Raw genomic sequence first — 72,089 nt, 5'->3', positions numbered from 1 at the left:
AAAAAAAAACACTAAGAGTATTTATTAAAATTATTGTTACGATTGAAATAATTAAGAATTATTATTATCATTACTGTCTTTTCTGGTCATGTACTGTAACTACAAGCAAGCAACAGTCAAACCTCTGTTTACAGGTTATAATACAACATAGCATCCATAACAACGGTTTTATGAATGTTGGTGAAGTAGTCCACTGTTATCCACTGAGTCAGTACACACAACATGTCCAAAAGTATGTGGACTTTTGAAAATCATACCTATGACACATGAGCTTGTTAGACTTCCTATTCAAAAACCATAGGCATTAAAATGGAATTGCTCCCCCTTTTGTGGCTATAACAGCCCTGATTCTTCTAGGAAGATTTTGGAGTATCTGTGAAATCTTGTGCCCATTCAGTCATAGGAGCAATTGTAAGGTCAAGCACTGATGTTGGATGAGAAGGCCTGGCTCGCAGTCAACGTTCTGATTCATCCCAGTGGTATTCAGTGGGGTCGAAGTCAGAGCTCTGTGCAGGCCACTGAAGTTCCTCCACATAAAACTTGTCAGAGTATGTCTTTATGGAGCTCACTTTGTGCACAGGGGCACATTCATGCTGAAACAGGACAGGTCCTTCCCTTATCCCATTATCCCTCATCTACCAAACTTTCTGTTGGTACTATGCATTTTGCTCTGTTGGTATCTGCCAAACCCAGATTCATTGGGCAGACTGCAAGATTTATGATTCACCTCTCCAGAGAACATGTTCCCAATGCAGTCTAGTGGCAGCGTGCTTTACACCACTCCAGCTGACACTTCACATTGTGCGTAGTGATCTTTTGTGCAGCTGTTCAGCCATGGAACCCTATTTCATGAAGCTTGCAATGCACAGTTCTTGTGCTCATGTGGCTTCCAGAGGCAATTCGAAACTCTGTAGTGAGTGATGCAAGACAGCACAAGCAATTTTTCTCGGCAACTCCGTTCTGTGAATTTGTGTGGTCTACTGTTTTGTGGTTGAGCTGTTGTTTCTCCTAGATGCATCCATTTCACAGTAGTAGCACTTACAGTTGACCAGGGCAGATCTAGCAGGGCAGACATATCACCGACTGGCAAAGGTAGCGTCCCATGACAGTGCCACATTTAAAGTCACTGAGCTCTTCAGTACAACCTATTCTATTGCCAGTGTTTGTCTATGGAGAGAGTGCATGGCTGTGTGCTTCAATGTATACACCTGTTAGCAGTGGGTGTAGCTGAAACACCTGAATTTAGTAATAAGGAGGGGTATCTACATAATTTTGATCATATAATGTAGCTTCTAAAGTACAGAGGAGTACTCTCCAAGTCTCCAATTTTGAATGTGTTGCCTTGCGAGTGTCTAGTGGAGTCAACTGCTTTTGGCATGAACCTGACAAACATGGTCCCAGCTTCAGTTATGTTTTTAACATGCCCTTGTCAACTTACACCCACTGTTTCCTTCACTGTATTAGCTCAAGTTTGCTATGTGAGTTTGCTATATGAGTAAGGGATCAAGTTTTGGGTTGAGGTTAAGGTTAAATTTAATAGATAATCAATAGAATTTAAGATTCACTGTGTGCTATCCAAGTAGTGTCACCTCTTAGTCTGCTAATTAATTATTTTGCATGGGCTACATCGCTAACAATAGCAAAAAAAAAGAAGGGACATGCACCACAATCATCATTCTATACGTGAAATTGAAGCCGGATAAAGTGATTATTCAAAATATTTATGCACGGTTTGTGTGCACATGCTTGTAGACATATTCAATAGAGCTCCATCGCTCCAGAAAATCCAGTTGCACTGCTCCACAGCCCAAGGCAGGGGGGGCTTTATATGCCCCTAGCTGACACTTGTCTCAGGCTAATGTGCAGCTGCTCCAGAGTATTTCATTGTATCTGCAATGCTTTTCTATGGAGATTAAGCCATACATGCGCAGTTGAACACCTGTACCAGCAATGCGTGCACCTTAGTATAGCTAAATTCCCAGATTAGATGGGGTGTCTCGATACTTTAATCTATAGTGTATGTAATGCATGGACGACACTGCAAGTTTTCTTAGCTAGCTAATTGGCTCTCTGTGGCTAGCCTAGCCAAGGGCAAATGCGTTTCTTTTGAAAAATCTTGTCATTTCCCCTCCTCCCCTTGTCCTGCCAGGGCTCTGCATTTTGGAGCAGTGTGGGGAAGTCACTCCCACCACCAAGTCACTACACACCAGTGTAGACCTGCAAAGCTTGTCACCAGCAAACATGTCACTGCTGTCAGATCAAAACCTTGTATCTCCTAAATGGTAACTTTACATGGGAAGGAAAAAACATGCTAAACTTTTAATTTAAGTCAAAGGAACCAGACCTTTTCCCCGCATAATTTTGGGCTGTTTTGTTTGGTCCATTTACCATTAACTTTTAACAAAATGTAAAGGGCAACAGACATTTTCAAACTTTGCAAAATAAACAAAAAAAAAATGAAAATCGTGAATGCTGGTCAACCAACCTGACTATGCTGGGTGAGCAGCTAAAGCAGCTTCAAACTAGCACCAGTCCAGCATAAACCAGCTTAGACCAGCATGGAACTTATGCTAGTTTAAGCTGTTTTATTTTTTATTTATTTTTTACTTTTTTTTTATTTCTAGCAGGGATGTTGACTCAATCCTCCAACAAAATTCACTTGAGCTAATACTACAATTGACTTAACTCAGAAACGGGGCTTAAAATGGTCATTTTAGACAACTGTTTAAGCTAAAAAACACAGTGTCTCCATTACACTGTTGTTCTAACAACAAAATGTAGACTGATGTGAACGGTAGCAGCCAGATTTTATTGTGTTGGCTTGTGTTGGCTTCAGAAACCCTCAGTAGTCAAATACATTCCATAGGCAATCACATGGGGCAGATGTATTTTGTGGGTTGTGGTATATAAATGTCTGTTATATAAGCAACATCCATCCATCCATCCATCCATCCATCCATCCATCCATCCATCCATCCATCCATCATCTTCCGCTTCTCCGGGGTTCTGGTTGGCTGTCCTGCAACTGTGTCTGCTTCAAAAATAGTTCCTGTCTGAAACTGTCCTTATAACTTCATTGTGAGTGGGTGGGGCTAACTTGCTGTAGGTTGAATAGGTGGGCTGAATAGCTCGTTTCCGTGTATGAACTGTGTGGACTTTAGACTTCATGGTACATTTTGAAACTTCACATTTTTACACACCATACCGAACTTTTTTGTTATAAAAAAATGTGGAAAATTCACTTTTCCATAACATAGACCCTTTTAAAGATGCATTTGTGGATCTCGTCAAGGGGAAACGGTGAGGGCATGTCGATGAGGGCATTTTGAAAACAGTGTTGAAGAAGTGGGAAGGTTCAAAATTAAAAATGAACTTTTAACAATATCCACTAGATGTCCCCAAATTCATAGATGGCCTAAGCTCAAAATAGTATGACGCAATGGAGTTCAGTAATGGGCCAATTTTTTTTCATCCTCATGCAAACATATCTAGCAGACCAGTTTAGTAAGAATTAAAGGACATCATGAAAAAATTGTTGTTTTTTTGTTTCTTTTTTTATTCCAGACTGGCCTCAGGCCCATCCCATAACAGATACACAGCAATGTGTTTCAATCAGTCAAAGGAATACAATGTGTTGTTTTTCCCTGTTGGATAAGAGGGAGCTGAATGACACCAGAAGCCACAACATGGACATGAGACAGGAGGTTCAATCCTAAAGCCTTCTGGGTCAGCTTGGTTTGGAAATAGTGATCTCTGTACCCCACACACAGCTGACCAGAGGGATTCTCTTGCAAAAGGGAAAAATAAATAAAAAACCCACATCATTATGGCACATACCCGCACACATTCATGCATGCATAGCTTTGCTCGGCTCCACTGCTCAAGCCTGTGAAAGCAGCCGCCACTCAAACACTTTCAGACGCCAGCCAGTTACCTAGCAACTACACTCCACTTCCATGGCAATGCTATAAAAAGCAACAACAAAGGAAAGGAGGGAAGAAATGAAGGGAGGATGGTGGACATGGCAAAATTGGACGAAAGGGCTGTGTTTAAAGAATCAATCAGCCTCCCTCACTTTAAAAGAAGAAAGCACTGTTGCAGCCACAATCTGCTTCTATTCATGAGGCGGCATTTAAGCACTGGGTGGTTTGCATGGCTCTTTAATGGGGCCATGCACAGAAATACATTTTCATCATAAATGACTATGTAAAGGTTTCTATATTCTAACATGTGTCAATTTGTTATTCTCCTACGACCTCCTTCCGCACTGCCACCCCCTCTGTTCATCTTTCTGTCTGTCCCTTTCTACGAATCTTCGTCTTTCTGCATGCAGAGCACTGGGAGCCATTAAGAAGGGCAGTCAGTAGTGACAGACTCATAATTACCCTGAGGGAAAAGAGAAGAGAGCAAGAGAGAGATGAAACAGGAGTGTAAGAAGTAGACGAAGGAGGAGGAGGAGGAGGACAGTGCCACAGCTCTGTTAATGCTGTGAACTCTTTCAGCATTACAGATATCAGTGTGCTATATTATCTGAGAAATGGGTCGTTTGGTCAGGAGAACAAGGCAATAACAAAAAGCAACGACAAATCACGGACCAGACGCAAGGTCAGGACTTGTAACATGATCTAAAATGACCGAATTTTAGCTCTTGTGCAAGATCCGGATGTGTAATATGATCGAAATGGACCGACTGATGGCCTGTTTGGGCTTTCTGCTGTAAACCTCTTCTGTAAATATGGTTAATTATCAAGCTACTCCAATTAACTTGCCCTTATTCCTCTGGTACCAAGTAACTTCACCCCTTGGGCATTTCTCACCTCCATCAGGGAAGGATTCGCAAATATGAGTATGAAAACAAGAGCCGCAGATTAGCTGAGGTCATGGACATGAATATTTGTAATTGATGAGATAAGCAAGAAGTCCAGTGTTATTTTAAGGGCAATGTGCTCAACAGGCAAGCAACAGAGCACAAAACGCTACAGCAAACATGACAAATAAGCTATAAACAAAGCAAAACATGACAAATAAACAAAGTTATTCAGAGCAGTTTGGTGTGAAATGCTCTGTTCTAGAGAAACTTGGGCCCAATCCCGTTTCACCCCTCGCCCCTACCACTGAGCCCTTAGCCCTCCGTCTTGGGCATCACGTCTAGGGTTAGGGTGTTCCAGTTTTTCTTGAGATAGAGGTGTAGGGTGAAATGTTAGGGCTACATGACCTTCTATATTGAGGTTTTTCAGAGATTCACTCCAAACGGAGTGTTATGAGAAAACAAAGAAAAACCAGCAGGACGGCTGCGCAAGAGACCAAAGAAACCCACAAATGTATTTTCTTCGGTAAAAAATACAATAACCATTGTTTTACCTTAGTTTCATGTCATTTCAATGTATCATGGTCGATTCTTCATAACAAGCATTAAAAATCGCTAACAGCATGCTAATGTCTCGGAAGCTAGCTAGCTAACTCTGCCGTTCCACCTTAAATAGTCCAGCAGTTCTGATGCCTGAAGTGCCAGAATGTTACTGCTGCACCACTTAAGGTGGAACAGGAAAATTCGAAAGAGAAGCTGTCAAAAAGACATGACTTCAGCTTTATATCACCAAACAATTAGAGGTGGGTGATAATTAATCATTTTCACATCCCCACTCTTTGATTTACCTTAACACCAGTGGTCAAGTTGCTGGACTTTACACTCCCCTACTCTCACTGCAGACTGGCAGGGTCGCCTACAGAGCAGCGTTAGCAGCTGTTAATGAAGTGATGCTCTTTTTTAATGTAGGTCCCAATTTGTAGGGAAGAATTCAACCACTACCTGGTGTGACTCAGTTCCAAGGGGTGAGGGCAGCACTCGAAAAACAAGGGGTAGGGGTAAAAATAAGAAATGGGATTGGGCCTTAGAGTCAGAACTCTTCACAGTGGTGGAGATAGGAACCAAAATTTAAAGGGTTTAATGCCTATAAAAGTTTATATATATAACATCAGTGCGTCTTGATTAGTCTGCAGTCCATTACAGTCAGTAAGTATACTCACTTCCAACATCCCATACTAATTTCTGGTTTAAGCCACATCCTGCTTGAATCTTAATATTGGTAAATTTGTATCATTGTAGAAAAATTATTAATGATATTCCAGCCAAGGTGTCTGCTGTGTTTAAAGAAAACAACAGGGTTATTCTACAGAAATGTCCACTTTTCTATCTATCTATCCATGAGTCACTGGCGTTACTGATCCTCATTGGTGTTACACATAAGGAAGGTAACACCAGAGACATTTTTAATGAAAAATTGCTGCTACAGAGCACCAAACCACATGTTGTTAATCATGGAATATCCACTAAAATATGTAATTTAATCCAGTTTTATTTTTATTTTTTTAATTACCTCAGAATAAAGTGGGTCACACCAGTGACATCAGCTAAAAGCTTCATATGAAATCATGAGCTAAATGAGAAAATTTCTGAACACTGAAAAGACACTTAGTGGACTTACCATAAAGTTTTCTTCAGAGATCCTCAGAAAACAGATAGAAGGAAGTAAAGAGATTTTTTGTTACACAGTAACGCCATTGATACGACTCCTGGGGACCACAACTTTCATTATATATTTAATAATATTTATTTGTCATTTGTTTCCTTTGTGATATTAATCATATATTCCATACTCATGTGTAGATTACTGCAATTAAAATAGCAGAAAAACGTTTTTTGACTCAGGTTATGGCACTGACCCATTTTATATAACTGATTTAAAAACATACCTTGCTAAACCGATGACTTAAGAAGGTGTAACTGTTAAAACAACTTGTTTTATTTTAAAGTATAAATAGCCCTAACATGTTTTTCAAGTGTAATATATCTGTAAATGCTAGGGACACAAAAACGGGCATTTCCACAGAATGAGTCAACGACGAAAGTGGAATTAGACTCAAAAACAATCACGCAAAAAAAAAAAAAACAGCGTGTTGATTGAATAGACTGACTGTAGGTATTTGGTTTAACAAGAGCCACAAAACCCTTCCTCCTGAAGCTAAAAATGATCCCATCGCAAGGTGAATATCCTCTTCTGGCTCATGTTATTGATTTGGTGTGGGTGGGCAGGTTAGGGAGTGTAGGCGGGCTGCTGTACAGAACACTGAAGCTAAGGAACACACGCCTGCTTCGGCTGACTTTATGACTTTTATATCCAAACTAAGGTTTAGGACATCGACCTTTGAGGAAGAGGGTGGAGGAGGTTTATGTTTACTGTAGACACTCTATGACGTGTCGTCATGATTTTGGATCCAGCTGCTTAGTCTACGAAACACTGCCTTCATAAACAGTTTTGGTTAATAATAGTAAATAGTTTTGGTTAATAATAGGCATGCACATCTTTCCACAATGATTTCTTTCAATTCTGACTCTTATGAAATGATTCAGTGAATCATGAGATCTTGAATTGCACAGTGATTCCATTGACATTCAGTTCGATCATTCTGGTACAATTCAGAGATGTACACAAGGCTCAGATCTCTTTACAGTGGTATTGATAGGAACCAGGTGATGCAGTGTGTACAACAAATATAGCCATTTTATTTACTGTCTAAAACCAGCACTGAACCTACATGGCTGTTTTGAGTTTTTATATGCTATATTGTAAATTAGTGGTAAATTAGTGGAAAAAATACATTTTCTTTTCGGTTAATTACAACACCTTGCATGAACCCCTCTGCCATGAATGGGTTAAAAATATATATGTTTTATGTCAAAAGCCTCTCAAAATGACTGCAGAACAATGTCTTAGGCATCAGACTGCGTATTCATAACTATTCTGTGTAATAATATTCTTTGATGGAGCTTTTAGAAAAATTAAACTTGACGTCTGGTTCCCACCACCACCACTGGGAACATTTCCGATGTTTCTCTAAAACAGAACATTTCACACCAAACCACTCTGAAAGACTTTGTTTACATCTCAACCATTTAATTATGCAGAAATTTTGAAATATTAGTGGAATTCTCCTTCAGTGGTACAACAAAACAATAGAAGTCATATTGCCCCCTAAACGTCCTAAATGACTACAGGAAACATACACAGATCAGACATAACATTATGACCACCTCAGCTCCACTTACTATATAGCTGCACTTTGTAGTTCTACAGTTACAGACTGTAGTCCATCTGTTTCTCTGATACTTTGTTACCCCCTTTTACCCTGTTCTTCAGTGGTCAGGACCCCCATGGACCCTCACAGAGCAGGTACTATTTTGGTGATGGAGCATTCTCAGCACAGCAGTAACACTGACGTGGTGAAGGTGTGTTAGTGTGTGTTGTGCTGGTGCGAGTGGATCACTGTGTCCACTCACTGTCCACTCTATTAGACACTTCTACCTTGTCAGTCCACCTTGTAGATGTAAAGTCAGAGACGATAGCTCATCTGCTGCTGCACAGTTTGTGTTGGTCATCCTCTAATCCTTCATCAGTGGTCACAGGACGCTGCCCACAGGACGCTGTTGGTGCGTGGTTTTTGGTTGGTGGATTCACAGTCCAGCAAAGACAACTCCAGCGGTACTGCTGTGTCTGATCCACTCAGACCAGCGCCACACAGAGAAACAGATGGACTACAATCTGTAACTGTAGAACTATAAAGTGCCCCTATACAGTGAGTGGAGCTGATAAAACGGACAATAGGCATAGAAACAAGGAGGTGGTCATGATGTTATGCCTGATCGATGTGTGAACATTATAGAGCATTATAGCACTTACATTTTTAACCCTTCAGTTCCTCACAATATTAATTTCATGGTAGATAGTGACCAAATAAGGGTTTGGTCACTATCTTCCAAAAACTAATCAGCTTTGATAATTGTAACAAGCTTACGTTTCTTTAGAACGGAGCATCGTAACCATTTAATTATGCAGAAATTTTGAAAAATACTATCTTTAACCTCTTATTCTCCAGGGTTTATTTTGGTTTGTCGATCTGTATCTACTTGACCAAATCTTATGGCCAATTTTTCAGTAACTGCTTGAAATAAATGCAAATTTTTATTTTATTTTATTTATTTTTTGTAAACATTCCCCTCAAATTAAGAGAACATGTGTTTTATGAGCGATACATATCGCTATATGCTCACAGTTTAGTGCTGAAAGCCACAAATCTCAGACGCTCTTTGCATTATTTTATAATAATAATTTTTACAGAGCAGATCACTGAAGAGACGCCATCTGTTTATAGTTTATAGCCCAGATTTGAGGAAAAACGGCTCGACTTTCAGTAGAAAAACAAACTTCAGCTTCAGAGCTCAGCTTCTTTTATTATAAGGGTTTAAAATGACATCATCTATTTGACTGGAAAGAAAACAGTTACAGCCTCATACGACGCCCAGCTTCTGAATGTAGCTTATGGAATATGAAAGTTATGAAGAACATGAAGTGCATTTTGGAACCACCTGTGGTCCCACGGAGTTTAAGAGGCTACTGTCTCTAATAGTATTAGAACTAATCATAATTTATAAATCAAGCACTTAAAGTGACACATTTTTCACCCTTAATGTCTGATAATGTAAAAACCACCCATCACACATTTACTGTTTTTCTTTTTTTAGTTTATTCGTACTCTTCAGATACCAATCAGTAGTGCATTCCTGGGCTTGCAGGTAAATGTAACCAGTTCTCAGGTCTTCCGATGTTTGGTTCAGAAAAAACGATGAGACACACACCCCCCTCCCCGAGGAGGGTGGGGCATGAACCAGCGAGATGGTGGGACAAGAACCAGAACAACCAGAAGGTCCGAGTCTCTCTCTCTCTCCAGAGCAGGCAAAGGAAAGGAAAAAGAAACCAGTGACGTTCTCTCTCTCTTGTTTATGCGGGCAGGGTACCCTCACCCCTCAGGCATCCTCCCTCTCTCTCACCCTCGGGATGTTCACCCCGCTTTAGATGAACGTCCACTCGGGAGGTCAATGGGCAAACCCCAAACCCTTTGGACTGCAATCTGGACAAGAACGAAGCTATGACACCACAAAAAAGGCCAATTAACAGAAGATCTTTAACATATACACAGGTACCAAGTTGCTCCCTTTGATCTTAAATATATATATATATAAATTTTTTTTCAATAATCTCTTTTATTTCATTTTATTTTATTGTATTGTACTTTATTTTATTCCTCAGGAACTTTCTCATATATCTGATAAAAGTAAAGCTTTCCACAACCATTTGTTTTTTTTTTTATACAGCTGTTTCAAAACCACACATCTACTTGGACATTCGACGAACACCTACCTCGACTGACATCAAAGAAAACAAGCACGAATCGTTTCGGTCCATTCAGCTTCTCTGTTTGTGCTTTTGTTGTTGTCACGTGACAACAATTACACGTACGCCTGTGTTGTGTAACTTTAGTGTAGCCTCAGCTGAGGAGAGCCGGCACACAGGGACAGAAGAGACGCGGTTAACAGAGCTAATGACCATCAAGAGTCCATCAAAACATCAGTGGCATCTTTGCGGAGTGGCTTAAAAACGTAAAGACAAAAAGCTTAAAGAACCTGAAAGACGGTCAGGGTGATGTACGGTGCCAGTCGAAAGTTTGGGGACACTTAACTCTTTGAGATGTTTTTCACACAAATGAACTTGTTTTTGCAGAAGTCTGGAGAGGCTATGAGCTGTTGCTATAAGTTTCTGGATGGTTATCTTGAGATAAAGAGTTATTAATTAACTCATCATCTCTAAACAACAGCTTTATTATCTCAAGATAGCAACATAACTCATTTCAAGAGAATAACTTTGTTATTTCAAGATAACAAGACTCATTATTATTTCAAGATGACAACTTTTGTTATCCCGAGACAAAAAGACAATTAACTTGTTATCGCAAGATGATAACTTTGTTATCTTGAGATCACAAGGTAATTAACCCATTATCTCAAAAAAACTATTTTGTTATCGGGATAACAACATAACTCATTATTTGAAGAAAACTTTTTCATCTCAAGATACCAAGATAACTCATTATTTCAAGATAACACCTTTGTCATCTCAAGATCACAAGACAATTAATTCCTTATCTCAAGACAACTTTATTATCCTGAGGTAACAAGACAATTAACTCCTTATCTCAAGATGACAACTTTTGTTATCTCAAGATAACAAGATAATTAACTCATTACCTCAAGAAAATCTAGAATATTATAAATACCTCATCGCCCCTCCAGACTTCTGTACATTTTCCCTATTAAATATTAAAGATATAACTTAGTTAATATAAATATTAACCCCTTAAATGCTCAGGGACCACCAGCAGGCCCAAAGTTTCATTACACACTTCTATAACCTAAGAATAGCTCAGTTTGCATTGAAATCCCTGAAGTTACTGAATAATAAGCCTTAGTATGTAATAAGCCGGAGATTTTAATGGTTTAAAGACAAACACAAGGACGGAGAGAGACAAAAAAGGGAGACAAAATGAAGGAATGATAGGGTCATTTGGCTGCCCCTGGTCCAATGACATGTTTTGTTGAGCTTCTAAATGAAAATAACACTATTTGGTGCAGTTTATTTGCTGAATTTAACACATTGGGAGAAAATGCAGAAATGTGTAAATGCTAAATGGTGTTTTTTTATTTCAACTTGCAGCAAAAGTGCCAGCTCTGTTAACCCTTTGAAATCTCAGGGTTATTACATGCTAAGGCTTATTGTTCAGTAACTACAGGGACTTCAGTGCAAACTGGTTGAGCTATTCTTCGGTTATAGAAGTGAGAAATAAAACTTTGGGCCTGCCAGTGGCTCTGGCCATGTACGGGGTTTAAGACTAATACGGGGTTTACAAAGTACGGGGTTTAAAACTAGGTTTACTCTGACCAAAAGAATCTCCTAAATATTTAAGACTAAAGAAAAATATATCTTGCTAGCTAGCTAGACTAGCAGTCTAGGATTAGCAAGCATGAAACAGAAGGTCTAGCCTGACCAGTACCACCTTTGAAACCAACCCAACCAGGCCCAATTCTGCCAAATTCGAAACCTGAGCTCATTTGCATGTTCTAACAAATATGGATTGCTTGTTGTTTTGGTCAGGGTGAACAATTAGCCAGACCGTTAGCTAGGCTGGACTTTACCATGGACTATTCTACACTCTTTAAAATGATAGTGCCACTAATAGTCCTTTGAGCCTCGCCTTAGAAGAACCACTTTTGGTTCCCGAAAGAACTGTGTTTGAAAAGCAGTTCACGAGTGTGAAGCTTCACATAACGAAAAGCTTCTATACCAATTTATGGGTTCTTCCTCTGACCGTGACATGATGTGGAGGTTCTTAAAACTTTTAAAAGGTTCTTCACATTCACTCATCTCTTTCACAAAAATCTTTCTAAGGGAACCAATAGTGGTTATTCTATGGCTTTGTGCATCAGAACCCTTTTTGGCAGAGCATAAAGAGAGAGTGCATAGGACTGCACCGATAAACTACACAGACATATTCCTTATATTTCCATATTCCAAGATTTTGAGTTCACTGAACTTAATATAATAAACGAACAGAATGTAAAACACGGGTTATTGCTCTGTTAACTTACTATCAGAAGTTCAGTGACCGTAAGGCAACTAGGTTAGTGACTTTTCGAAGTTAAAGTCCTGTTGGAAGTAGAGCACAGTGTCCCCAAACTTTTGACAGGAAGTGTACATGGTACAGAAAGTTCTAGAAAGGCGCTGCCGGACTGGTTTCTAAGGTCACTCTGTACCTCACTAATTTACCAGCAGTCGCTCTGATCACATCACACCCACATCTCACCAGTAACAGGAAGACAGAGCTGGACACATCTCGGGTCAGAGCCTCCCTCTCTCTGCTCTGCTCTACATCTCATGTCTCTCTCTCTCTCTCTCCCCTCATCTAAATCCATGCTCTGGCGTCCCCCTGAGCCCCACTGACACAATTATCTCTCCGGCTCATATTAGGTCAGACAGAAAATTTCATCTGTCGTATCTGCAGCTGCTCGCAGCCATTAATGCAGAGCTGGAAACGAAGAGCGATGTGTCCTGTCAAAAGTGTCTGCGTTCTCAAAAGGCAAGTCCCCATTTAGACATTAGAATTCAATATGCAGGACATCGAGACTCAATGGCAGAACAGGTGCTTTCGCCATGCGACGAGACAGGCTGCGTTTCTCAGAGGTTAAACTCCCAGTACAAGACATGCAGTAAAGCTGGGACTGGTCATTTCAGTGATGACCATTCCAAAAATCAATAATGAACAAAGTTGCCATCGAGAAAAATGATATGAGCTAAATGAATGTCCTGCAAAGCCTTCGTTCTCTTGTTTTGTCCATTTGTTTTGGTGCAACACTATCAGCAACACTGCAACATGGATGTTGGTTTGGATAGACGCGTCATTCAGAATAGTTGATATGTACAAGCTGGTTAATGTTTGGAAAAAAGGGGGATTTGTTTACATGTAAGCTACAGTATTATTATTCCGTCATATAGGCCATATTTTCTAGGGACACATTTCAACAGGGGAGAAGGGGCTGGTTGGCACAGTTTTCACTCTCTAAATCCTGGGCATACTATAGAGTAAGATAAGCCCACTAACAGCAACTAAAAGCTGAACATCATACCTAATAATGGACCTAAAAATATTTCCTGAAATTAGTGCACAAAAACTCCTTTGCCAAACAGCCTCAACATGGGGTTGGTTGGCACACACTATAGGGATGTTGGCACAAAGCTCTAATTTCAAAGATCGAAGCAACAAATCGTTGTTGTTGGAAGAAAACCTCGTATCTCTAAAATGTCAACTTTACAGGAGAAGGAAAAAACCTACCTCATTTTTAATGTAAGTCAAAGGAACCAAACATATTCCCAAGTAATTTTAGGCTGTTTGTCATCCATTCTTCATAAAATTTACACACAATGTAAAGACAAACAGGGATTTTCGAACAATGTCAAAAACTGAAAAACACCAAAAATGGACGTATAAGGTTTTGTTCCGGCAGCAGTGAAATAGAAATGATTAAAGCTGTTAATTTAAACCAAAGCATAAAAATTAAGTGGTAAGAAAATAACATTTTTGATCCAATTAAACATTAACAATTATTTATCAATGGCTTGTGCTAAATGCTGGTAGACAAAGTATGCAATTCCTGCACTTAGAGGTGCCCTGTGGGAAAAATTACTGTCCACTATTCATATGTCATATTTAAAATTTCATATTTAATGTCTAATTTTTATTTCAAAGTTTTCTAATTGTGTTATTTACTATGCTATTTAGTTTGGGTTACTTTGTAATATAAGATATTAGTAACTCTTTATAATAACAGGCCCTTATAAGCAGCAACATGATCATTACGTAGTAGTTTGTTAATGATAATTAATAATTATATAATTGTTAATTGCACTATAATAAGTACTAGCATTTGAATTGTTAGCCATTTACTTAGCGACACAAATGATGAAAACGCCTTTCATGAACGCATTATAATTAATTATAACATATTATGATATATCTTTATAAATATGTTGTAACTTTATAATGGGGTCCAATTCATGGTTACTGCTGCTTAGAAATATATATTAACATCTTAATAAGGAAAGGTTTAAGCATCTTCATCAGCAGCAAGATTAAAAAATAATAATTAAAACGATGTAGATAATTCATTCATAATTATTAAGGGCTGTTATTATGTATCTAAATAAATGTTTCATATTCGATTTATATAATCTCTGAGTTATGATGATCAAATAGCTAAATCTTTATTAACAAACTATAATTATTGACTAGCTTTCTATAATAATTCATAGGCCACTAATTAAATGGTTAATGTTCAAATGGTACAATTTATACATTTATTTGGAACTCTTCTATAATTAGTAATAGTAATTAGCAAAGTATTAGATGATGATTAAGTTGATGTTTATTAGCGCCTGTTCTTAAAAAGTTTTACCAAAATAATATATGTTTGTGATAATGGCCCTACACTTAGGCAGGCCAAGCCCAAAATCAATGTGCCAACCAACCTTGCCCACATCAGGATGCAACTCTGTATTTACTTGATGTACGGCAGCAACAATTGCATATTTTTGATTTTCTAATCATATATGAAAATACAGCTGATTTTCATCTCTACTAACTGTTGATATACTTTTAATATTTTTCTTTTAAACATTTCTGAAATGTATTTACTTTGTGTTTTAATACAGAAAAATCCAAAACATATGTCACCCTAACAGATCATAACCAGAGCAAGTTTAAGGTGAGCTTAGCCACTTCTTATTTCCCCCGTTATATCAAAAACATGACTGTAAAACACCAGAGGGCGCCCACGAGCGTGTCCTCAATGAATGGAGGTAAATGGAGCTAAATGGTTACAAATGAAAAGTTGAAATAGTTTGTAATGACTTGCGGATGACTTTCCTTTATTTTAAGAAGGTAGAAGGATGTATTTCATTAAAAAAGCAATTAAACTTACCTGTTCTCTTCTTGCTACAGCAAACCACTTTTGTGCAGCAGGTCACTAGTATTACTGCTACTGAGTGCTGATTGGTTGGGAAGTGGAGCTGCTCATTGGCTATTCATGTTCACTGACATCATAAAAAACATGAAGCAGAGTTTTAAACTCCTAAAACCCGAGATCAAAAGCTCTTAAAAATATAACAGCAGTGTTAAAATATTTTATGCTGTTCTGTGTTCAGGAAATGATTGTATTCTTTCACATTAAAAATATTTAAGCATTTATAAACTATTTATAGTATAAACTATAAACAATTTTGCTCAATTGCTCCATATTACCCCATTCATTTTGGGATTCACTCAGGAGCGCCCTCTAGTGTTTGATAAACCCAGAAGACTTTACAGAGTGGTAATTCTCCTCTCTACAATTTCTTATAACACTCAGAGTTCTTGACAAAATGGATGAATGTTTGTCCTTTTCATGTTACATTTTTGTGAGATCTCCCCCTACTGGCCCAGAAGTAATGCTGTGCTAACCAACCCCTGCCCTCTCTACATTGCAGACAGAGTTAAAGATTGTAGAGTTGATGTGATTAAGTATTACACAGTGCCTTCTCTAGCTCAATCTGAAAGGTGTGCAATGCAAAATCCGGCAGAATTTGCCCCATTCTGATTGGTCGATCTCTTTGAGGGGTGGGCAGGGGGTGACTGGAGCACCATTCCAGAACCAACATTCTGCAATTGTACTATATGCCAAAGGAAATAAACAACAAATTCAAGACAGCGGTTCACGAAAAACACCAGTTAACATCGGGACGGCAAAATTCGCTTTTTTTTTTTTTTTTTTTTGCTTTTTTTGTTCCTTGGAGAAAGACAAACATCACGAACTTGCCTCAACCACTGAATGTACTGTACAATGACCAGCAAACAGCGAAACAGAAGGAGAAAGCAGAGGACGAATTACAAACACTTGAATTAGCCCTTGAATTGAAACAGTTCAGAACCTCAGTTGAATATGCCCAAATTTAAGAGAGAGAGAGAAATAATAATAAAAAAAAAAAACACAAACAAACAGAAAACAGAAAAGCAGGCAGATGTGGATAGAGCTCAGCAGTATCCAGTTGCATTCTGGAACAGCAACCTTTCACTTGAGTCCTTCGGCAAGGAAGTGCGAGGTGTGGGACGAAAAAGGCTCAGCACGAGGCCAAGGGTCAATTGCTTCATCGTAGGCCTGCACTGTGGCTTTGATATGTGTGCTCTTCTCGTTTAAAGATAAAGATTGTAACCACACAGTAACACCTCCACCTCTCTACAGCTACTCTTCACTGCTCATTCATGATAGAACAGTAGGTCCTGTAAGGTCCATGTGAAACTGTCATCTTTCTTTTGACCTTTACTGCTTTTATCGTTATAATACAGCACTTCTCTTTGTGTTTTGTAGTTGTTTTTCCTCATCGTCATGGGTTGGTCAGTCAGTACCTGGGACACAGAAAGCACCGGGGCAGTCGGTTGGTTGGTTTTAAAGGGACAGAGAAGATTCGGTAGAAGAGCGATAGGAAGAGTCAAAGGGGGTTTCTTCTGTTCAGTATCTGTGCCAAAAGGAGTCCATCTTCAGAGAAGGGCACAGTACATGGGTCCTTGTTGTCCATTGGACGAAGGGTGCAGGAGAAAAGGGGGAGAGATTTGTGAAGAGAAGTTTGGCGGAGGCGGACGACAAGCCCTTAACCCAAAGCCTCTTTGCCACTCTCTCGCACCTGCTGACCACTCTTACTCATCTTCATCTCCGTCAGCTGGATGTACCGCAACACGTTTGTGTCTACGAAAGGTGGTCAGAGAGGATGGGGGGAAGGGGCAGACAAAGAAAAGACAAATATACAACGTTATTAGGATCAGTGGCTTCAACATCCAGTCTAAGGTTTGGACACATTTACTTATAGAAGGTTTCTCATGTTTTAGAATTATAGTGAAAGCTATGAAACAACACATATGGCTGTGGTCAATAGCCTCCTTCTGGAGATTTGGTTTCTTGGGGCCATACTCTCAAAGCACTTAGGACAGTCACAACTCCCTAGAATCACCATGTGGTCTCCAGCCCTGATCCTGGGCCCAATCCCATTTATTATTTTTACCCCTACCCCTTGTTGTGAGAGTCACCTTGCCTCTTGGAGCTTAATTACAAAGGGTAGTGGTTGAGGTCATCCCTGTGAAATGGGACCCTCAAATAAAGAAGGACATTACTTCATTAACAGCTGCTAGCGCTGCTCTGTAGGCGACCCTGCCAATCTGCAATGAGAGCAGAGGAGGGAAAAGTTCAGCTCCTCATTGCTAGACTTTAGTTACATTTAGGGGATCATATGAATTCAAAAGGGGGGGATTATTATACCGCTGATTCTTCAGTGAAATTAAGTTGATGTCAGCTATTCACCAGCTTCTTGTTTGAAGTTTTCTGTTCCACCTTAAATGCCTTAAATGGCAACAAACATCAGGACACTAGGCATGAGTGGTACCCCCTATATAGGGGTAAGGTTGAGTGGTATTGGTTAGTGGTGAAATGGGTTTGGTTCCTGGAGAGCTACCTTCCTGCAGGATTTAGGTCCAACTTATACCCAATAAGCTTACTTGCCCCTTACTTGACTCTAATAAGGCATGGGGAAGGTCATTAGCTGGTCACAGAGCAGCCCTCGGTTAAGACGAGTCATGACGCTGTGATTAGAAACTTCCATAAAGCTTTGAGAATTCAACCCTGAAGTTAAGTTCCACTTTGCATCTAACATGCTTCCCCCATACCCCTTACCTAAGACTAATTCATCTCATCCAGCCAATCAAGGACTTGTGAAGACATTAATTATCTAGAACAGGTGTGAAAGACTGTGAATGGAACTGGAATCTGCAAGAAAGTAGATCTCCAGGACCACCAGAACACAAGTCAGAGACCACCCTTCATAATGTCATTAAGTGCAAATTACTAAATATTCATGTCACAAAAAAGCAGAAAGCATATATTTAACACAGAATGACACAATAGCCTCGACAACTAAGTATAATGCCATATTTTTCAGCATTTACTGTGTCCACTCTTTACCTTTACCACAGTGTGCACTCTTTTCAGGAGACTCACTTTGTTTTTTCAAAGAAATCTGCAGGGATGTTTTTCCTCATCTCCAAAGTTCAGTCTTAGAAGTTGGTTGCATTTTCTAGTTCTCACGACCCCTAGTAATCCCAAACACATTCATCTGGATCTTTTTGTCTGTTCTCTTTTAATAATGAGATAATCTGTTCAACACAACATGTACACATAGAGCCTGTTTCACTCATTTCTCTCACTTTTTTGTGTTTAGTTCTGCTTAGCAGGACGAGAGTCTTGGACTAAGGGGTGTGAATCTTGGGTGCCCTTTACACTCTCAGAAATAAAAGTCACCGAAACTGTCCCTGAGGCAGTGCCCCTCTTGTCACTGGAGTGGTACCTCAAGGGTACATCTCAGTACCTTTACTCAGGGAACATAATTGTACTATAATCCATTGAAATTATATGTTCTAAGTTGTACTGACTCCACACGCCCTGCCTCGTCTCCAGGCTTTTAAATTTATTGTTCCGTTTTAAAACTTTAGGTTATGAAAAGGTACAAATCTGTACATTTCACCTGGAAAAACTTAAGGTACGGAATTGGACCTTAAAACCACCGCTGTATCTTCGAGGGAACATTTACATTGATTGTACCTTGATGAATGAAAAATGTACCTCCATAGAATTGTTATTTCTTACAGTGTAGACTTAGGAACACGTACAGACAGTTCTCAGATAAGCTGATAAGGGATTTTTAAGCTGTGTAGAAAGCTTGTTTTTTCATTCAAACTAAAATTAATCCAAGTATTCAAATATTCAATTAAGGGTCTCCATTCCTGATTAAGGCAGGCCTACCTGTCGGCTCGCGGCTCTTGGCGTCACGGAGGTAGCGCAGGGCACACTCGTAATCTCCCAGGTGGTAGAAAGCGATTCCAGCGCGGTACATGGCTTTAAAATGGTCCTGCTGATGACCAAGCACCTTCAAACAATACTCCTTCACTCGCTCATAATTCACCAGCTCCGACTGCAGCAAACACGCTGGAGAGAGAGAGAGAGAGAGAGAGAGAGAGATGCAATAAACTACATCTTTTAAAAAAACAGATTCAAGAATTTAAGAGGCTTAGGTAGGGAATCTGCCGACAGCACAGATATGAGATAGTGAAAAAAGAGAGAGAGGGGAAAGAATGGACAGCGATAATTAGACTAGAGGCAACGTGAAGGAGAGTGAACTGGTGCATGGAAAAGGACAGAGCAAATCTATAAACAAAAGACCAAATGGATGAATCAAAGTGCAGCTAAAATGAGAGGAAGAATAAAGAGGGGAGTAAAAATAGCCAGGATGAAAAATGGCAGGGCAGCAGCTAAACCACAGCGGCCAGGGGGCTGAGCGAGCTCAGCAGTGTGAGGCCTGCGGAAGCAGTGTGCTTTATTTCCAGTCATCAGCTACACTGAAGCTGCAGTTTGAATGCTCTTTGCCTCAATCAGACTGCAGATAAATTCATTAAGCACAATGTGGAGATCTAATTGCACCTTTTAGCTTTGGTAAGCTAAGCGACAGAGAGGGGTAATTGTTTTATCTGCAAGCACAGAGAAAAAGGCACTCAGAGCAAATGCTGGCAGTGCTGCTGTAGCAGACATCACAGCAGATAAAACAATATCAATATAAAAAACATTGTATCTCCAGAATGGTGGCTTTAACATTTCTTGAAACTTTACCACTACTTGTAAAAATGTTCTTTTCTTGCTGTAAATGAATGTGATAAGATTTTATTCAGATTTACTTTTGGAGCATTTCTTGCTACTCGATTTATAATCCAATGCTCACACACTTTAACGGGTAGCTAGTGGTGTGTTTTGTGTGTTTTAAAGACCATTGGTCAAATGATGTTAAAATAAATAAGAACTTAAAAGAATAGTTCTACGTAATATGAGACGACACTGACAATATACGTGTCATTTGAGAAACACAAGCAGGGCACATTTTATCCTTTTCTTAAAAAAGGAAAAATAGCACCAAGTATCTAAAATCCATCCATCCATCCATTTTCTAAGCCACTTCTCCCTCAGGGTCGCAGGGGGGGTGCTGGAGCCTATCCCAACGGTCATCGGGCGGAAGGCAGGATACACCCTGGACAGGTTGCCAGTCCATCACAGGGCAGACAGACAGAAACATTCACTCACACCCAGGGGCAATTTAGCATTGCATGTCTTTGGACTGTGGGAGGAAACCCACGCAGACATGCAAACTCCACAAAGAGAGGACCCTGGTCACCCAGCCGTGGAATCGAATCCAGGCTCTCATTGGAAATAGTTGGTATAGTGTAGTGGTTAACACCTCTGCCTTCTACACTGTAGACTGGGGTTCAATCCCCCACCAGGGTAAGCACCCTACACTATACCAATAAGAGTCCTTGGGCAAGACTCCTAACACCACTTTGGCCTACCTGTGTAAAATGATCAAATTGTAAGTCACTCTGGATAAGAGTGAATGCCATAAATGTGAAATCCCTGTGTTTTCAAACAATCCTTACTGCTAGGCTATTCACTGTAGGGTTGCCACTTCAGCACTGTAAAATTCCAGGCAAGTTGCTAACGTTGCTGCAAGATTTTCTGTTGTGTTTGTGTTCAAGGCTGATCTTGTGTTCTGTGTGTGTGTGTGTGTGTGTGTGTGTGTGTGTGTGTGTGAGTGTGATAATGCTGCCAAGCTTCTGTCATAAGATATATGGTGTGGCAGTGCTGTCAAGTGCCTAAATGCCACCAGCAGTGCACCTTTCTGAAACAAGTGTCCCAGAACCAAACAAACTCATTCTTTGTATACAAACAGTTTTACTGGATAAAAAGAAGCAGTTTAAACTTTTTAAGAAATGCTAACATATGAAAGTGCTTGACATTTTGAGTTCAGGAATGGAATGAATTTTGTCCTGGATAGATGACCAAAAACCTGGAGAATCCATGGTAATCCTGGATGAGTGGCAACCCTAAGCCTCTGATCTACAGGCAAAAACCAAGCTAGTGTTAGAGTTACTGTAACCTTTGTTGTTGATCCAAATTGTAAAGACAACAGTGATTCTGCATATATTCCACAAAACAGACTCCAAAGATGAGATTTTTCTTTCAGCCAAAAATAAAGAAGCTGGGGTAAGATATGAAAATGGCTAATTTCAGCTTTTAGCTTGTTATCTTTCTCATCTGGTGACTCATTTCTGTTGTCATACCAATGCATTCCACCACTGTAATGATTTGAAGACAACTGCAATAAGATATTTGACTTCCTAGCAATGACAGCTCTCTGACTTCTTTCTGCATTCACTAGGAAACATTTCAAAACAGCCTTCAAAGATCCACCCCAGAGCAGTTGCAGTTATTCAACTCCTCCCACATTCAAGATATGTCATCAGAAGAAGGAAAACCTCAATGTCTGCAATACACAAAATAACATCTAGATAAGCTAGAGGCATTTTGACCTCAAGTGCTGTGGTCTGATGAAACAAAAACTGAACTATTTGGCAGCAATGACCAAAGGCTTGCTTGTAGAATAAAAGGATTGCAAGCATTTCAAGAAAATGCCACCTTGCTATGAAACCACTACCATGTTTTTCCCCAACAGTTGGAATGAGGCAAAGTCAATATCCAGAATAGAGAAAAATCAGAATTCAAATAATGACAGCAGGTTAAATCTTCCTAAGCCATTTTTAAATAATATACGACAGCTGAAATCCCATTTCCTCCCTAATTTCCAAGTTTAATGAATAAAACATTAGAGCTCCTCTGCAGTAAAAAATGCTACAGCTAATTAATAGCTCTGTGGAATAGTAAAATTAGATGCATTGGCCCTGAAAGAACATCTGCACTGCAAATGAATTAGAGCAGTGGCTTCCAGGCATCTGGCCACATGCTGTCAGCCCTTCGTCCAATCACGCACATTTATTTAAACAGCAGGAGGACCGTGGCTGGACCATGATGACAGGGGTTGAGGAACTTAATTTTATATTTCCATTTGAGCTCACTGGATGTGTTGTTTAATCTGTGTGTGTGTTTTTAATCCTGATTTAGCTTTAACGGCCCTGGACCTCACCCCATGGGAGGTTCACTACATCAGCTGTGGCTGAGGCTCAAGCTATTGTTATCATCACTGTCCAGTCTTGTCATTCATCCTCACATACACACTATGTGGATCCCTCCGTGCTGGATTAGCTGTTCTCCAATGAGAGCTAATTTCCTCCATGGCCCTTAAGACCACATTCATGTGCTCCTGTGCACATTGCAAAAATACACTGGCAAGTGAAATTATCTTAAACATAGACAAAATATCTAATATTTCTCATTATGGGCAGTAGATAGTAAGAAAGTAAATGTAATTGGTTTCTGTATTAAGTAGTTTTTTCCTGTATCTGTACTGAAGTTTTTCCATTTTTGGTGACTTTACTTTCACTCCCCTACATTTAAAAAAAAAGTCTAATATCTGACTTTTTCCTCCTACGTTTTGAGAAATCTGTCGTTCCTTTTGGTTTCTGTGTGTATAAAAACATAACATGTCAAAATGAAAGAAGTGCAAAGCAAGAGCACCAATCAGGGCACAGCGGTCACTTTGTTTGGAGCTTGTTTTGACCTGTTGGTCATACCGACCCAGTGCAGCACACGGTTCATCGTCAACACAGCAGTGTAAAATGTTGGGAGAATCTGTTCAACATAAATGATGAACTAACCTAACTTTGTGCAAATAGAGCACAATATAGAAATATGTCCACATATGCAGTCGTGACTGACGCGGCTTTTTTCTGAATTTATACAAACACCATTTCATTTTATAGTAAATTAGTTTAGACTGGTTTATGTTTATGAACAGAGGCCTACAGATCAATATAGTAAAGGAGCTCATTTGTGATCCTGAGTTTAAAGTTTTTTATTCAACTTAAACTTGGAACTAAGTTGTAAATAAATCTTAAACTGAAACTTTGCTTGTTTGTAAAAGTGATTTCAGAGCCACTCGGTTCTCCCTGATGGAAACTGTTTACCTTCAGTGTTTTGTGCTTATGATCATTTTAATAGACGTCAGCGTCACTAATTAATGACGTTCTATTAAAAGACTGGTTTACCAAGAGAGACGCTGGAGGATTTTCACCTGAAGTGAGTTCATGAAGCGAGTCTTGTTATAAAAATGATAACAGGACATCAGAGTCATAATTAATCTTTTAGTACTTTTACTTTTGATACTTAAGTACATTTGAAGGCAAATACTTTAGTACTTTTACTCAAGTGGAGGTCTAAAGGGAGGATCTTCTACTTTTACTGGAGTAATATTTTACCTTGGGTATCTCTACTTTAACTCAAGTACATGATTTGTGTACTTTGTCCACCACTGATTATGAGATGGTTCTAAACACATTATAATCTAGAAACAGACTGAATTTTATTTTATCTTAATCTTCTGTCAAAAGAGCCATCAAATACCAGAAAAAACATTTACACAGAAGTCTCAACAATTAAATATCACATTTTGCAGGATTTAGTGTGGCTTCCTTTGCTTTTATTATAACTTCCATTCTTTTCAGGAGTCATCAGTTTTTCATTGATATTTTCACACCTCCACAGTTCAGTCTTAGAAGTCGGTTGCATTTTCTGATTCTCACAATCCAATTAATCCCAAACACATTCAGTGATGTTGAGGTCTGGACTCTGGGGTGGTAGGTCTATTGTTCATCTTTGTTTGATGTGTCCGTCTCCTTTTCTCAGTGAGGTTCTTCTTGAACAGCTACACATCCTTTCAGACCCACAGCGCTGAGTCATCTTCTCACAGTGGGAGGATGGACAGAAACACCTGTGGGTGTTTTCAGATCTGAAGCAGCTTGATTTTCTCCTCTCTCTCAGAGATGAAAGCTTTAAGTGCTGTTTATCTGATGGGGGCCAGTTTTGGGGTCTACCAGCTCTTGCACATTTGTTAGGAGTCTAATTTACTCTGTATTTTGAATCATTTACTCCAGGTTTGGAAACTCCAGGACTGTTTTGCACCAGGTTTGCACAAGTTTATACTTAAATTTCGACATGGTCTTTACTTAAGTCCTTAGTTACACTAGTTAGTTTCAAACTATCCTTTTACTAAATTTGGTTGCACCGCAAATCCGTTAGTCATGTCTTAACTAGTATATGTCACTTTAACATGATGACAGTAACATGTTCAGAACCAATCAGTACATCTGCTGCCATGGAAACGCAGCTGCAGCTGCTCTGACTTTTGCAATGGAAAAATATCCAGCTTAGAAAGGAGCGATGTGCACAGGTTAAGCTGAATAAAGCTAATTATCTACAGTCACTGTCTGTCTATTCTTTAATTTTTCCCTGAGAAAACCAAATATGGAGCTTTTTAAATGACGGTTTGTGGATAACCTGAAACAACAGCAGCCTCAGTTTAGCCGTTTCTGCAGCTGCTGATTCTCACTGAGCTGGAGCTGTGAGAGTTTAAACCAGGCCGATGATTAGAGCTGTCAGTGAAATCAAGGTGTACTTAGTTAACCAAAAAAGTTGTATTGTTGGTCTTTTTGTGCTTTCTACATGGTTGTTGATGGTTCCCCAACACTTATACCTGCTGAGTGTGAATGTATAGTAACTACTAAGGTCAGTGTTAAAGCTAGTTTGTGGTGCAACTCGTTCTGATTTGGAATGATAAACCTGAAGTTAGTAAATGCTTACATTACAACTAGCCTACGTTTGGACTTACGCACAGCTGGTGTAACTGGCCACTGTTCTCTTGTTCACCTAGTTTGCTTAGACATTCTTCTTCCTTATGGAAGTGGTTTACCTTTCACTATCTAATCTCCTCAGAAATATAATAAATGGGGGTTCATGCCCCTCCAGGACATTACATTCCAGTGGCAGTGACTGTATCAACAACCAGCAATGGGTGCACCTTGAAGTAGCTAAAACTGCTGTCTAAATACTTTTGGACATTGAATTTAAGGTCACTTTTTTTGCAATATGAGCTTGAAAACACAGTGTAAGTGGTGATAAATGCATGTATGGATTATAAGCACTTCGTTCACTGGTGTGTCAATAAAGAGCCTTACTCGCTTTAGTGAATCACTCAGTGGTGCCAACTCAGTGTTCAGCAGGCTGGCACAGGCTGACCCTGGCCAAGGTTAATGTGCATATACGCAGTGCGCAGAGGAGAGCGAAGCCACCCCTCCATCTCTCTCTCTCTCTCTCTCTCTCTCTCTCTCTCTCTCGCTCTCTCGCTCTCTCACTCTCTCACTCTCTCACTCTCACTCGCTCTCTCTCTCTCTCTCACTCGCTCTCTCACTCGCTCTCTCACTCTATCTCTCTATCTCTCCCACCTATCTCTCCATCTGCTGCTGACACTCAGACACTTCTATATAACCATGAGTCAGGAGCTGAGAGAGAGATCGAAAAGAAGAGAACGAGGGAGAGAGGGAGGCAAAGAATGAAATGGCAAAAAAGCAAGAGGAAGAGAGAGAGACAAGAAAAGGAGATGGAGAGAGAGAAATAGTGAAGGGACAAAGTGAAAGAGGGAGATGGAAGCAAGAAAGGTGAGAACGAGGGAGAGAGAAAGCGAAAGAGCAAAAGCACAAGTGGGAGAGTGAAAGAGAAGAAAAACAATGGAGAATGAAAAATCTGGGGAGAGGTTAAGAGAGAGAGTGCAAAAGAAGAAGATGGATGTGAAAAAGAGGGAGAGAGAATGAGAGAGGGTGAAAAATAGAAAGCAAGGTGAAAAGTGGGGGAGAGAAAAAGAAGGAAAGAGAGAGAAAGTCATGAGAAAGAAAAAGGGAGATAGTGAAAGGAGAGAGAGAGAGAGAAAGAAAGAGAGGGAAAGAATGAAAGCAAGAAAGCAAGGTGAACAGAGAGAGATGAGAAATGGAGATGGAGACAGTAATAATGGAGGGAGAAAGAGTGAAAGAGGGAGATGGAAGTGCGAAAGGTGGGAAAGAGAGAGAGAGAAAGGGAAAGAGCACAACAGCAAGCATGAGAGCGAAAGAGAAGAAAAACAATGGAGATAGAGAAACTGGGAAAGAGTAAGAGAGAGAGGGAAAGAAAAGAGCGAGGTAGGGAGAGAGTAAAGAAGGAAAGAGTGAAAGAGTGCAAAGTAAGAAGATGGAAGTGAGAAAGGTCAGAAAGAGAGGGAGAGAGAAAGAGAGGGTGAGAGAGCAAGGCAGTGAGGGAGAAAGAGTAAGAAGAAAAGAGAGTAAAGGAGGAAGACTGAAAGTGAGTGAGTGAGTGAGTGAGTGAGTGAGTGAGTGAGAGAGAGAGAGAGAGAGAGAGAGAGAGAGAGAGAGCGAAGATCCTGTGTTCAGGCTCTAGATCACTGCTATCTGATCATGCAACAGTTGTGAGCTGTAATTTAAAACTACTTCAAACTTTAACATCTGGCGTCTTTGCTGGAGCAGCTGTTGAACCAGTTAAATTAGGTCTAAGTTTATTGTATCAATGCTGAAAAGCATTACACGTCATTAGCACCGAAACAGCTTTTACAAAAACACCAAACAAACCAGCATCATAAATAATCCCGGATGGAATCTTCAGTGGAGGGAAAACACCAGTGAGAGGGAGTGAGAGGAAGTACAGCTGCAGACTACAATTACCATCCGCACTTACGGCGGCATAAACATGAGGAGCTTGTCAGAAGGGAAATTTACATCTTCTGCTTGTACAGAGGTGCTCATGTTTGCTCTGATACTGCAGAACACAATCACAATACATCCCAACACATCTCATGATTTAATGTATATATATATATATATATATATATATATATATATTGATGCCCACTGCAACTTGATCATACAACGGCATTTTAGGGCCACTGTTAAAAAAATTAAATATAGACTTTTAGAATAAAGTTGTAATATTTCGAGATAAAAAGTCATGTGGTATGACATGTTGAGAATAAAGTCATAAAAATTTTTAATATTTTGAGAATAAAAAGGTTATAATATTTTGAGAATAAAAAGGTTATAATATTTTGAGAATAAAAAGGTTATAATATTTTTAGAATAAAAAGGTTATAATATTTTGAGAATAAAAAGGTTATAATATTTTGAGAATAAAAAGGTTATAATATTTTTAGAATAAAAAGGTTATAATATTTTGAGAATAAAGTTGTAGTATTTTTAGAATAAATATGTAATATTTTGAGAATAAAGTCATAATATTTCTAGCATGAATTTGCAATATTTTGAGAACAAAAGTCATAATATTTTGAGAATAAAATCAGAATATTTTGAAAATAAAGTCATATTTTAAGAATAAAGTCATAGTACTTCTAAAATAAATTTGTAATATTTTGAGAATAAAAAGTTATATGATTTTGAGAATAAAGTTGTAGTATTTCTAGAATAAATATGTAATATTTTGAGAATAAAGTCAAAATATTTCTAGCATGAATTTTAATATTTCAAGAACAAAGTCATAATATTTCAAGAACAAAATCTTAATATTTTGAGAATAAAACCATAATATTTAGAGAGTAAAGTCAAAATATTTTGAGGATAAAGTGGGATATTAGCAGGAAAAGCCATAATATTGTGGCCAAAGGGTTTGTAAAAGGAAGGCAGCACCTCCTTGTATTAAAACGAGTTGGTACAGTTATACTCTCGTATCTATTTCTTCAAAAAATTTTTACTCCAGGCACATCAGCATCAGACTGACGTGCATAAGAAACAGCTGTGCAAGAAAGAGTGTTTATTCAGAATAAAGAACCAGACGAACCCGGAGGAAACTGTCTGTTTTGTTGAAGGAGATCTCGCAGACAGTGGCTACAAGGCTATTGGTGGTTACATCTCTGTGCCATTCAGAGATGGCATGTAGTTTCACAGGAGGCAATGAGAATGATAATCAAAACGATTGACCCCAAAGGAGGGAGTGGAACTCCAGTGCATTTGGTGTCTTTGTCCTCACCAGTACAGCAAATGAGACCCCAAAAAGTAGCTTACTTTATTATCAAAATATCACAAATTTATTCTTTATCACGTAACTATCGAAATATTACACATTTATTCTCCAAATTTAATGATTTTATTTTTTTTAAATATGGCTTCATTCTTGAAATAGTACAAATTTATAATTTATAATCTATACATTTGTAAATATCATTTATAATCTATAATTTTATTTATTTTTTTTTAACAGTGGCCTTTTTTTTAACAACGCCATCGCATGATTATAATGGTTAACACTAAAAACAAATCATCTGTCTCTAGTATGTCTCCAGTGACATTTTGCTGTGCTGGCCTTCTCTGTACTAGTGGTGGACAAATCAGTATACAAGTATACAAATCATGTACTTGAGTTAAAGTAAAGACACCCAAGGTAAAAGTATTACTCCAGTAAAAGTAGAAGATCCTCCCTTTAGACCTCCACTTGAGTAAAAGTACTAAAGTATTTGCCTTCAAATGTACTTAAGTATCGACAGTAAAAGTACTAAAAGATTAATTATGGCTCTGATGTCCTGTTATCATTTTTATAACACGACTCACTTCATGAACTCATTTCAGGTGAAAATCCTCCAGCGTCTCTCTTGGTAAACCAGTCTTTTAATAGAACGTCATTAATTAGTGACGCTGACGTCTATTAAAATGATCATAAGCACAAAACACTGAAGGTAAACAGTTTCCATCAGGGAGAACAGAGTGGCTCTGAAATCACTTTTCCACACAAGCAAAGTTTCAGTTTCAGATTTATTTACAACTTAGTTCCAAGTTTAAGTTGAATAAAAAACTTTAAACTCAGGATCACAAATGAGCTCCTTTACTATATTGATCTGTAGGTCTCTGTTCATAAACATAAACCAGTCTAAACTAATTTACTATAAAATGAAATGGTGTTTGTATAAATTCAGAAAAAAGCCGCGTCAGTCACGACTGCATATGTGGACATATTTCTATATTGTGCTCTATTTACACAAAGTTAGGTTAGTTCATCATTTATGTTGAACAGACTGTCCCAAAATTTTACACTGCTGCACTGACGTTGAACTGTGTACTGCACTGGGTCGGTATGACCAACAGGTCAAAACAAGCTTAAAAAGTAAGGTATTTGACTTCGAAATGCAGTGGAGTGAAAGTAAAAAGTGCCCAAAATGGAAAAACTTCAGTACAGATACACGAAAAAACTATTTAAGTACAGTAACGAATTACATTTACTTTGTTACTGTCCACCACTGCTCTGCACTCATTCAAAGATCTGGGTTGTCATGATGTAATTATGGGCAAGTTAATATGTGAGATTAAACATGCAAACACACACAGGCACTTTAAATAAAATCATGGGAATTTTTAATTTCTGGAACTTCCCACTTCTGCTATGTTCTCGGTGTAGGCAAGCTAGCTAATGCTACCAAATAAAAATATGTTATTGGTTTTAAACAAATGTTCATAGTTTATGACATCACAGCATGTCATATAGCCACTTTCTGCAGGCCCCCTGGTGGTCATTATGCCAGCAGAATGGAAATCGTTTCATTAATATATAAAAAAAAAAACTCTGCTAACAAATTGGACATTATTGGTTCACTGTGCATGAAAGGAGACTGTTGAGCTGCTAGTGAGCAATGGGGTGAAAAAGAGTGGGTGGGTGCATGCTGTGAAAATGATTCTGGCTGGAAATTGCACTTTATGGCTGCTGTGAAAAAAGGTCAAATCTAACACTAACACTCTAAAGAACTCATCAGGTATCAGTCTGTGTCTTTGTTATAATTCTCTATCATTGCCTTGGTGTTTCTCTTTTAGCTCTGCATTCTAAATAATTCCAAATTATGCCCACACATCAAAACTGCACGCTGGATATAGAAGCTATAGAAGTCTTGTGAGATTTACTGGCCTTTCACAGCTACTGACATCTGTGGGGGTCAAACAGGTGCCTCATCTACACTTACTGATCTTTAGCCATAAGTATGAATATATGGATAAATAAATGAGTGTAGATTGATCAATGCAAGGGTTCAGGGTAATGATGCACATACCCAACACACCCAGCTCTCAGTCCAGCTTTTTGATGCTGATTGGACCAATCTCACCCTTCACTGAAGTTTTCTTCTAGAACTCTACCCCCACAACATGATCACCGCTCTCTCTGTTTCTCCTTTTCATGTCCTCTTTCTTTGTTCTCTCCCTAATTCCATCCCTCTCCTGCCCAACGACCCCAAAACAGCCTCAAGAAAAAAACTGTCTAAGTTTCGTGACACAGGACCTTCAGAAGAGGGAGAGCAAGACACACTCCAAGCCAAATGTTATTCAAGTTAATACAAATGTACTTCTTAGTGGTTCAATGTTATAGACCCCTGAAGCTGTGTTGTCATTCATTCAGAATCATGCTCACATGAGGAACTCCTGGTCTAAGTCATTCTTTCTATATTTCCAAAAATGTCTGCCGCTGTTTGGTGCTATCGCACTCTGCAGTGCGTTCTGAACTAAGCATGCTTTGCTGTACATACATTTTCCCCTTAAATGTCACTGGATTCTTTAAATTATGAGGTCTTTAAATAGGTGATATGTTGCTTATTTCTTGTTTTTTGCTATCAATCATAGGAGCTAATGCCCATTCCTTATAGTTTACTGTATAATTTACAGTAAGTTTCTGTAAAAAGTAACCATCCCAGAACCTCTACAATGGTAAAACGGGAAATCTAATACAGTGTTACAAATTCCACATAGATATTGTGTTTGCAGTAGTTACTGTGATTTATTGCTATTGAATGTAGATTTACAGGAGTTACTGCTATAGGGTTACTAGAAAATGTCTTACAGCATTATACTGTAAATTTACAGCTCTTTACAACTAGTCAGCTGACAATAACTGAAAACTTTCCAGTTTTTTATGGTGCAAAGGATGCAGCAACATGGGAAGAGGGGTGTACAAAGGACAAAACATATCAACTCTGGATATTTTTGTATCTCACAGGGCATGACACTGACCACCATGTATTTTTCCCATACAGAAAAATCCCTCAGTGTGGGCAGGGGCCTGTGCTGACCAGGCCCTTTAACTTCTCTGTACAAAATCTTCTGCTTCTGCAGTTTTACACCCATGACTCCTGGGCAGCTGAGTAACTCAATAAAATCCACTTTTGGAAATAAATGTGCCAAAATAGGTTCTTTGGAGCGATACCACAGAAGAACCACCCTTGTTTTCCTGAAGAAGCTTGTCACATGATGGGGTTCTAAGCCAAATAAAAGAACCATACAGTGCTGTGCAAAAGGCAGGGACCACCTTTCACTTATTTCATTTTCAGTTAAATCAGTCATTAAGAACAAGTTAGGGTGTTTTCTCATCTAAAAGTCCAGACCGAGGTCTGAACCAAGGATCATCTTTTTGTTACATAGTACATTTGATCTGGTTAGTTTTGGTTTTGCAATTTAATGAGCGCACTAAAGAACTTTTCATGACAGACCTGCGTTCTGTCATCATCACCTACATGGGCTGCATCTCCCTGTACTTAATATTGATTGGGTGTTAGAGGAGCGTGCGTCTAATGTTGGCGTCTAACGTTGGTGTGTTTTCAATTTAACAGGCAGCCTTCTCCCTTTCAATGGAAGAAAATTCTCTCTCATTCTCTCAGAAAATATAAGTTTCTGTATTTTTACATATTTTGCAGCCTATTCTTATTTCTCTCCTGGTTTTAAGGGGTGATGATAGGGTTTCTCACATTCCTCTAAATGGCCAGAAAGTCTGAACCATCCAAAAAAGTGTTTTTACACTGCAAAGAACTGGATCATGATTCAGTTTGATTCTGACTGAGACCACCTCTTTAGGTCGGCCTAAATTTTGGTTCTTTGGTCTGGATCGTGGTCCAAGGCACCTTACACACCTGCTATTTTATTTCAGACCAAACAAAGAAGGTGTGAAGGCACCCTTAGCCATTGTTCAGTGTCAGGAAAAAAGAAAACATACAACAGAAAATGACACAGGAGCCTCAACAGCCACACAGCATTTTTTTTCAGTATTTTCTGTGTCAGTTTTTTGCCTGCATTTTTTCTTTTTTCAGTAATGGCTTCTTAACAGCTACACACCCTTTCAGACTCATCTTTCAGATTTTCTCAACGCTTTGGGTGCTGTTTATCTGTTGGGAACAGTTTTGGTGGTCTACCAGGTCTTGCAGCTGGTTGTTTTCTCTGTATCTTTTAATCAATTTTTGAACTGCAGTTTTAGAAACTCCTGTTTTTTTCACTTATTTTCTTTTGATGGTCTCTTTTCTTCTACAAGTTGATTATCTCATGTCTATTCTCTCAGAAAGACCTCCTTTAGTTTAAAGGCACCTAGGGTGACTTTGGGTAGCTGCTTGTATGAATGTTAGCATCTCTTTAAAAGAGAACATAATGTCAGTGAGATTTTTGGGAACAGCTTTTGCTGAGGGGATTCAGCTGGAACTGGTTGGTTTTAAGATGGGAAGGATTGAAGAGTTAAACTGGCACCAATAGTAAAGGGTGGACAAAAATAAAGAGTGGACATAATAAAAAGTGGCTTTGGTGCAATTTTCTTTTAAATTTATGTTGTTTGCTTTTTTTCCAGATGCTGAAAAATATAACAGCTGCTTTGACTGGAAGTCAAACAAATGAAAAGGACTGTGGGTCCAAGCAAAGAACCATTTAGGAACCTATTTTTTTAGTGCACTTCAATCATTAGCCTTCATCAGTGCACCAACTGGGGAGTAAACAAGTAAACTATATCATGATATTTTATCCATTTTTCTATTTTACACTGCGGCTTGTAAGATCCTAATTACGGCACTGATTATATGATTTGTAATGTTAATAACATGTTAGGCCAGGTCAGGTTTGTATCAGCTGCAGTCGTCCTGTGCAGACTCATCCTTTGTATCGTTTTCTCAGTTGTCCATGTCCTGTTATGACCCCCAGTGGGGTCCGCAGTGTACTGAGTGAGACAGTAAACGCCTGTCAGCTCCAATCTCTCTCGCTCATCATTCTTTCCCTCTCTCTCTCCTGCATGTCAGTTTAGCCACCCACTATGCTCTTGTATAAGCCCCCACTGTATAAAGTTACACACCATAAGGGCCTAATGGATCCTAACTATTTTGTAACGCTCTGATTTTCCTTGTTCTCTCTGGTGCTTGCTCTCTCCACCCCAACCCCGACACACACTCACACACACACATAAACACACTACAGCAGACTAATTTATCACACAAATGGATGGGGCGTCACAGTGCGGCTACAGAGAATTGCACTTAAGCGTGTGCTGAGTGGCCGTGCTAGTGTAATAATGATGGCGTCAGGGACTGCACATTAATGGACCAACTGCCAAGACTGCAACACAACAAGACTAGGAGTGGTCATCCTACTGAAGCAAAAAGTAGTCCGTCCAAATGCCGAGCCCTTAAGTGCTCCAACTTTATGAGGAAGACGGATCGATATTTTTGTTATCTAAGGAAGGAAAAGTTAGCAGCACTGCCTTTCTCCATATCCTGCCCTCTACATCTGTGTCTGGATGGGATGTTCTACAGTTCCTGAGTTCTAAAGAGCTGTAGAGTCCATAGATGCTTACAAGTCGAGTCTGAGTGGAATCTCAAGTCTTTTGGAGAGAATTTAATATGGTGTTGTTGTTAGCTGCCGGCGTCAAATAACAATTTTGTCACAGAACTTCAGTCTGGGGCACAGAATTGAAGCACTACAGGTAGTAAATGCAGGGTTTAAAGAAAGGAAACCAAAACAACTTAAAACGGTTGGTTAGTCTGTAGTTTGCATAGCCCATAGCACAATGACTAATGCAGCAAAGCTTTAGCAATTTTTAAAGGAATGTGATCTGTAACTCAGTGCAACCCCTGCTAGATTAGCTGACAACTTTAGCTAAATTAGCTAATGTGCTAGCTAGCATACTAGCTATCCAAACTACAAGCTACCCAGCTGCTTTGTCTCTTTCCTTTAAACACTGCATTTGCTGAACATAGAGCTTCATCCAGTCTATCACACTGAAGGCTTTTCTGTGATGATTGGCTTGTTATTTGACAATATGGAACCAGAGGCTGCTATGAGAACAGCACAGCAGCAGGACCATATGATTCCAGACAATTGACATTTTGAAGTCAGCTCTGATTTTGATTCCAAGTGATGGGAATTGATGGAGTTGATTCCAGGAGTCGAGTAAAAACCAAGAAGACATAGAGAAGGATGATGTAACGGGGAGCAAGGAGGATGCATGTGCTGAGATAAGCGAGATTTATTAAGGGCAAATCCAGGGTCATAGTCCAAACGGTCCAGGTTCAAATAGCCAATACGGAGAGCAGGAGAGACAGACATGACAAAATGAACACAGGCATAAACATCCAAACACAGAGATTCAAACAAAGCAAACAAAGACCAGCCCAGACAAGGGGCAAACACAGGGCTTATAAAACAGGGATAACGAGGGACAGGTGAAAACAATCAGGGGAGGAGTCAACAAACAAAGGGGCAGGACTACAGATACCAAAACAAAGAAGCATGTGGACTATACCAAAACACAAACATGTACAGGACTGGGAGGGGCCAATCATGACAGATGATGTACAATATTAATTATATTTGATGTTAGCAAGGAAATATAGAGAGATGACATTAGCAAAAATAACTGGCAAACAGGTAAGAGAAAATATTCCCAACAGAAGTTATTTTCCTGTCTTGTTGTCTTCGTGTTTATTGTAGAGTTTTAGCAAATGGCCTTTTGTTGTGAAGTCAAGATCGTCACCCGCTCTTTGCAGAGTGGTGATAACTGTCACACTCTCACCTTGCCCACTCATTCTTCGTCTGTATTTAAATGACCCTTCGGCTCACAACCTTAAGGCGATAGCAATCTCCCGCCTTATCTCTAGCCCCTGCTTCTCCTTTCATATCCTCCTTACTTCTCCTCAAACTCCTCTACTTCCTCCTTCCTTCCTGAAATATTTCCTCTGAGACTGGTGACAGACTGGTGATAGACTGCTGATCGACCACACTGTACCCATACCTGATTCTCTGTATGTGCAAATAAACTCCAGTCAACGCTGAAGCTCCAGTCTCCTGCCTCTTCCTGCTGAATTTCTGACCCGGGGTACCTGATTATCCTCTGTCAGCTCCTTCAGGTGTGGTGTAGGTTTCAGCACTAGCAAGGCTGATTGAGTATAAGCCAATTTGCCATTACAAATGTAACATTTTACTTTGTTTTCTATATTTTCTAAGGTAATACACATAAAATCAATATGTGAATTATTGAAGGACGTATTTTCAGACAGGATGTCTAGACAGTGACAAGCAGCATATCTTGCTGCATTTTGTGTGTGCAAATGCAGGCAAACTGGAACATCACTCTATGGAACCGAGTCCAAAGCTGTGGAGTCGACATTCCCAAATGCCTGGAATCGAGGAATCATTGTTGGGACTACCACTTATACACAGCAACGACACAGCAAGCAAACTGGACACTCATTATGGGACATCCAAACCAGCTAATGTGGGCATTTGTTAGCTGATGTACTTGAATGGGCACTTAGCATTCTCCTCAATGCATACTGAACTGTCCAATTACACTGCATTTGTGGTAGTTTGACAAGATATGGTGGCAATTTGCATGTCTCTGATGAAGCACATGTTAGCCTTCACCCTTCTAGCTCGGTACCTTTGTGTGACAGGAGGAGATCTAGAGATGGGAATTTGCTGCGACTAAATTGGAGGAAAAAACTGGGTTAAAATCCAAAACAAAATTAATTAGCCTATTTGCAGGATTTCCTTTTGCTCATTTGGGAAGAATATATTTGCATGTACAAGCTGAAACTGTAAAAAGGTCCCCCATTACCTAATTTCACATATCTGAGCCCACCACAGATGCACTCTCAGGAAAAAAAAAAGTCACTGGGGCAGTACCCCTCTTGTTGCTTGGGCAGTACCCTACATCTCAGTACCTTTAGTCAGAGAACATAACTGTATCACAGAAATTATATTTTCTAAGTTGTGTTGACTCTACATTCCCCCTCTCGTCTCCAGGGTTTTATTTTATTGTTCTGTTTTAAAACATTCGGTTATGAAAAGGTACAAATACATATTTTCATAATTTTTTATTTTTTACCCGATTTTCTCCCCAATTTAGTCATCTCCAATTCCACCCGCTAGTTAGGACTCCCCCAATCACATGATGCCACCAACGCTTGGAGGATGAAGGCAACACAGGCTTCCTCCGAGACCTGTGAAACCACCCATCACTTCTTTTCAAACTGCCGCTCATGCAACATCACTAGACAGCCAAACGCGTGAGGAAAGCGCCAACCGCCAGATCTGTTACGCCACCCAGACAGAGCAAGGCCAGTTGTGCTCTCTTGGACTCCCAGCTACGGACGGCTGTAGCATCATCAGGGATCGAACTTGTGATCTGTTGATGATACGGCCAACGCTTAGACGGTTACGCCACTCAGGAGTCCCACAAATACCCCACTTACTTAAGGTGCACAATCGGACCTTACAACCACTGTTGTACCTTTGAGGGAACATTTACTTTGTTTGTATCTTGATGAATTAATAATGAAACTGCACAGTGACTTTATTTCTAACAGTGTAACTAGTTAGCTATCTGGACAGACTAACAGACAGACAGACAGACATAAAAATGTTATTAATCCCAAAGGAGGTTGCTTTAAGAATTTTATAAGGTTACAGCAGCAACAAAAAGTACTCTGTGCGACACAGATGTACAGCAAAAGCTAAAAAAAATTAGTATTGTACTGCACTTATGTATTGTAGTATAGTGTAGTGTATTGTATTGTAGTGTGGTGTAGTGTAGTGTAGTGTAGTGTATGGTAGTGTAGTGTATTGTACTGTTGTGTAGTGTATTGTATTGTATGGTAGTGTAGTGCATTGTACTGTAGTGTAGTGTATTGTATTGTATGGTAGTGTAGTGTATTGTACTGTAGTGTAGTGTATTGTATTGTATTGTATGGTAGTGTAGTGTATTGTACTGTAGTGTAGTGTATTGTATTGTATTGTATGGTAGTGTAGTGTATTGTACTGTAGTGTAGTGTAGTGTATTGTATTGTATGGTAGTGTAGTGCAGTGTATTGTATTGTATTGCATTGTAGTGTAGTGTAGTGTAGTGTATTGCACTGTTCTGTGTTCACCTCTGTTCCTTTTTCTCTGGATATCAACAGTGACTTTTTGTTTCTAGTAGTATCTGAGCTCAGGACTGTCTTTCTCTCTAACCTATTGGTAGCTAGCAAAGATACTTTCTCTAGATAGACAAAGCACTTCTTGTAAGTCGCTCTGGATAAGAGCGTCTGCTAAATGCTGTAAATGTAAATGTAATTGTAAAAATTTACAAAATTTACAAAAGGCTTAACTAACACTTTGGGTTTACAATTAGAGGCAAGTTGAGGCTGGAGATTTCCTCTAAACAGGTGCAGCGACAGCTGAGGGTGTTGGCAGCGTTAGTGTTTGCAAATGCTCAGGATTCCCCATCCTCCTTTTCTTTGAGCCCTTCAGAAGGGAAATTATGTAAACAACCATTTATCTAAGGGTCAGTGTAGGCAGGTAAACAGAAAGATCAGAGTGAATGAGAGATAAATGGGGGACGGCGGTGGTCAGTGCAAGTGAAAAGAATAGCAGAAAAAAAGGTGAGGCAGTTTAGCAGTAGCGAGGAGTCCAGGGCAAATGATTGTAAATGACCTCCTCCTGCAACATCCATCTCCACCGGACTAGATGAGTCTGTCCCTGTCGCTCTGCTGCTCGTCCTCCTCTCATCTCCCTCATTTTCTCTCCTCCTCTCTGTCCTTCTCTCTGGAGGGCCTTTTACCTCTGACAGGTCCAGTGCTCACAGCAGCAGGAGCGCTAGTGGAGCTAATTTAAAGCCAGCCTTAGCGGCCGCTGATCACCCTACTGTCAGTCAGGCAGTAATTAGTTCTCTGTGAGCTTAATGGCCGATGCAGGGACCCATCACTCCGGCTGACATTTCCCCACCCACTGCGTCCTTCGTTCACCCTCCCGAAAGTACCTCTGGCCTGCGTTTTCAACTGACCTCATCTGCTCCACCTTTACCTCAATCTACACTCTCCTCCACTAACTACATTATCACCTTACTAATGCTAAGTATGGGTGTAGTGTTTAGTCAACAAACCTGATTAGTCACTGAAGACATTGCTTATGGAAAAAAGTTCAAGAAACCCCAGACTAATTATTTAGTAACAATCATTAAATTAATCTAAAAATTACGTAGTTGTGAAGCATGAAAAACAAAAATGCTCTGTTATATTGATGTAGGATTTCTGAAGGCCCAATCCCATTTCATCCCTTACCCCTACCACTTAGCCCTACCCCTCAGTTTTGTGTATTCACCTCTAGGGGTAGGGTGTCCTGATTTTTGTTGAGACAGAGGGGTAGGGTGAAGTGTCAGGGCTACATGGCTTCCAAACGGAGGTTTTTAAGAAAGAAACTCACAAATGTGAATATTTTCTCAGTTAAAAACTGCAATAACCACTGTATTATCTTTAATATTAGTTTAATGTTGTTTCAATGTATTATGGTCCTATTTTTTCATAACATAAAAAATCACAAGTAATATGCCGCTGTCTCAGAAGCTACCTAGCTAAATTTCCTATTCTACCTTAAATGGTGTAACAGTTACATTCTGGCTCCTCAGATCTCAGAACTGCTGCACCATTTAAGGTGGAACAGGAAAATTCAAACAAGAAGCTGGTGAATAGCTGACTTCAGCTTCATAACACCAAAAACATAGGGGTGGGTGATAATAAATAATCATGTCACAAGCCCTCTTTGAATTCATATGATTGCCTCTTCTTCTTCTTTCGGCTGCTCCCTTTAGGGGTCGCCACAGCGGATCATCTGCCTCCATCTTGCCCTATCCACTGCCTCCTCTACTTTTACACCAACCATCTCCATGTCCACCTTCACTACATAATTCATATGATTGCCTAAATTATAAAAAAGCCCAGCACTGAGGAGCTGAATTTGACCCTCGTCTGCTGTCACTGCAGACTTGCAGGGTCGCCTACAGAGCAGCGCTAGTAGCTGTTAATGAAGTAATGTTCTTTTTATTTGAGGGTCCCAATTTGTAGGGGAAGATTTCAACCACTACCCTTTGTATCTCTGTTTTAAGGGGCAAGATGACACTCGAAAGCAAGGGGTAGGGGTAAAAATAAGAAGTGGGATTGGGCCTTTAGGAAGTTTAGGTGGCGATTTGGGCCTTTTTTTGGTTGCACCATTACAGGAAAATTCCACCAACTTTTCAAATGTTGTGCACAATTAAATTGTTAAGATGTAAGGAAAGTCATTCGGAGTGGTTTGGTGTGAAATGTTCTACCATTCTAGAGAAACCTACTAAGACTTTCTGATAGTGCTGGTTCAGTTCAATGCCTCTAAAAGTGCCTTCCCTACAGAAAGTTACAACATATAATTGCTTACGGGTACACTGCCTGACCCTCACCTATTGTTTTATGATAGTTTTAAAGGTGTTGTAAGATAAGAAAGAAACCTTTTTTTTAGATCAATCACTATTTTTACTATCATCAAATATATATATATATATATATATATATATATATATATATATATATATAATATTTCAGAAGATGTGTGTAGATTCACTAGGTGGTTTGGATAGTAAATAAAATGGCTATATTTGCATCGTAGACATTGTGGTTCCTATCACCACCAGTGCTGAGAAATCAGAGTTGTCAGGTTTCTCTACAATGCAAATACAATGCAAATGAATGATTCCAAAAATAAACATAAGTCCAAATTCTAAATACAGTCATTTGTTCCTCAGCCCAGTGCCAGCTGAACCCTCTCGACAACCCCACCCAGTCCCCAAGGATCTATGACACAAGCTTACATAACACCAGAGTCTCCTGTCTTGTTTTCTATTCGGAGCTGTCATGAAAACTCAGCACTGGCTCCGCCCCGACACCGTCCCATTCATCATTACTGTCATGTGTTTAATTTGTAACCTCCTCACGGCTGTTTCACACAAAGTACAGAAAGAAAGGAAGAAATAAAAAGAAAAATAAATGGTCGCTAAAATCAACAATCACTCTAAAAAATCAGGAACACTGTATAGAACAGAAAGTGATTTGAGTTAATGATTTTGTACACTAAAGCCAAGTGCACTGTCAATGTCAAATTCCTGTCCAGGTCAGTTTTTTGGAATCTGTGACAAAATCCCCCACTTGGTGATAAATCTCTGTGTGCTTTCCTGCCAATTAATCGCATGGTTCGAAAAACTCTAAAAAACAACAAGGACTAAGTACAGTGATGCACTATGCACTATGCACTATATATGCACTATATAGTGAACAAGGTCATAGTTCCAGATGAAATAATGTACTATTTAGTGAATAGGGCATAAGTTCAGACACAGTTGTGCACTATATAGTGAACAGGGCTTAAGTTCAGACACAGTAGTGTACTATAAAGTGAATAGGGCTTAAGTTCAGACACAGTAGTGTACTATAAAGTGAATAGGGCTTAAGTTCAGACACAGTAGTGTACTATAAAAAGTGAATAGGGCTTAAGTTCAGACACAGTAGTGTACTATAAAGTGAATAGGGCTTAAGTTCAGACACAGTAGTATACTATAAAAGTGAATAGGGCTTAAGTTCAGACACAGTAGTGCAGTACACAGTGAATAGGGCTTAAGTTCAGACACCGTAGTGCACTATATAGCAAATAGGACATGTGTTCAGACCCAATAGTGCACTATGTAGCAAAAAGGGGCCTAACTTGATATTTCAGAGAAAACAGTGTACTGTACAGTGAACAGATTAAGTGATACTTTTTTTTTGATCCCACAACCGGGGAAATTCCACCTCCTCATTTAACCCATCCGTGAAGTGAAACACCACATACACACTAGTGAACACACACACTAGGGGGCAGTGAGCACACTTGCCCGGAGCGGTGGGCAGCCCCATCCACTGTGCCCGGGGAGCAGTTGTGGATTAGGTGTCTTGCTCAAGGACACCTCAGTCATGGACTGTCGGCCCTGGGGATCGAACCGGCAACCTTTCGGTCACAGGGCCAGATCTCTAACCTCCAGCCCACGACTGCCCCGACAATAGATAATAGAATAGGCTTTGGTTTCGGACATATCATTCAGGCTGTAGTCAGAAACGCTATGCTCATGTCTATAATTTAAACATTAGTTACCTCAGTGCTGAGTGGCAGTTTCTACGTTGGGTTCGGCAGCCTGTTGCTAATGCGCTGTCACTCAGTGCACTGTGGCTTGAAGGACACTGCGAGGAAGAGGAAGGCCATCCCTAAATCACCAGGCACTGCCTGCAGCTGCCTCTCTTTCTCTCTCTCCATCCTCCTCTCCTCCCCATTGCCTCTCTCTCCACCCATCCATCTCTCCCTCCTCTTTGATCAGCCTCTCCGTCAATCATGCGCCTTTACAAGTGATAAACTTCCCTCTGTCTCTCGCCCCTTTTTGGTTTCTAGTCTTATCAACACCACACTTTCTTCATCTCCATCTTTGCTTATTATAAGACTGTTTGAACGTCTCTCTGTCTCATTCTCTCTGTCTCTCTCGCTCTCTCTATCTTGTTACAGTGTATATAATAAGGCTCTCCAGTGTGTTAATAATAGCCTGAGCTGACAGCCATGGCTGAACTGCTGGAGTGAGCAGAGGCTAAGGTTGCAGTCATGTGCTGCTGAAGAGCACCAGTGCTGAGGCTCTGGCTGTGAAAAGACCCTCCTCAGACTTGTTCTCTTCCAGGGAGACCAATAATGGTATATGATGCTGTCTATGACATATGACCATACTGGGAATACTGTAATGCCATGGCACTGTGTTCTAAAGCTAACATGAGAATCCTTCATGTGTGAATATGAGGAAGCAACCAGAGTGCACTAGCACAATAGAGAGAAGAAAACTTTTCAGTATTGAGAGTTTAGACTGAGGGTTAGGAAAGGAACTTCAGAATAGAATAGAATAGAATCTTTATTTTCATTATGTTTATGTACAATGAATTTTTTGTTTGGCATCTCTCCTACAGGAGGTCACGAGAGCAGAAATAAAATAAAAATAATAACTTATTCACTTTAAATGGTTTAAAATGTATTATTAAATAATAATAATAATAATAATATTAGTAATAGCCAATTCTAGAAACTAATAAATAGTAATAAAACATAGTAACTGAAAATAAATTCAAAATAATAGTAACTAGTTAATTTGTTAATAATGAGTTAATAATATAGAATAATATAGAAATAAATAAAGAAATAACACACACACACACACACACACAAACACAACACAATTTTCTAAGCCGCTTCTCCCTCAGGGTCATGGGATAAATAATACAAATAGATAAAAATAAAAAATAAATAACAACAAACAAACTAAATATTTTACATATAAGTATTATATAATAAAAATAATAATAATCTTGTATATCATCATGTTTTTTTTTCAGATAGTGGACATTTAATTTATTATTAATTATTTCACAATAACAAAGTAATATAATATAATATAATATAATATAATATAATATAATATAATATAATATAATATAATATAATATAATCAACAAATAAATAAAAAAATCAATCAATAATAGTAGTCACAATTCAAATAAATTAAGTTAATATCATTATTGTTACTGTTTTTGTATCTCATAATGTCATCGTTTTTTCCAATTTACAGTGAAAACTCTCATGATCTAAATTTCAGTTTATGTCATCCATATCTATACCTGCTCTCGCTCTGGCCTCAACTCTGTCCTGCATCTCCACCCTGACTATCTGGAATTGCAGAACCTCAGCCTTGATCAGTTAATCATGCTGGTGTTCATGTGGATGTTTGGCGGGAACCATGACTCAGCTTTCCCCCAAATGACGGAGGACAGACCCAGTACAGCTCACCAGTCACCTCTTCATCACCTTTCCATCACAGCTCCATCTCCACCACACCAGTACATATGGAAAAGGTGTTACTGGTCTCTGAGAATAGGTCTATTAAATGTATTACATTTAGAGATTTCTTCCATTCAGACCCTGCAGGAGCATGTACTGTTATGAGGACCACTGAGGAGGGGTTGTCAGAAAACAATATGCAGGTTTCGCACAGCTAAACAAGCTGGTTCAGTTAGACAGGCTAAAGTTAGGGTTGGGTTTAAGTACAGGAATCCTTGGCTCTTCATCACATGGCCCCCCTTCCCCCAACCCCAGCCCTTGTTATTGTTGTATACACGTTTGTCTCGTTTGTACCCTTGCCTCCACCCTAACTTCTAAATGGCATCACTGATGTCTTATTATGTATTATGGTCACAGGTCATAGCCCTGAGGTTTTTAGTTTAGCCTTTACAAAGTATTGTTGCATGTGTTTCTCCTTCAATTTCTAGCTGTATTTTATATATATATATATTTCAGGTTATAACCCTGGTTTCCTGGCTTCTTCATCATTTTTTTCTATTTAATTCTACTTAATTTATTCAATTAATTCTTCTGGGTGTCTGTTTATGCATATAACTATAATGGTGCTATCGGATGGTTATCTGACCCCAGTCAGGGACCTCAGTCCCGTACACATCTGCCATTTCAGTAAGTTTTGTAACTAATTGCAAGCTCTTGCTTCAGTAAAGATTCTGGTGGCAATTCATTGAAACAAGCCCAGGTTATGTTAATCCTGTATGAATTGTGATGTCAGTAAATATTCCTTTATAAGCTGTGGAAAGTTATTATTTTTTTCTTAGAGGGACAGTCCGGCCTACTTGCAACCTGTAGTGCTGCCACAGTAGTCCCTAGAGCGAGATTTTCTAAGAAAACCACCTTTTGATTATGTATCTTGAAGGAGGGAGGAATGTTTGGAAAACTACAGGTGCTTCGGGGCAGACGGAGACCTCTTCGCATATGGCTCCGAACATTAATGCATGTAAAATGACAGAAAAAGGTTTATGTAAAGCAGCAATGTTTTAAATGATGACTGTAAATTCCCAATGCTAATGACTCTTTGTATGCTTAAAACAGGCAAATGTTTGGACATGTTTTCTGTTTAAAAGGTTACCATAATCCATATAGTGCTTGTTTTGTCAGCAATGTGTAAATTAAGCAGCCAGTCCTGTCTCTGTAATTTACACTGACATTTCTTGTGTGAATCAGCAATAAACATTACAGATTGCAAATTATTGCATTACAAATTACATCACCCCACCTCCCCACAGAAAACTAATCCAAGTCCAATCCAAGTGGTATCCCTGACAGTAACCAGTGGAAAAGTTCAAATAAATCTAACTTTTGCTGACTTACATTCAGCAGCCTAGCCTTTGTTACAGAGGCACAGCCGTGTTTAGCTACAGTAATTCACAACTCAGTGGAAACCCCATATAGACAGTAATAATGAGAGAGTGTGTGTTCATGTGAGAGCGTGGGACTGATGCTGTGATGATGGCTCACACTTCTCTTTTTCCACTAAAACTGACACCACTCAGGAAGTAGGGGCTCCACCCTCAGCATTTATTAATACACATGCCAGCCGCTGCCTGCAATCACTGCAGCTTTGCTCAAGCTCTGCCACACGCCGGTGACACTTTGCACGCTTTTGTAATATCGACTAGAGGATTTTCCTTTCATTCCGTTAGCTCCTCTTGCCACAAGAGAAGGAAAAACAGGTGTTTTGCTTATACATGCTCCAACCCTAACCCTACAGCTCTTTCGTTCTTCTTTGCTGTTCTTACCTAGTGCAGTGTCAAGTAAACACTCAATGGGTGGAAAAGGACAGGTTATTGTTTTTGTCTTTTTCCACCCATTAAAATCTGTCTCCAGAGTATTACATGAGTGTGCATGTAGTTGGTACAATAACTACTCCAGAGTAGTTGGTGAGCATATATACACACACACACACACATTTTCTAAGCTGCTTCTCCTTCAGGGTCACTGGAGGTGGGTGCTGGAGCCTATCCCAGCGATCATATATGTATATAAAAATGGAGATACAAGGTTCCGACAACAGCAATATATATATCGCTGTTGTCGGAACCTTGTATCTCCATTTTTGATGATTTTCAGTTTTTGACATTTCAAAATGCCTGTTGCCCTTTTTGACCTGACAGCAGTGATATATATATATATGCTGTTGAATCAAAATCTTGCATTTCCAAAAAAGTAACTTTACAGGACAAAGAAATTTTAATTTTTAATGAAAGAAAATGGAATAATTTTTCCCTGGACATAAAATTTTGACACAACATATAGGACAATTGCCTGTTTGAAGTTATGTCAGAAAATTAAAAAAGCCAAAAATGGAGAAAAAAAACCAACTCAAATCTTCCAAGACATTTTGAAAAAGTTGGAAGTTTTGACATCATGTAAAGGACAGCTGTTATTTTCAAATTATGGCAAAATAAATGAAAAATGAGTTTCTTGATGGAAATGTGTACATTTTCATGTTGATAGGTCAGCAAGAAAGTAAAAAAGAGATATGCTTTCAAGTGCTATTTTTATTACGTCAGTTGTATAAGATTTTTTTAAAGTCAAGGAAGCTGCATTGGTGCTGTCTGTTTTGGTATGGACGTCTTTGTGAATTGTTTTCACTGTGGGGGGTTCTCACTCCTCCCTTTCACCCCTCATTGATCACTAGCAGCTCAACACAGAGTCTCAACATTCTCAACGCAGAAAGCCAACCAGCCCTATGGATATTAGGGCTCTGCAGAAAGACGCCATAGGACAAAAGTAGATTCAAAAGCAGAAATAGCTGCTTTTATGCCTCAATATAAAATAATTAAATCTTTTTGTCCATGAAAACCAGCGCCTTATCAGCCTGTTTGCATGGTTTATCCCACAGTGCAGCAGGGATTGCTGGAAGAGTGAAAAAAGAGAGAAAAAAAACGATACCTAGATTACTCAGTCAGACATGCTTGTAAAGAGCAGGACTCATGCCACTGCAGAAGCAGACGCAGAGCATGTTTTAAGAGGAATGGATGAAATATTAATGGGGTATCCCTTCAGCAGCTTCTCCAAAGCTCCCCCCAAACACTGCAGCTGCGCATACACACACATACAGAGCTCAACAGTCTTCTGCTGCATTATTCATGAGCCCAAGATTCAGAGACCTATCCCAATCTCTGCTAAAAGCAATGACATCATTGATGACACACCCAAACACAGCCATGCCTGAGCCTGAAGTCAAGTGTGCCTTCGTGCTATTTAAATCATGTGGATATTGGGGCTTTTTATGGTCGCAGATCACATTTCGATGTTGAGGCTGGATGAAATGGAGCAGAGCTGTTCCCATTTGGGGCCTTCAAGTGAGGCACTTAGCATGAGAGGTTTCAGCACAGAGTTATAGCAGTGCAGAGTGAGCTGTCCAACACAGCTGCTCTTAGATACAAACATGCTGATTCTGCATGAGTGCTAGGGAAAACAATACAAAACACCCAAAGTAACTTCATTTTGGTTTCCAGGAAACTATTACAACACTTTTCAGAATATAGTAAAAGGTCAGCACTTTCTAAGACCTTGCCAACGCTAATATGGATACGTTTGAAATCTTTCTGGCCTTCCGCATTTATGACCACTGAAAATGTTTTTGAAGACGCTCTCTGGGAATGAACAGACTATTAATACTGTTTTCACAGTATAGTGTGGATTGAGGAAACAATATATTTGAAAATGTTGATCTCTATCATTACCTGATTAAATTTATATGGAACTAGCTGTGTCACAGTTATTCGTTGCTTGTAAATGAATGGCTACCTCATGACTGACTTTTCCAAAAGACTGATAAGAATGCATTTCTGTCCACTAGAGATGTCACTTAATGCAAGCCAGACTCAAGGTTTGAGACTCTATGGTGAAAGTCTGGATCATATCTGGAGTCTCTGAGGTGTGAGTTCATGTCCAGTGTGGAGGTGTCCATATTGAGGCTCGAGGTATGGGTCTGAATTAAGTCTGAGGTGTGAGTCTGTGTCCAGTCTGAAGTCTCTGAGGTGTGAGTCTGTCCTGAGTCTTGAGACTCTGAGCTGTTAGTCTGGGTCAGGTGTGGTGTTTCTGGGATGTGAGTCTTTGCCGAGTCTCACGTCTCTGAGCTGTGAGTTCAGGTTAAGTCTGGAATCTTTGGGGTGTGAATCTGTGTTGAGTCCGGAGTCTCTGAGATGCCAGCCTGTGTTGAGTTTCTGAGATGTGAATCCAAGTTGAGTCTCTGAGATGTGAGTACAAGTTGAGTCTCTTAGAAGTGAGTCCAAGTTGAGTCTCTTAGAAGTGAGTCCAAGTTGAGTCTCTTAGAAGTGAGTCCAAGTTGAGTCTCTTAGAAGTGAGTCCAAGTTGAGTCTCTGAGATGCGAGTCCAAGTTGAGTCTCTGAGATGCGAGTCCAGGTTGAGTCTCTTAGAAGTGAGTTCAAGTTGAGTCTCTGAGATGCGAGTCCAAGTTGAGACTCTGAGATGCGAGCCCAAGTTGAGTCTCTTAGAAGTGAGTCCAAGTTCAGACTCTGAGATGCGAGTCCAAGTTGAGTATCTTAGATACGAGTTCAAGTTGAGTCTCTGAGATGTGAGCCCAAGTTGAGTCTCTTGGAATTGAGTCCAAGTTGAATCTCTGCGATACGAGTCCAGGTTGAGTCTCTTAGAAGTGAGTCCAAATTGAGTCTCTGAGATGCGAGTCCAGGTTGAGTCTCTTAGAAGTGAGTCCAAGCTGAGTCTCTGAGATGCGAGTCCAAGCTGAGTCTCTGAGATGTGAGTCCAAGTTGAGTCTCTGAGATGCGAGTCCAGGTTGAGTGTCTTAGAAGTGAGTCCAAGTTGAGTCTCTGAGATGCGAGTCCAAGTTGAGACTCTGAGATGCGAGCCCAAGTTGAGTCTCTTAGAAGTGAGTCCAAGTTGAGACTCTGAGATGCGAGTCCAAGTTGAGTATCTTAGATACGAGTTCAAGTTGAGTCTCTTAGAAGTGAGTCCAAGTTGAGACTCTGAGATGCGAGTCCAGGTTGAGTCTCTTAGAAGTGAGTCCAAGTTGAGACTCTGAGATGCGAGCCCAAGTTGAGTCTCTTAGAAGTGAGTCCAAGTTGAATCTCTGAGTGAGTCTACATCAATTTTGTATCTCTAAGGTGAAACTCAGATAAGATAATCCTTTATTAGTCCCACAATGGGGAAATTCCCATGGTTGAGCATCTGAGATGTGAGTCTAAATTGAGTCTCTGAGATGCGAGTCCAAGTTGACTCAATGTCAATTTTGTATCTCTAAGTTGCAAGCCTGTATTGAATCTCAAGTCTCTGTGTGTTAGTCCAAGTCGAGTCTTGAGTCTCCAAGTTGTGAGTCTCTGGTGAGTCTCAGGTTTCTGGGGTGCTAGTCCAAGTCTTGAGTCTCTAAGGTGTGAGTTCATGTCAGTCTTGAGTCTTTAAGGTGTGAGTTCTTGTCAGTCTTGAGTCTCTAAGGTGTGAATCCTTGTCAGTCTTGAGTCTCTAAGGTGTGCGTTCTTGTCAGTCTTGAGTCTCTAAGGTGTGAATCCTTGTCAGTCTTGAGTCTCTAAGGTGTGAGTTCATGTCAGTCTTGAGTCTCTAAGGTGTGAATCCTTGTCAGTCTTGAGTCTCTAAGGTGTGAATCTTTGTCAGTCTTGAGTCTCCAAGTTGTGAGTCTCTGCTGAGTCTCAAGTTTCTGAGGTGCAAGTCCAAGTCTTGAGTCTCTAAGGTGTGAGTTCATGTCAGTCTTGAGTCTCTAAGGTGTGAATCCTTGTCAGTCTTGAGTCTCTAAGGTGTGCGTTCTTGTCAGTCTTGAGTCTCTAAGGTGTGAATCCTTGTCAGTCTTGAGTCTCTAAGGTGTGAGTTCATGTCAGTCTTGAGTCTCTAAGGTGTGAATCCTTGTCAGTCTTGAGTCTCTAAGGTGTGAATCTTTGTCAGTCTTGAGTCTCCAAGTTGTGAGTCTCTGCTGAGTCTCAAGTTTCTGAGGTGCAAGTCCAAGTCTTGAGTCTCTAAGGTGTGAGTCTCTGTCAGTCTTGAATCTCTAATGAGTCAAGACACAGTCAAGCCAATTCCACCATAGGCATTTTCTGTCATACAGTGATGCTCATTTACTGTTCCAACAGCTTGTTGCATAGTGAGCTGAGCCACTTTATCCTCCAGTGCCACAGAAGAATGAGCGATGTTTTCCATAGTATGGTTACAGGTGTTAGCCTGCTACTGAGGAAGAAGAGCTGCCAATAATGGTAGATTCAAGAGACATTGTGGACGCTGACTGAGGAAATCCTTTCCCCTTTTTGTCTGTACTCATTGTTGCCCCATCTGTTTCATAATTATCTGTACTCTTTGACCAGTACAGGGTTGTTTAGGACTCGGATGGTCGTTTGTGTTTTTATGATGAATTATGCACCCACCACCTCCTTTATAATCACACTGAGTAAACCAACACTTACATAACCCACTATCTCATCTATACACAAGCACATTGTTCAAGTTGTAGTGCCTTTCCTTAGCAATTAGCATCAAACCTAGTCCAGAGACAAAACCTGAAGCAGACAATACTGGATACTGGATAATTATAGCTCTATAACAGTACTGGATAACTACAACATTACAACAACACTGGATAGCAATAATGTTATAACAATACTATATATCTATAACATTATAACAACACTGAATGACTAAAGCATTACAACAATACTAATATATATATTAGTAGTAGATAATCATAGCAATATAAAATACTGGATATCTATAGCACTATAACAATACTAGACAACCATAGCACTACATGAACACTGGAAAACTGCAGCACTATAAGAATATTAGACGACCACAACATTATAGAAATACTGGAAAAATACAGCACTATAACAATACTGGACAACCACAACTCTATAACAATAATGAATAACTACAGCACTATAACAATACTGGATAACTACAGCACTATAGAACACTGGATATCTATAGCACTACAACAGTATTGGACAACCATAACACTATAGAAATACTGGATAACCAAAACACTTTAACAATACTGGATAACAGTACTGGACAACTGTAACTATAAGAGCATTAAACAACCACAACACTATAACAGTACTGGACTTCTATAGCACTACATCAACACTGGATATCTATAGCACTTAAAAAGACTGGATAAATATAGCACTATAACAGTACTAGAAACTATAGCACTACATTAATACTGGATATTAAGATTAAGTGACCCTTATTAGTCTCACAACAGGGAAATTTCACCTACGCATTTAACCCATCAGTGCAGTGAAACACCACATACACACTAGGGGGCAGTGAGCACACTTGCCCAGAGCCGTGGGCAACCCTTTTTGCGGCACCCATGGAGCAGTTAGGGGTTAGGTGTCTTGCTTAGGGAGACCTCAGTGATTTACTGCCAGCTCTGGGGATCAAACCGGCGACCTTCCAGTCACAAGGCTGGTTCCCTAACCTCCAGCCCATGACTGCCATGTAGCTATAACACTATAACAATATTAGACAACCACAGCACTATAAAATCATGCAGAAGTATCACAACTATGTGTTGACTATAACTGTGTTGAGTCTCTGAAGTGTGAGTTTAAGTTGAGCCTTGAGTCTTTTAGATGCGAGTCCATGTCGATTCTTTGAGATCTCGCTATAACAGTACTGGACAACTATAGCATTATATCAATACTGGATAACTATAGCACTACATCAATACTGTATAGCTATAGCACTATAAGAACTCTGGACAAATGTGACACTGCAACAATACTGGACCTGTAACAGGACTCATGGAACTATAACTATATTGATACTAAAAAACTACAGTATTATATCAGCGCTGTATAACTGTAGCAGTTAAGAGGCTTTACTAACGCTTTTACTGGAGATAAATGATCACAGGTTTTGACTTTGTGCGCTCCAGGTGGAAAACATGTTGTGCTATTGACCTGTGGTGTTGATGTTAATGAGGGGGGAGCAGCAGACTGTCCCTGCATGACTCTGTGTCCTAGAAACAGCCAGCAGTGCACAAGGGGCACGGCTATCTGAAGGCCTGCTCTGCCCTGGCCACACACAGACCTGCCATACCAGACAAACACCTACAAACAGCATCAGCTTCAAAACATCCAGCATAAGCTCTACAGCAGGCCACCACAAACAGCATTTGAAGTAATTAAATAGGAGCACTGGCAATAACACACAGGGCTGGACTGAGAGCTGTTTAACCCTTAGAATACCAGACTTATTACTGTCATTTTGTTATACATCATTACGACATTACACTTACACTCGATTTATATTTTGTATTGACAAGTTCAAATCAATGCTTCTCAACGTTTTTTGTTAAAGTTTGTTTGTCTCAGGGTCAAAAAACTACAAAAGCATGTGAAGTAAGTAAGGCATATCTTATTTCTTTTCATAAAACAAAATGGCAAAATAACTTAATTTTATAAGATCATATTAAAGTATCTCCTCTTCTCCTTACAAACACAGATATGGGATGGACTGAGAGCTAAACATCTACACTTTCCACTTTTTTGGGTAAAATTGGGCTTCAGGCTTTCTACAGGGAGATTCACTTGAAAGAGGCCCCGAATGTTCTGTTGTAACTCCCGTTAGGATGAAGCAATCTGAACTAAAAAATAAGCTACATTCATTGATTTATGTGTAATCGATTGCATTACATGCAATGCTGAAAATGATCTCTGTTTTCTGGCAGACACATTTTGACACGGCACTTCATGTTCCTGAACGTATCGACAAGCATTAGAGAGGTTAAACATTGCGACGGCTATCTGGTGCCTACCTCATCGCTCCGACGCAGGGGCATCCTGGCTTGTTTGAAGCTTCATGTACTGAGGAGCTCATTGCACATTGTTTTGGTCAGATTGATTTGTCCCAGAGAGAGTTATTACAGAACATTCGGGGCCTCTTTTGAGTGAATCTCCCTGTATTTTATTGTTCTGTTTTAAAACATTAAGCCATGAAAGGATGCAAATATGTACTTTTCACCTGGAAAAGATATATTTAGGGTTCACAATTGGACCTTAAAACCACTGTTGTACCATTCAGGGAATATTTACATTGTTTGTACCTTGATGAATGAAAACTATACCTGCACAGAACCTTTATTTCTAACAGGGTAGTGCAAGAGTGCTAAAACCTGGTAGTGTATGAAGATGTATAGTGTATGAACAGAACAGAGGTAATGGTGCATCAACTGAACAGAGGTAAACTGGTTAGTGAGGTTAGGTTGGAATGCTGGGGTTTTTCTGTAGTTTGAGAACAAATCTAAGCAGTGCAGTGTTGCATCATCTCACAACTCGATTGGATAAGCAGTTTCAATAACAGTGCAATCAAAACTGAAAAATGAAAAGGAGATGAAAAATGTTTACTCTGAATGTACAGAGCTGTGTGAGAAGCAAGGAAAATTCAAATGAACAACACAGACTGTAACTCTGGCCCTGTTTACTGTTAATGCTTTCCACATATTTGGCAACCCTTTGATTCTCCTGGGAGAGGCCCAGTTCTCAATGCTCTCACCCAGAGCTGCATGAAGCAAGCCAGATACTGGAGATGTAATCAATAGAGGAAAACCACTTTATTTTTAACAACAACACTACTGGTTTCCAGGAGAGGACTGTTGCTTTGATTGCCTATTCACTGAGAACAATGACATTTTATTGTGCTACTTTACTATTTTTTTCATAATTTCTAGCTGCTTAACATAAAAATGCAGTACCTGTTCACTTGTCATTTTGTGATTTCACAAATCACCAAAAGGCAGGCATCAGCTCAATTTCTTTCTAGAGGAGGACCTCCAGACCACCCCACATTGGTTTGGAAAATCTCCCTAGTGCTGAGCTCTCAATTTTGGCAAGCATGGCTTTCCATCAGACCACAAATTGCTTCAAAACCTGTTACTGCACTGTAGCTACATTGATTCACTAGGTTCTTTAAACACCACCACTGCAAAAATGTTCTTAGGTTGGACATCATTCACAAATATCGAGCATTATTATGATTACATGCATGCATGCTGTGCATTTCATTTATGTAGGAAATAAGAATGAAAGGACTCTTTACCGATTAATATTAAAATGCTTGTAACAGCATTTAGAACAGATATTATTCATAACTGGCTAAACACTGCTCACAGTGGCCAACAGGCTCAGGTGTTTCAGTGCTGAGTTTCTGTAAAGTACATTATGAATAAGGTAAAGTAAGGTACACCCTTAAAACAAGGGCTCTTCATAGATTGGTTATACACAGAAGCATGACAACTCGGAGAACTATGTGAAGGTTTAAATGCTTCTTTGCAGGGTTAAGTGGTTGTTCTCCATGATGAGAAACTGTGATATGGTAAAACAAATGGTTAAAAAGGTGTTAAATATTAATAAAAGAACCTTTTTGTATTATGTAGAACCCTTAAACATCCCTTCCCTTATAATTTTACCATCATGAACATCATCTGACTTTTATTCTGTTCCATTTCAAACTGCACCTGGCCTCCTTTTATCCTGCTTCGGCACGTAACTGGAAGAAAGTCATCAATACATCTGACCCACATTTCTTTCTTCCATCTCTGAGAGAAAAAAAAGTTATTTTATTTGGCCCACTTGTTGGCGTATTGACCTAGCAAATTCATTCCACCCCAGGCATAGGCAGGAAACTGTCTATATTGGAAGATTCATCTTATCATAAATATTACCACATTTAAATATGTGTAGCTAAAGTATTACAAGAAAATGAGCCCTGTGGAATGGAATTTTTGACACAACTTATTAAAATTTTTTTTTTATTTTATATTTTATATAGGCGGCACGGTGGCGTGGTGGGTAGCGCTGTCGCCTCACAGCGAGGAGGGCCTGGGTTCGATTCCCCGGCTGGGTGACTGGGGTCCTCTCTGTGTGGAGTTTGCATGTTCTCCCCGTGTCTGCGTGGGTTTCCTCCGGGTTCTCCGGTTTCCTCCCACAGTCCAAAGACATGCAGTCAGGCCAATTGGACGTGCTAAATTACCCCTAGGTGTGAGTGACTGTCTGTGTCTGTCTGTCTGCCCTGCGATGGACTGGCGACCTGTCCAGGGTGTATCCTGCCTTCCGCCCAAAGACTGCTGGGATAGGCTCCAGCATCCCCCCGCGACCCTGACGGAGAAGCGGCTTAGAAAATGGATGGATGGATGGATATATTTTATATATTTAATTTTATAAAAATTAAGTTTTTTTCTACTGGTTTCCAGAGCTTTTGTAACATAAAGTTTGTGTCTCCTAAATGGTAACTTTGCAAAAGTAGAAAAAAAAAAAACATTCTTAAAGGCGCTATATTCGACATTTTAAATATTAATATAACAGCAACAACTATTTCTATATAAAGACACAGTAGTGTAATGACTGTGTACATGTCGTCCCTCCCCGTTTTGTTTTGCCCTCCCCAGGCAACGACCGCCCACACAGCATGCGTGCACAATTTAAGGCAGAACGGGAAAACTTGAGCAAGAAGCTGACACAAAAAGAAACAGACTTTATTAAGAGTTAAAATGCATGAAAACGGATGAGGAGGTCGCTCATTAACTCATTTTTGCCGTTTCACAGAATCAATATTTTTTTCTCCTGTTTGCAAATGTTTATGACAACTACTGGTTAGCTTCACAACAGCAACTGTAGCAACAGTTTATTAACCCACTACAGAACCAACATTAGCTACATTACTTGCTGAGTTGTTGTTCACTTTAACATTACATCATGGCATTTGTATGTAAGACTTGCGAAGGGTTTATGGCCACAAAGATCTAAAAAGGCATGTTTACCTCGACAATGAGCTTTCACAAACTGGGGGGCGGAGTTTCTGAAACAGCAGTGAAGGGAGGAGTGTGTTTGTTTTGCTGTTACCGTTGCAAATACCAGCAATCATTCTCCAGAATTGTATAGTGCTCCTTTACATTTGAATGGGAGTAAACAGAACAAGATTTTTCAAATTATTTTTAATGAATGGACCAATAGCAATTATTAGTATTGCTATTGGTCCATTCATCGTGAAATTTTAAGCAAGCAAGTTTATTTTATATAGCACTTTTTCCAACAAGTGTTGTCACAAAGCAGCTTTACAGAAAAATCTGGGTCCAAGCCCCCATGAGCAAGCCAGTGGTGACAGTGGCAAGGAAAAATAAAAAAAAATTGTAACATATTTTTCAAATTGTGCAACAATCAAAATCTTATTTTTTTAAGACTTTTCTTCATCTAAGGAGAAATGAAGTTGATCTCCATATTGTAATATTAAAGAATCGATCAAGTCCTAAATGCCTCTTAGGTGAAAAGAGAAGCTTAATATCAACATCTATTTGTATGAAGTTCTGCAGACAAATGAGAAAAGCATTAGGTCTCCTTCTATACTGATAGACTGCTGAAGAGAATTATAACTAGAAAAGAAAATTTTTATGTAAGTACCATTCAGATGAGACCCAGGGTGAGAGGAGTCAGACACTCATTTTAAGTTAAGATGTCTGGCAGACAATATTTTAACAATATTTAAAATTTTAGGCCTAAAGATAATCTAAGAGCTGTTTCTCAGGAGCCGAATTTGAGAAACAGGGGGAAACAGCTCTTACCCTGATTTTAAATAGGACCTAACCATGTCTAGTGAGATTAAGAGAAGATATCATTTTGAATATTTATTTCCTCTGGGCTGCTTTTCCTTATCAAAAGTAGGTCTGGTGGAAAAAAAAACAGTGATGGAAAACATGCTCTGACGCATTTTAAATGCATTTTTAGGATTGTCATTGTCTTTAAATAGAACCATAACTGCCACGGAAAGCGACAGCCCAGAGTTCAGTAACAAGTCTTATCCTCAGTTAAATGAATCATTCATCATTCATGCCTGATCCTACCACCATTACAGAAACCAGCCAGAGCTGTGTAATTAACTGATTCCCACACAACTTTGGAAAATGTAGCCCACTCTAGTTAGCCCCCTCAAACACCTAGATAGGTAATGTTGCTGGTTATCAACAAAATGAGCAAGACAGACGACAGCTAGCTAGCTGAAATCTTAAAACTTCCTCACCATTAGCTAAATCTATCACTTGTCTACCTAACTAATTAGCTCTGATGGACAGCCAGAGCTAGCCTATGAATGATTCTTGCTTGATTTCAGACAAGAAAGCAATGGAATCATCTTATAATAATGTGCAGGTCATGGCATAGTGCCATTTATCTAAGAGTAGCTGGGGTGAAGAGCAGGGGGAAGACAGGGAGGGGTTTTCTGCTCTAATCTGACTGTAATAACTAAACTGAAGACATTCTGTCAGAGATACCAAGTTGAAATCTAGATTTATTTACCTAATCCTCTTAAGTTCTGGGTGGGATATAAAGCTGCGACTACCTTCTGCTACCTTAAACTGACTGGTGCAGGACTGGGCTTCCTACAGAAACCTGTCTCAGCTCAGTATCTGTCAGTGTCTGTCACCAGGCAGGTTTTAAACCTTCCTCACTTGAGGTTCCCAGATGGTACCCATGAAAAGGCCTCAAACTAATCATTCCTGCATGTTTGCACTTTTTTGATTTCTTGTGCTTCACCTGATCTCCAAATGTCAATTAAAGGTCTTATTTAATCAGTATGAACTACTGTTCAGACGTTTGGAGTCAATGTTTTCAGCTTTGTAAAACCAACTTGGTTACAAGTAAATGTGTAAAGGGATTCTAATGTTAGTCATATGCAGTTTCATAGGTTTCAAATAGTTTGTAGGACATTGAATCTGTAAATAAAAATTATAGACATATTAGAATCTAAAATGACTGAGAAAGTGGTCTTTGAGAATTAATCAATAATAAAATTAATATCTAGAATTCACCACATTTCAGAAGTGGAGATCAAATCTCAAGGCTGATATCTTGACGAAAATTAACACACATAGACCATTACATTGTATTATTTATTGTTTAATTCAGTTCTTTTTCATTAAATTCCTACAGTATTTAATATGAGCTAGAACTATGTTTTAGCAAGTAGCTTATCGTTTTAGTCTATTGTTTGTTATTATTGTGTATAAAATATAAACATATAAAAACATTTAAATGTTAATTAAAAGTTCCTAGCTCCCTTCAAATTGAATTTCATGAAAAGTTGTTGTATGTCTTGTTTGTATATTTTGCTTGTTTTGTTGTTTGACATTATGTAAATTGCGGTGATGCACCACAATGTTTGACCGAAACTGAAGTTGAGGACATACTTCACTGAAAACCAAGAGAGACGGTTGCTTAAGAATTAATATGACATTTTAGTTATGCTTTTGAATTAGTGCAGTAATTCTGCTGGTGCTTCAAAGGTGATAAGCGCCATGTTGGGAAATAAAACTGAGAGAGCAAGAGGACTGATTTTATTTTAAACAGTTTACAAAATCATATTAAATATTAAAGTTGTAAATATTTGAAAATATAATACTTCATAAGGCATCTAAATCTTCATTCCAGAGTGCCTCCGCAAAAACTCCCATCCAGCAGTCTAAAGTTTCAAAAGCAGAGGGTGCTATTATGCCACTTGCTTGGGTGTCCGTCATTTAGAGAAACAGCCATAAAGTTCAGCAGGTTATAATGAACGCATATGTTTGCAATAACGATTTTCAAAACTAGAGGCAAAAAAGTTTATCAACCAAAGATCTTGAGTCACTCAGTTTAATTTACATGATTTACATTGAAGAATTCTCTTACATTTTAAATTCATGTAAAAATCATGTAAGCTAAAGACTGTATATCATACAGCTGCAGTAGACTGTGCTTGTGTTTCACTGTTTATCTGCTGATCAAACTGTTTGAATGTGTCTGTGCTGATCAACACAGGGCAGCGAAGGAGACCTGCAGTGTTTTTAATCACAACGTCTCATTTTCATCAACATTCAAATGATTTGTTAAGTGCTAGATTTGGACACTTAATTTTAGGCCTATTGAATCCTGCATGCTTTTCCTCTGAAAAACGGAAGTGCCACTTTTGACCAGTTCTGGGTGGAAATTTCAGTGCAATTATGTTTTTATATTTAACTAACAGAGCAAAAACAATAGCTCCCAACTTCTAAGGCTTAATGGATAGAACCTTTACCAGAACAGTAACCAGTCATTATTTTATACTTCAGTGTATTACATGTGCTCTTTTCTTTTAAAAATGTGTTCAATCCTGCCAACACTGTCATTAAATCCTGCCAACAGCATCTGCAGCATCTGTGGGCCACTGACAGCATAAATAGGACCATCTGGAGCTGGAGAACAGCCTCACCTATGCACAGGATTTCCAGGAGCATAGAACAGTGTCCCGAAATAAGAGTCACACAACATGTGCTCCACATAATCATGGAGGAAGAGCAGGGGGATGGCAGCTATGAAAATAGTTTGCATGTATTATGTCTAGAGTGGTTATGTTTCTGTATAAATCCTCTCTATATCTCATAATGGACCTTCCCAGGCCTCTGGAGAGCAGCAAGGACAGGACTAATGCGCAGGGTGTGTTTGCACTCGCAAACCACCATCCACTCAATGACTCAGCATCACAAGCCAGTGAAGTCACAGTGCCTGAGAGGAGGACACGCCATTGTCAGCAAACTAACTCTAAACTATGAAGAGTGGAAGCAACAGAAATGAACTGCTGAAAATGAGGATGATAAAAATGCATGGGAATTAAAACTAGAGTCAATAAAAATGCATAAACTGAGTCATTTGTATGGATGTCATGCCCATATTGAAAACTCGGTCTAAGCTGGATTTCTCTATGGAAAAAATGAGAATGGGAATTTCCAAAAAGTGACACTATCACACCCTGTGGTTAATAAATGTTTGTAAACTGTATATTTTACCACATGTGGTAAACTAAATGACTAAATGTCATTGAATCCTTTGAATTATGAAGTCGTTGGAATCTTCTCATTACTCTACAGTCAAGTATTTGCAACCCTACTCCTCCTACATCTTTTGAGCTCAAAGCATGAAACTTAAGACTTAAGGTGTGTGTACAGGGTTCGTTCAAACACATTTATTTTTTCTACAGGTATGAATGGTGGAATCCTCAACATCCTAAAAAACAGGTCATTCCAACTATATCATGCTTATACCTATATTCCATCACAGGATACACTCTGTAACCAACAGTGTTTGGATTCTTCTCTTATGTCACTACTATGTAGGTTTGCTAGCAACATATAAGCAACCACCTGGGATACCACAGCAACAGCCTACCAAGACCTTGCCAACCACCTGGGATACCACAGCAACATGACCTAGCAAGACCTTTACAACCACCTGGGATACCCTAAACATGGCCTAGCAACACCTTAGCAACCACCTGAGATACCACAGCAATGGTCTAGCAAGACCTTTGCAACCACCTGGGATACTCTAAACATGGTCTGGCAACACCTTGCCAACCACTTGGTACACCCTAGAAATGGCTGAGCAACACTGACCAATCATTTGGGATTCCATAGAAATAGTCTAACAACATCTTGGTAACCACATGGGATACCCTAGAAATGACCTAATGACACCTTAGCAACCACCTGAGATACCACAGCAATGGCCTAGCAACACCTTAACAATCACCTGGGATACCCAAGAAATGGTCTAGCAACACCTTGGCAACCACCTGGGATACAACAGCAATGGCCTAGTAATACCTTAACAATCACTTGGGATACCCTAGAAATGGCCTAGGAACCAATTAGCAACCACCTGGGATACCCTAGAAATGGCCTAGCAACCCCTTAGCAACCACCTGGGATACTCTAGAAATGGCCTAGCAACACCTTGGCAACCACCTGGGATGGCCTAGATATGACCGAGCAACACCCTAACAACAAGCAATGCCTGCAATACTGTAGCAACCTTGTAGCAAAACCATAGCACCTAAGTGAAATTGCTATATAACCCAGTTAATAACTGTTTAAACCCAGTTAATTTAACAAAAAACAATTAACAGTGTTCTGCAACTACTTTGTGTTATTAGCTTCAAGCCAACTTTAAATTCATTCACAAACTTTCGCTTTCTAGTTATAATTGAAATGTGTAATGTTATTACTACATTTACAGTCATCTTCTGCAGGAGGACAAAACATCCATTACATTTTTCCACACTTTTGTCATTTACACGTGTGGAAAAAAATTCTGACTCAAAGTTGTCAATGTAGAATGTAAACAGAACATAAGTGTAATTAACTGTGTATCTATGTAATTGCATATGTAATTCCATTTGAACTGTATAGCAAAACAAAATCGATCATTCTTGACATCTAAGGCTTCATTCATATTACATTTAGCTAACTGATGCTAAGCACCATACCTGGGAAATGGCTTAATTAAATTTTGTTGTACATAATAACAATAAACAGCATTCCATTCAACAAACACCAGTGCAGTGTCCAGACAAACAGTAGCAAATTGTAATGTTAAATGGCTTCATGCTGTGTGTAGAGGCATCTATCAGGCTTTGTTAATGTAATTCTGTGTGTGGCAGCCTCACTCTCCTATCAGATCTTCCTTCCTCCCCATTAGCCCACTCCACCCTCCCAGCCAAGTAAGACTTTATTTACTGTGATGGCAGTTCTCTGTATAGGCTTGGCAGATTTATTGGCCTTGGTGGCCACTTCCTCTGTTCCCAGCAGGAATGAAATAGTATCTAAACATACTGCAACAGAGACGTAAATAGCTGAGAAAAACGTTCAGGATGACCGCAAAAAGAAAAAATCAGTCGATTTTTTTTTACATGGGCAGCTTTCCAAATATTTCTACATATTTTATACTTACACTCTTAAAAGTACAGGTACGACAAAGGGTCACAAGTCTATTCATGTATCTACATCAAATAAACAAACATTACTCACCGCTGCCTCTAAAGGTGTAAACAAGCATCAAATAAACAAACATTACTCACCGCTGCCTCTAAAGTTGTAAACAAGCATCAAATAAACAAACATTACTCACCACTGGCCTCTAAAGGTGTAAACAAGCATCAAATAAACAAGCATTACTCACTGCTGCCCTCTAAAGGTGTTAATAACAAACATAAAAATAAACAAACATCACTCACTGTCTCCCTCTATAGGTGTTTATTACAAACATCAAATAAACAAACATTACTCACTGCTGCCCTCTAAAGGTGTTAATAACAAACATAAAAATAAACAAACATTACTCACTGCTGCCTTCTAAAGGTGTTAATAACAAACATCAAATAAACAAACATTACTCACTGCTGCCCTCTAAAGGTGTTAATAACAAACATAAAAATAAACAAACATTACTCACTGCTGCCTTCTAAAGGTGTTACTAAGAAACATCAAATAAACAAACATTACTCACTGTCACCCTCTACAGACATTACTAAGAAACATCAAATAAACAAACATTACTCACCGCTGCCCTTTAAAGGTGTTATTAACAAACATCAAATAAACAAACATCACTCACTGTTGTCCTCTAAAGGTGTTATTAACATAAAGTAAACAAACATTACTCTTTGTTCCCCTTTGAACTGTTGTGCCTCACTAAATGTGGATCAGCCCCCAATCCAGCTGTTTCTTATGATCTTGACAGCTGATTGTAAAAACTAACGACCTAAAATAACTGCAATCAGGCCATACAATTGTGACCAGGTGATGACGTAATAATTGTGACAAGCCTTCGGTCACCACAGCAGAAACCTGAATCATGGCAGAGCTGCAACGGGGCAGAATGAGAGGAAATGGCAGAAGACAGAATGGTTCAATTAGTTGATTAATCAAATAATAGTCAGTATATTCATGTATTACAGAAATGGTTCTTAGCTGCAGCCCCACTCCACATGTCTTCATCTGTGCTGTCTCTCTGTGGTGTGGGGGCTGCTATGATATAATACAGTACAGTACAGTAGGGTCTGTGCTGAGTGGAGCCCCACAGAGATGCCATGCCATCTGCAGCCCTGGCACCAGCTGCCCTCGCCACACTCTGCTGGCCCGACACCCTCTAAACCAACACGGCCCGGAACGCAGGGGACAGAGTGAGCTCTCACCTCCTCATCCACTTCTTCATCCCACACTCATTCATCAGTTCATGATGTGCCTTCAGAACTCAGAACTCCACATTTTTTATTAAATGTGATGGGATTTAATTTTTTCTGCTTTCATGTGATTGGCTACTGGGATGCTGATAAGACCCTCTACTCGAGGAGATGTATGTAACAGCAATGCTATCTGTCCTCTCCAGAGAGAGAGAGAGAGAGAGAGAGAGAGAGAGGGGGGGGTGGAATGGGGAATATAAAAAAAGAAGAAATAGAAGATAAAGAGAGAGAGAGACAGAAAGGTAGAGCCAGCAACAAAGAAAGAGAAAAAGAAGAGAAGAAAAAGGAAGAGAGAGAACAAGGCAATAAGAAAGAGAAAGACAGAAAGACAAAGAGAACAAGAGAAGAGGAGAGAGTGAAAAAAGAGAAAAGTAAAATAAGAGAAAGAGACAGAAAGGAAAAAAGGAGTGAGAGAGAGAAAGAGCGTGAGAGAGAGAGAGAGAAATAGCAAGAGAGTGAGAGTGAACAGTGATCTTAAATCCTGCTTTAGTATGATCACTTAACTGAACATCAGGCTTACAGAGTTCATTGATTGTTGATGGTCATTGTAATGAGAATCCAAACAGACTCAGGCAGATATAACAGGGCACATGTGATGAACACACTCCCTTATCTTCATCACTGTATCCTGAAGTGAATGACATCATCCTGTCCAGTGATGCTCATCACAGAACAGTCAGCAGGATCCTCACACTGCGATGACTGAACTTCATCATCTCATCATTTCTACATGAACTAAATGCAATTTATGGAAAATTGTGGGTCGATGTCATAAATTTTATATATGCAGAAATGATGTACAATGCATTACTTTTTAGTGCCAGTGAAGCAGCTGTGTTCTTTGTCCTAATACTATGATATCATCTAAGCATTAGCACTGCCAGTATTGATGACCATGATGATACAGGCCTAATGTGCTGAGATTAAATGCTATTAATTTTGTGTGTCAGCAGAATGCTCACTCGATACAATCTCAGATTTAGAGCCATATCCTGCTTTAGCTTATTTGCACATTAGAAATCAGTCTAATATACAATCTATGCTCTATAGAGACCATAAGAAATGCTATTGTTTTCAATGTCCATGCACAAACAATGGGTATTATTAGATACACCTCTGTAAATCTTCTACTCACTGGCCTCTTTATTAAAAACACCCACTCTACACTTCCACTCACTGGCCACTTTATTAGAAACACCTACCCTGTACTTCTACTCACAGGCCACTGAATTAGAAACACCTACCCTCTACTTCCCCTCACTGGCCACTTTATTAGAAACACCTCCCTAAATCTTTCCTTCACTGACCATTTTACTAGAATCACCTATTCTGTTTTTCTACTCACTGGTCACTTTATTAGAAACAACTCATTAAATCTTGTCCTCACTGGCCACTTGATTCCACTCACTGGCCACTTTGTTAGACACACCTTTCCTGTACTTCCACTCACTGGCCACTTTATTAGAAACATCTACCCTCATCTTCCATTCACTGGCCACTTTAATAGAAACATCTACCCTGTACTTCCACTCACTGGTTGCTTTAATAGAAACACCTACCCTGTACTTCCACTCACTGGTTGCTTTAATAGAAACACCTACCCTGTACTTCCACTCACTGTTTACTTTAATAGATACACCTACCCTGTACTTCCACTCACTGGTTACTTTAATAGAAACATCTACCCTGTACTTCCACTCACTGGTCACTTTAATAGAAACACCTACCCTGTACTTCCACTCACTGGTTACTTTAATAGAAACATCTACCCTGTACTTCCATTCACTGGTCACTTTAATAGAAACACCAACCCTGTACTTCCATTCACTGGTCACTTTAATAGAAACACCTACCCTGTACTTCCACTCACTGGTCACTTTAATAGAAACACCTACCCTGTACTTCCACTCACTGGTTACTTTAATAGAAACACCTACCCTGTACTTCCATTCACTGGCCACTTTAATAGAAACATCTACCCTGTACTTCCACTCACTGGTTACTTTAATAGAAACACCTACCCTGTACTTCCATTCACTGGCCACTTTAATAGAAACATCTACCCTGTACTTCCACTCACTGGTCACTTTAATAGAAACACCTACCCTGTACTTCCATTCACTGGTCACTTTAATAGAAACACCTACCCTGTACTTCCACTCACTGGTCACTTTAATAGAAACACCTACCCTGTACTTCCATTCACTGGCCACTTTAATAGAAACATCTACCCTGTACTTCCACTCACTGGTCACTTTAATAGAAACACCTACCCTGTATTTCCACTCACTGTTTACTTTAATAGATACACCTACCCTGTACTTCCATTCACTGGCCACTTTAATAGAAACATCTACCCTGTACTTCCACTCACTGGTCACTTTAATAGAAACACCTACCCTGTACTTCCACTCACTGGTCACTTTAATAGAAACACCTACCCTGTACTTCCAGTCACTGGTCACTTTAATAGAAACACCTACTCTTATGCTTCCACTCTCTTGCCACTTTATTAGAAACACTATCCTTACACTTCCTCTAATTCACTACTGTGGCAGTGTTTTCTTTACCTTTCTGATTAAAAACATCAGCTGGAAACTTTTGAACTAACTTGATCTGCAGGTCGATCACAGCTGTAATTACAACACTTTGACAAAAACAAGCACCCGACTCCCATCTCGCAGAAACAATTCATGAGAACACGCCAAAAATATATCTTCTTCATCACCTGTGATCTGTGCTCAGTGCTGTAGCTGGGTGTTGTGTGCGTTCGAAAAGCCTGATTAACACTAGGACCTGCAAAACTTGCACTGCACCACCAAAAACACCTGACAAATGTAGCTGTAACCCACTTACAAATGCTTCCTGCCCTGCTTCCCTCCTGGGAGGGCGTTTTAATAAGGATGGCAAATAGACCATTTGTCTTCTTGCAGTCCAGACAGAATCAGGTAACAATACTTTTTGGCACCATGTTTCTTCCTTTGATATGTTCCTTGCTTTTCTTCCCCCTCTGTGTAAATGTGTAATGCTGCATTATCTCTTCATACACATTTTGTCCACTTCTTCTTCCAGTATACTTATTTAATCAGATTTATAACCCTGTCGCTTGCCTACAAAGCCAAAAACAGACCAGCCCCTAGATAACAAGCAAAGATACTTTCTCTGGATAGACAACAAAGCTCTCTTTGTAAGTTGCTCTGGACAAGAGCATCTACTAAAATCTGCTGTAAATGTAATTGTAAGACCAAGTAGATCAACAAACTGTTCCCATCAGCACTTTCATCTTTGAGAGAGAGGAGAAAATCAAGCTGCTCCAGATCTGAAAACATCCACTTCTGTCCATTCATCCACAGTGAGAAGACAACTCAAGTCTATAAGGATGTTTAGCCCTCACTGAGAAAAAGAAACAGACAAAAAAAGTGATACTAGAGGACCAAAACTAGATATCTGAGATGTGGAGTGATGTTTTATGGACTGATGAGTCTAAGGCTAGCAGTTAAAAGTGGCCCGAATCTGATTTTCTCAGCAAAACCGATTTTTTTGATTGACTGTTCACATTATTTTTTAAATGTGATCTGTTTGTGACATCAGTCCGAACAGATCAACTCCTATACCGACCCACATGCGCAAAAGAACAATGCTTTATGTGGCTCGTCCAGTTATTTCCGGAGGGTTCCGTTTCATTACAGGACTGATTTTGAAGTTCCAGTGGTTGACAGTTGGGCTTATTACCCACAGTGTGTTTGAGTTCACCGTAAAAAGGGCATGTAATTCAGCCATGGCCACTTTCATGTCCTCGGATTCTTTAAACTGTGCTCTGGTGGTGCAGCGTCGGGCTCCTTCGGCCGTGTTTGCCGTTTCCTTCAAGACCTCTTCAAATATGGAGCGGCTGTGATGAGTCTCCTCTAATTTTATGGTACAGAACCATCAGCCTGAGTGTTTATGAGTCTCAGCAATGGGAAACGATGACGAATGTCAAGTTGGACTGATGTAAAAGACGTATGAATTCCGATCTGGCTGTTCAGACTGAATTGTATCGCTGCAGATCAGATACGGATCGGATTTTAGTACCACATATGAAAGCGTCTCAAATCGGAATTGAAAATGTCAGATTCAATGCATTTTTTGCTGTTCACACTGACACACATCTGTTTCACATACGTAGAAAAAGATTGGATTTGGGTCACTTTTACCTGCTGTGTAAATGTAATCTAAATGTATAGTTAGGATTACGTGCAGAAAATGAAACCAACTTCTAAAGCTGAACTTTGGAGGAGTGGAAATGCATCCCTGCAAAAAACTGAAATGTTTGGTAAGGGCTGCTCAGTGGGATTCGTTAAGAGGCGGCGTCATTTTAGAAGTTGCTGTGCTTGGCTCACAATGAACAATAGGAAAGGAAAGCTTGTCCCTGTCACAACAAACAAGGCTTTGAATGGCAGCTCCCTGCCTTCCACACTTACTTTCTCTCTCACACCAAGAACAACAGCAGCATTTGTATTGGCTCAGCCTGGCAGGGTTCACAGCAGGCTATTCTATCAGCCCCCCCCAACATCATCAACCCCAGTTGGTGACCACTCCGCCCGACTAGGACTGCTGAGGCTAACAGAAACGCTGGGAGAAAAACACTTTGCTGTGCATGCGGCTGTGAAGCATAACACTTTACAGTCCACATGCCATAAAACATGCACTGTTGGCATCTCGCAGACCACAAGATCAAAGCCTGGATGGCCTTGTTTTGTCCCACGGCTTGTAAAATGGCCATTCGTACCAGTATGAAGGCCCAGTGTAACATCTTCAGTGATATCAGCCCATTTAATTGGACATCTTGTACCAAAACAAAGGACAACGTCTTTATAAAGAGATCAGGACAAGTTGAAAAGATCAACTCCCATCTTCAAAGTGTTCAACTCTACACCTTTTAAAGTAAAGGCCCCCAAAAAGGGGGGATGCTGAAGATATACCTATTTTAAGTCCCTGAAGAATCTTTCTGGGGGCTGTGCTTCAAAGTAAATGAGATGAATGAGTGAGAAACTTCCAGATTTCTTTACAGTGGTGGTGATAGGAACCAGGATTTGTGACATCTACAGCACAAATACATATTATTTACTGTCCCAAACCACCAGGGAACCTACATGTGTCCTCTGAAAAAAGATGGTGCTTTAATGGTTCTTTAGCAAACAAAATGCTTCTATACCAAACCATGAACAAGCAAAAACCACATTTAAAGAATATGTTTCATGATAAAAGGGTAATCTGCGTCAAGAAAGGGTACTTTAGATTGTTGCAGAAATGTGCTATAGATGGTTCTACATAGAACCTTTTTGAAAAGGGCCACTTTTGGTACGCAGCAATGCTGAAGTACCAATTTTAATTCCCTGAAGAATCTTTCCAGGGGTGGTTCTTTAAAGTAAATGAGATGAGGGAGTGTTCAGGGAAATCTACCACTTTTTCAAGGTTTCATAATTAACATCTTTGAGATGTAAACAAAGTCATTTAGAATGATTCACTGTAGAGAAACTTCCAGATTTCTTCACAGTGGTGGTCACAGGAACCAGGAGTTGCAATGTCTACAACACAAATTCATTTTGTTTACGATCCAAAACCCCCAGTGAACCTACACGTGCCCTCTGAGGTTTTGTACACTTTTAAAAAGGATGGTGCTTCAAGGGTTCTTTAGTAAACAAAATGGTTCGATATAGACTCCTACATCTAATGAACACATTTAAAGAACACGCTGCATGATTAAAGGGTTCTTTGCATCATGAAAGGTACTTCAGATTGATGGAAAACTTCGATGAATGCATTATAGATGGTTCTATACAGAACCTTTTTGAAAAGGTTCCATATAGCACCCAAAAGGGTTCTTCTAGTGTTACAACACTTAAAAATAATGGTTCTCCAGTGGTTCTTTAGTAAAGAAGGTGGTTCTGTATAAAACCATGAACACTGAAAGAAGCCTTTGCACAATTATATATATATATATATATATATATATATATATATATATATATATATACAAGCCAAGAACCGTTTAGCTACACACTCTTGGAAATTGAGGGTTCTTTGCACAGAACCACAGAAGGGGCATCTTTGGTTCTATGAAAGACCTCTCTTTGGATGACTCATATTTGTAAACAAGATTGATTTAAAGTTTAAAGAGCCTCCACATAATGTAAAGGTTCTCATGTGAAGGTTCTTTTTGAAAATGGTTTCTTTAGGGAACCAAAAGTGGTTCTGTGGCATTGTTTATAGAATGCTTTGTAGCAGTTTTTTTAAATAACTTTATGGTTTATGGTTCAGGTAATGTGATATTTTTGATGATCTCAACTACAAATTACACACATTTCCCTCCAAACTCTATTTTTTTCTTTACCAGTTCAGCATCAGGCTGCATCTACATGGGAGAAGGTGAAAAGGAAAGGTGACTAGAGGATGAGGAGGCAGAGAAATGATGAATTTGCAGAGAAGCCCACCATCACCCCGTCATGCCTTACTGGCTTCTGCAAGGCCACACTTTATGGCTGGGTCACATTAACAACAGCATGGGGGATGCTGAAAGCTGGAAACACCAAACCCCCCACCTATCAGAGCAGGTGTGCGTGAAGCACTGTCCATTACATCGGTCAGTGATTTCCATTATGACATTGTTGCCTTTATTGCCTTGTTTTGGTCATGAGCCTTGAACAATCCCCCCATGGCATGAGCATTTTAAAAGCAGCACTGTACGTCAGAAAATGAAATGGAACAATGATCATTATCACTTCTATAATCTTACTAATATTTAACAAAAACTGTCCTGTCACTGCTGGCAGGTGCTCTTATTTCGGCCCTCTTTGTTTATGACTGGCTGCTGCTCGTGGTAGATGTTAACTATGCCTATGAGCATTATTATCGACAGCACTGAATGCATTGAGTCCTGTGTCTTTACCATTTCTATCCATCAGCTATATGCACTGAGCCTCATTCCACACAAGACGTTATTGTCCTCAGTCCTGTACAGCGAGTGTTATTATTATTATGCAAGTCTTAATCCTTAATGTTTGTGTCTGAGGTTTCTATCCATTGGGCTATATAAATTGACTCTTATTATTATAAACAGTGAAGTCACATCGTTATGCATTGAGCCTTATTCCTCGACCATGCCTGTGTTTGAGGGGTTGCTATCCGTAGTTGCATACATTTAGGCTCAATCCTTATTTTATACATAGTGTTGCATCCATTGAGCCTTATTCATAATGTCCATGTTTGAGCCATTACTATCTACAGAGCTATGTGCATTGTTAGTGGTACACATCTAGTCTTTTTCCTTACAAGGGGTTTCCATCCAAAGTCCTGTATACATTAAAGCTTGTCCCTTAATCATTTATGAGAGCTTTAGCTTTTTTCTTTTAACAATGAAGACAGATTGCTACGCATTGAGTCATATGAGTCATATTCCATTCTCATGCCTAGTATTGAAGAAGCTGTCATACATAGTGGTACATACATTGAGTTTTATTCCTTACATGAGGTTTCTATACGTAGTGTTCTATACATTGAGCCGTATTCCATATTTCTGTCTTTGGAGGGTTGTTATTCATAGAGGTTTATAAGAGGTCTCTATACATTGTGCTGCATACATTTAGTCTTATTCCTTATAAGAGGGTTGTTTATGTGCTGTATATGTGATGATATGATTCTTTATAAGAGGTTTCTATATGTACTGTTATATGCTTACATATACAGAATTATTATACTCCTATCCATTATTAGAGCTTTCTGTACATGGTGCGATATTTAGTGAGTCTTATTCCTTATAATAGGTTCATTTACATAATGCTGTGTGTTTTGACTCTTTATATGAATCACAACATATAAGAATTCTTATAAAAATTCTTTCTATATATACTGTTACAAACTTATAACAAAACCTTGTTTCTCCATTTTTGTTGTTTTTCAGTTTTTGACATAATTTGAAAATGCCCATTGTCCTTTACATTGTTTGTAAATTCCACGATGAATGAACCAAAAGAAATGGCCCAAAATGACCTGGAAAAATGTCTGGTTCCATTGACTTACATTAAAAGTAAAGTATGTTATATCCTTCTCCTGTAAAGTTACCATTTTGGAGATACAAGGTTTTGTTCTGATAACAGCGAGACACATAATTATTAAGTCTTATCCGTTATAAGAGGCTTCTATACCTATTCTTATTCCTTATGTCTGTGCTTGAAAGGTTGCAATTCTGATATCAATATGAATTCTGCCCCTCGTGTGTGTGTATATACATATATATAGTGCTATGTTTTTTCTATACCTATAGTCTTTACACACATATAATCTTAGCCTCATTCTTCCTCTCACTTCTCCTAACCACACCACTCCACTGGCTTTGGCCTACGCCGTTTTCCGAGCATGCATGCACCAATGCACCACCACAGTCGTGCACGCACCGAAGACAAAGCCCCAAAAGCCCACACTGCCCCCCTCCAGCTCACCTGTCAGGCTGTCATAGCATTCGATTTCGGTGCTCTCCACGGCTCTCCGCTGCTCCTCGGTCAGCTTGGATGCCGCCTGGTTCAGCAGCTCCACCTCGGAGCCGTGGACGCCTTTGAGCTGCAGCAGGGCCCGGTGGTACTTGCCAATGGCCTCGCGGAACTTCTTCTCCTTGTAGCAGCGATGGCCCTCCAGCTTGAAGTCCACGGCTTTCTGGATCTTCGCCTGCATCTCCATCTCGGCACGGTGTCCCCCTGCCCCACCAACCCCCCCACCTCCACCACCACCACCTCCTCCTCCTCCGTCCTCTGGGTGGCTCCTCACGCTCTTGCTTGAGCGCTGCTGCTGCTGCTGATGATGCTGTTGATGCTGATACTGGTGCTGATGCTTCGCCTCCATCGTCGAGCACCTCAGTCGCCCTCGCGGCTAGACGGAGCCATGCTCACGCTGCTGCTGCTGCTGCTGTAGAAACACCGGCACGCGCACTCCCGCGTTCTCCGTGAGGGCTGGAGCAGCAGCGTGCCGTGCATAAAGGATTAGAGGGGGGGGGGGGATGCACACGCGCACACGCGCACACGCACGCGCGCAGCGAGAAAGCGAGAGAGCCAGACGGCGTCTCTAAGCAGCGTCTGCCAACCTCGCGCAGTGATTACAATGACAGCCTTAACTAGAAAACGAGGAAAGCGCAGTCAATGCGTTTGGCGTTCGTTTAAGCCTGTGAGTGGATGGATGGCAGGATGGATGAAGGGATGCAGAGAGGAAGGGAGGATGCCTCGCCTTGCCTGAGCTCAGCTCTTTCTGCCCCTTCTGGCACTTCACTTCAGCACCACGGACAGCGAGGCATTGTGGGACAACAGGGGGGAGGAGCCAAAGCTACATCACCATCACGACTTAAAAAGAGAAAGGCTGCCTCAGCTCAGCTTCAGCGCCACTGCTGGGGCTGACAGACGACCCTGTGCGGCTGTTTGTGAATGTGGGTGGGGGTGTGTGGGGGGGTGTACCCTGTTGAAGCAAAACGGTCGTCTAAATGCGTTTAGTTGTGGGTAAAATGTCCCCGCTGGAGATAAAGGGGGTGCAAACCTGCACAAAGAAAACGACAAAAATGGCTGTGTCCCAAATGGTCCTCCCTACATAGTGCACTACGTAGGTCAGGAGATACACACGCATTGGGCACTCTATATCTAAATAGTGCCCTAGATAGCACCGTAGAG

General features: G+C 39.7%; 2 protein-coding genes across 2 annotated transcripts in view; one reads left to right on the top strand and one right to left on the bottom strand.

Annotated features, from left to right (window-relative positions):
- map3k10 (mitogen-activated protein kinase kinase kinase 10) overlaps window positions 1-1,450 on the top strand; it is a 65,232-nt gene extending 63,782 nt beyond the window's left edge. The window contains exon 12 of the mRNA XM_017708046.2: window positions 1-1,450. This exon is cut by the window's left edge and continues 2,935 nt beyond it. The gene's annotated coding sequence lies outside the window, so the exon portion shown is untranslated.
- A 14,784-nt stretch (window positions 1,451-16,234) lies between these two features.
- ttc9b (tetratricopeptide repeat domain 9B) lies at window positions 16,235-71,689 on the bottom strand. Its single transcript, XM_017707989.2, has 3 exons — window positions 70,881-71,689; window positions 19,325-19,507; window positions 16,235-17,221 (listed from the first exon to the last, which is right to left on the bottom strand). Exons 1-3 carry the CDS (start codon window positions 71,275-71,277, stop codon window positions 17,127-17,129), a joined length of 675 nt encoding a protein of 224 aa, XP_017563478.1. The 5' UTR covers window positions 71,278-71,689; the 3' UTR covers window positions 16,235-17,126.
- Between the last annotated feature and the right edge of the window lie 400 nt (window positions 71,690-72,089).

This window comes from Pygocentrus nattereri, chromosome 7 (genome assembly GCF_015220715.1).
Source record: "Pygocentrus nattereri isolate fPygNat1 chromosome 7, fPygNat1.pri, whole genome shotgun sequence".
NCBI classification, from domain to species: Eukaryota; Metazoa; Chordata; class Actinopteri; order Characiformes; family Serrasalmidae; genus Pygocentrus; species Pygocentrus nattereri.
The sequence above is the reverse complement of the archived record's forward strand: the minus strand, read 5'-3'. Positions and strand labels throughout refer to the sequence as shown.

Coding starts and splice junctions, on each gene's coding strand:
- ttc9b (XM_017707989.2), bottom strand. CDS start 71,277: ATGGAGGCGAAGCATCAGCACCAGTATCAGCATCAACAGCATCATCAG. Junction 19,508..70,880: donor ATGCTATGACAGCCTGACAG/GTGAGCTGGAGG, acceptor CTCTCTCTCCAG/CGTGTTTGCTGCAGTCGGAG. Junction 17,222..19,324: donor CAAGAGCCGCGAGCCGACAG/GTAGGCCTGCCT, acceptor CACCTTTCGTAG/ACACAAACGTGTTGCGGTAC.